This window comes from Sciurus vulgaris, assembly GCF_902686455.1.
Source record: "Sciurus vulgaris genome assembly, chromosome: 3".
NCBI classification, from domain to species: Eukaryota; Metazoa; Chordata; class Mammalia; order Rodentia; family Sciuridae; genus Sciurus; species Sciurus vulgaris.
Genome location: NC_136463.1, coordinates 20,077,098 through 20,148,376, shown reverse-complemented (window position 1 = coordinate 20,148,376; position 71,279 = coordinate 20,077,098). Strand labels below are relative to the sequence as shown.

Sequence of the window (71,279 nt, the reverse complement as noted above, 5' to 3'; positions counted from 1 at the left end):
TCCTTGTTCCCCTTCTGCAAAGCAAGCACTGCTACCCATCTCTGGGATCCCTCCAGATAGAATCTATGCTTTAGTAAGATATATGTACACATTTCCACATTTTTTTTCTTTACCACATGGTGGGATAATTTATATACTCTTCTTTTTTTTTTTTTTGGGGGGGGGGGATTCTGAGTGTTAAACCCAGGGGCACTTTACCACAGAGCTACATCCCTAACCTTTTTTTTTTTTTTAATAGTGTTATGCTAAATTGCTTAGACTGGCCTTGAACTTGAGATCGATCCTCTTGCCTCAGCTTCCCACATAGCTGGGATTGCAGACATACACCAGCATGCCTGCCTAACTCACACACTCTTTTGAACCTTCCTTTTTTTTTTTTTAACCCAACTATGCATCTTAGAAATGATTCCAATCTATCATAGAAATTAGCCTCATTATTTCTTCACTAACAAATTCCCATTGTTTGAGTTTCCCATAATTAACTTCACAAGTTCCCCTATTGATGGATACTTGATGGATACTTAAGGTTATTTCCAAACTTTTGTTCCTATAAATAGTGCTCTTAGAAAAGGAGGGCCAGATTTAGTGAATTAAAATACAGGCTGTCCAATTAAATTTGAATTTCAGATAAACCATGAATAATTTCTTAGAATAAGTGTGTCCCATACTTTTGTCCCAAAAAAGTAGGATATTTGGGACATAATTATACTGCGAAAAATGTCATTATCTGAAATTCAAATTAAATGTGGTATTCTATATTTTATCTGGAAACCCCATCTTAGAACAAAGCCTAGCACATAGTAGGGGCTCAGTAAAGATTTATTGAATAAATTGATAAATGTCCCTTCTCTAGAATGAAAGCTTATAAGGGATGTTATTTGGACAGGTTCCCTATCAGATCCTTGGTATTTAAAAGATGTGTTTGTTCAACCCGATAAATGCTACAATGAAAGTCTTCATGAATGTTTCATTTGGCCCATGAGAGAATTATTTGTGGAATAAACTCATTTGTTTAAACGTCTGGTAGATTCTGCCAAATCGCCCTCCATAGGCCTCCAAAACTTCTTGGCCAGGTTGTCTAATTATATTCCTCTGTTACCTAAGTCAGTTAACCTTTGGGGGATTTTCCCCTTGAGGCTGCTCTAAATGGGGATCGGAAAGGAACTGAAAGTGCCAATCCCATTATACCAGCTCTTCTTGTCTCCTCCATCAATTTGTGCCAGAAAATAAGGAATTTTAGATGCAAATGGTTGGAGATAACATCTGGCCCATCAGGACCCCCTCCCTCCCCCACTGTCTTATCCCCAGAGATGCCCAAGGAGCCCAGTGCACCCTGCCAGCTCCTGGTGATGGATGGTTCACATTGGCTGGGCTGTCCCAGAGGCACCCTTGAGTTCATCGTCCACCTGCCTCCCAGTCTTCCAATCTGTCACCAGCACGGGATGATTTAATCATTATAATGAGGCTGTCACTGAGAGCACACTCTGCTACCTCCGAAGGGAGAGGTAGTTCTTTTTCCCAACTGAACTAGATACACGTCGTCTCCATTTGCCAGCCACAGAGGGAACACAGTATTAAGCCTTTTGAACTAGGAATTAGGGTGCTTGGATTTGGGCCTCTCTTCCATCAGTTCCATACTAACTGGATAGCTTTGGACAAATTACATAACCTCTCTGAACATCAGTTTCCTCTGCAGTAAAATGGATGGGGCTAATAACCCGTACCTATTATCTCATGGATACATCATAAAATTCAATATATGGGGAAAGAGTTCATACATTGTGAAGTGGTCTATAAATGTAAAACATTTTATGTGTAGAATATGGATGGCAGAAGCTCTTGAGTGATTTCTGGATTATTTTTTGTGGTACTGAGGATTGAAACCAGGGCCTAGAACATATCAGGCAAGTGTTCAACCCCTGAGCTACATCCCCAGCCCTTTCCATTTTTTATTTATGTTTTATTTTGAGACAGGGTCTCGCTAAGTTGCTGAGGCGGGCCTCAAACTTGCCATCTTCTTACCTCAGCCTCCCAAGTTGCTGGGATTACAAGTGTGTGCCACTGCACCTAGCTCATATTATTATTATTTTTTGACTATGATGGCCTCAAAATTTCCATCCAAGAATGCTTAAAAGGGGCTGGGAAGATAGATCAGTTGGTAGAGTGCTCGCCTCGCAAGCACAAGGAAGGCCCTGGGTTCAATCTCCAGCACCGCAAAAAAAAAAAAAGAGAATGCTTAACAATATGGAAGTTGAGAGGTGTAACTTGCTCTTTTCAAAAGTTTGAGAAACAGTCAATCTTAACCAAAGTGCCCACCAATGCCAGGGGGCTGGGCTAGGTGGTTACAGGGGTTGGGGAAGCCTCACTAAACCACCCCTTGGTGACCCCACGTCCCACTCCTTGGTGACCCCACGTCCCTTCCCAGAACTGGGAAATGGGGTCTCTGTTCCTCTGGGCTCAGAGTTTCTGTGTTTCTCTATATAGAGAACTCTCCTAAAACTGGAGACAGACAAAATTGACTTCCTTAGCATCTAGAAACCTGCCAAGGAGGTGGTTGTCCAAGCTAATTTAAGATGGAATTTCCCCCAGATTCTCACCTTGGCACCTAGCAAACCTTCGAGGATGGGTGTTCTTGCAGTTTAAGGAAAGAAGCCAATTTCTCAGCACTCCTGAGGAGGGAGAGCCTTCCCTGAAGAAGCTGGGAAGCAGAGGAAGTGCTAAGCCTGGCCTGGGGCGAGGGAGGGAGGCTCATTCTCACACTTGGTAGAGCAGGATGTGAGTGTTGAAGTGAAGGTCCTGACCCACCCTGTCTCTGCCTGCCAGCTCTGGGTGTGTGACTCTGAGGTAGATGGGAAGGCGGCAAATCACATTTTGTGTGGCATGTGTGAGCACGCGCGCGCATGCTGAGATGGGGGCGCCAGGATATTGCTGACCTGGTCTAGAGGGGCCCCCTTACTGTGAGGACTCGTGAGTTTTCCTGGGAGTTGCAAATTGAGAATAACTTCCCAACCTCTACTTCCATTGTAAATTACCTCCAAAAAGTCTCATGTTGCACCTTTTTGGAGAGGCTGCCAGCTGTGCAGCCAATTGTTGGACCTAACAGCTTCACACTCTGAGGTGGGAAATACACAGGAATGAAAATAAGTTTGTCTGCCTGCACAGGAGTGGAAGGAATTCCCTAGGTGGAGAAATCAAATGGACCTAGCCAAAGCACATCAAACCCCAGTTGATTTCACATTCCTCACCTGAGGGCAGAAATGAATTCTGAGCTTTAGCAAAGCCGGGAAGTGAGACAGAAGTGAGACGTGGCTCCAACTTGATGCTGGAAAAACTTGGTGCCATAGGCTGGGGATGTAGCTGGTGGTAGAACTCTTTCCTAGCATACAGGAGGCCCTGGTTCTATCTCCAGCACAGCAAGAAAAAAAAATTAGGACTATAACCATTGTAGCACAGTGGGGGTGCCTGTACCCCCTCCAAAAGGTAATGTACCCAGCTGAGGGAGCCTCTGAAGAGGGGTGTCCAGTTTCTGGCCTGGTGGCAGGATGCCAGCATTTCCTCCTCTGTACTCTCCTTCTTGGGGAGTTTGGGATTAGAAAGGAGGACATGTCCCTTTTGTGGTTCTGCCTTGGCTTAGGAAGAGGGTAAGCGGAAGGAGGTATAAACCACACTACTCCCCAGTCCTACTCCCAGTGCCCCAGAAACCCCCCCCCTCCCGCCAGTCAATTAAAAGATTGGAACTTTGGAACCTGTAGATTTTTTCATAAAATGCCTTTACCTACAGCTTTGCTTCAGCTCCACTGGCCTTTTTATTTTGGAAACTGCCAACTTGTCTTAGCAGGGCCTTTCAATCTGCTGCATTCTGTCCATGGTCTTAGACATCACAAGTTAGATGCCAACTTGGGCAACTTAGTGAGACCCCGTCTCAAAATAAAATTTAGAGAAAGAGCTGGGAATGTAGCTCAGAGGCAGATCGCTCCCTGGTTCAATCCCCAGTATCACAAAAAACTAAAAGGATGCTGGGCGTGGTGGCTCATGCCTATAATCTCAGAGGCTCAGGAGGCTGAAGCAGGGGGATTGCAAGTTCAAAGTAACTCAGTGAGGGCCTAGGCGACTTAAGGAGACTGTGTCTCAAAATAAAAAATGAAAAGGGCTGGGACGTGATTCAGTGGTTAAGCACCCCTGGGTTCAAAAAACCTCCTGTTTACTCATTTACTTGTTTGTCATCTGTCTTCACAGGAGCAGAGACATTTCTCTCTTGTTCTTTTCATGTCTATAATCAGCAACCGTGAGAAGAGTACCTGACCCGTAAGTGATTCTCAGATGAATGAACAGGGACCATGTTTGTCACAAATGTGTCCAGTTAAAAAGAATGCCCTCTTTAGAGGAAAATTCTATTTATTTTTGGTACTGGGGATTAAACCCAGGGGTGCTTAACCACTGAGTCACATCTACAACCTTTTTGATTTTTTATTTTGAGGCAGGGCCTTGCTAAATTGCTTAGGGCCTTACTAAGTTGCTGAGGCTGACCTCAAAACTGTGAGCCTTCTGCCTCAGCCTCCCAAGTCTCTGGGATTACAGGAGTGTGGATTATATCTCCAGGTTTTAGAGGAAAATTCTGACACACAGATAGATTGGTGCTATGGTAGAACTAGTCCCATTAATCCAGAATCATTTTCCTGCACTAAAGCATGAATAGAGGTTTTCTTTTTGTAATATTTTTAGAAATTATCTTATATACCTTTTGATCAACTACTATGTGCTAGGCACTGTGCTAGAAACTTTCATATATGTTATACCTCAACAGAGAAATTCTCTTCAACAGGTAATATCATTTGGACTTTTGCATTTTTCTTTGTTTCATTTCTTTTTTCTTGTGTGGTACGGGGAATCAAACTTAGGGTCTTGTGCATGTCAGGTGAGTGCTCCATCTGAGCTGCAGCCCCAGCCCTTTATTTATTTTTTATTTATTTTAAGACGGTCTCACAACATTGCCGAGGCTGGCCTTGAACTTGCAATCCTCCTGCCTCAGCCTCCTGAGTAGCTGGGATTATAAGTATAGGCCACCATGCTCAACTGGATGTTTCTTGATTCAGGATCAAGGGGCATGGTTGGAGTGGTTACATTCTGCATCAATGACACACTTGATGGCACAGGTATGTAGGTAAATTTGGACTAAAACAACAACAACACACAAGATTGAACCTGAAATTAGGCAACAAAATATTGCCTTTTGCTTTTGTATCTCCAGTTACAAGGGAAGTACTGTAACAAACAAAAATCAGTTAAAGACCTAGGTAGGATGGTGTCTGGTCATCAGGGATTTTATTGTACATTTGAACTGTGCTTTGATGTTACAAAGCTTTGAACCAAAAACAGTAAGTCATGTATATTGTGCATGTAGTCTCCTGGGCAGTTTACTTTTATTAACTCATTTAATTCTTCTAGCAATCCTTTCTAGGTATTTTTATTATCTCCATTTTATAAATAAGAAAATGGAGGCACAGAGTTGACATGTCCAAAGTTACACAGACAGGAAATGGCAGAGAAGGAATATGAATCCAGGCTCCTGTGCTTACATGATGCATTCTGGTAGCCAACCAACTTGTCCTGGTTTGCCCAGGACTTCCCTGATTTCGGTCAGCAATTTTTGTCAATAAAGCCATAATTACATCCAGATTGTGCAGCTTCCAGTGTGCTGATTGCTAAGAAGATAGGGGAGTTGTGAAAATGACCTTGTTAGGCTCTTGCTATTAAAGTAAACTAGGTAATATATGGAAAGATCTGTGGCGAGGACAGAAACGGGAGCCAAGGAAAACAGTCCCAATTGAAAAATAATGACCGAGAAAGAATGGGTTGGGCAAAGGGCTGGCTGCGATGGAGGCAAAGAAAGTTGGAAATACCTGAGACAATGAAGGTGATGATGGTGATAGTTGAACGTCATGTGCCAGTTCTTTCTTTCTTTTCTTTTTTTTTTTTTTTTGGGGGGGGATGGGGTGGTACTGGGGATTGAACCCATAGGCACTTAACCACTGAGCCACATCCCCAACCATTTTTTATATTTTATTTAGAGACATGGTCTCACTGAGTTGCTTAGGTCCTCACTAAGTTGCTGAGGCTGGCTTTGAACTTGTAATCCTCCTGCCTCAGCCTCCTGAGCTGCTGGGATTATAGGCTTGCGCCCACATGCCATGGCGCCCGGTGCTAGGTTCTTTCTAATCACCTTACCAGGGTAAATTCATTTAATGCTCAGACAGCCATGTGAGGAAGCACTATTATTCACTTTCCAGATGACAAAATTGAGGCTCAGAGAAGTTAAGCTGGGAGAATCCTTGCTGCATCAGAGGAAGCAGCCTGTCTCAGGAGAGGATTTCTTGAGAAAGAAAGCCCCAGTGAAAAGGGAGGGAGCCTTAGGCCAATTCCTGACTTGAATGATTGTTTCAAAATGTTTCCTACTTATACTGTTTCCAGAATCCCTGAGGACAGAAGCATTTTTTCCAGTTCCAGTGGTTTGCCCACATTTGAACTGGAAATCAGGATAAGTACTAAGAGCCAGCCTGGCCCTTTCACTCACCAAAGACATTACAGTGCTGCAATCAGTAAACTGCTTTTATGAGCAGAGCTTGCCGCGTGACCTGGTGTTTGACAGCTGGCAGGTCAGGCATCTCCTATGTGACTTGGCTGGACAACTGGATGTTAATGAATGACTGATGAGAAAACACGGTAATGATTGCCCCTGTTAGATGTCCCATTGCTACTGGAGACGCCCAGGCCCCTCTGGAACAGCCAGTTTCATTTCATGGACCTTGGCGAATTATTCATCTGTCACCCTCAAGGGCTTGCAATTAATTTTCATTTGTCCTGGTTCTTTCACAAGTGGGTTATAAATGGCTGTCTTTCTAGTGTTGTACAGAAATCTCTTTTTAACATAGTCTCCTGTAATAGGAAGAAGAGATCTCTTTAGAGCTGGGTAAATAAATGTAGGACTTTGTTTTGTTCTGAGGAGGGACTGGGCCTGATTTGTCATAATCCCAATATCTATCCTTGGTTCTGCTTTCAGACAGAATGTGGATTTTTTTTTTTTTTCTTTTCAGTACTGGGGATTCACCCAGGGGCACTTTATGCCTGAGCTATATCCCCAGTCCTTTTATTTTGAAATAGGATCTTGCTAAATTACTGAGGCTGGCCTTGAATTTGTAGTCCTTCTGCCTCAGCCTCCTGAGTAGCTGGAATTACAGGTGTGAGACACTGTGGTTGGCTAGAATATGTTTTTAAAAAAGGGATGGGGGTATGGCTTTTATTTTTGTTTTATTTTGTTATTACTATTTGCCCCCTCCTCTTTTCTTAAAGGCTTTCTTTCTTACTTTGTTCGGTGCTGGGGATTGAACCCACAGTTAATCCATGCTAAGCATGCAACTACCACTGAGCTACACCCCTAGCCTACCTACTTTTAAAAAGTACACTCTGATTTAATGGATATGTGAAGTGTGATTTAGTAAATAATTTTGATTCAAAGTGTACTACCTGAATGCCTCTAAAAAATTGTGATAAACTACATGTAAACCTGAAATGTACATCCTTAACCATTTTTCAGAGAATAGTTCAATGACATTAAGTACACTCACATTATTGTACTACCATCAGCACCATTCAGCCACAAAACTCTTCTCATCTTGCAAAACTGAAACTCTGTAACCATTAAACAATGACTCCTCATTGTCTTCCCTCCTTTTTAATTTTTATTTATTTTTTGGTATCCTGTCTTGAAACGGGGTGCTTAGCCACTGAGACTCTCCCCAGCCACCTGCTTTTCTTTTTGGGTACTGGGATTGAACTCAGGGGCACTCTGCCACTGAGCCACATCCCAGCCCTATTTTGTATTTTATTTAAAGACAGGGTCTCACTGAGTTGCTTAGCACCTTGCTTTTGCTGAGGCTGGCTTTGAACTTGCGATCCTCTTGCCTCAGCCTCCTAAGCCGCTGGGATTACAGGCCTGCGCCCACATGCCCAGCCCCAACCCCCCCTTTGTTTATTATTATTATTTTAATTCTCAGGGTTGAATCCAGGGTCCAGGGGCACTTGACCACCGAGCTACATCCTCAGCCCTTTCTTTTATTTTTTATTTTTTCATTTGGGACAGGGTCTCACTAAATTGCCAAAGCCCGTCTCGAACTTGCCATATTCCTACCTCAGCCTCCCGAGTCACTGGGATTACAGGTGTGTGCTATGGCGCCTGGCTCCTCTATTCTTTTATAAAAAGAAACTATAACAATGGAATCGTACTGTTCATACCACTCTGACCCTTCAAGGGCTACCTTATGTTCATTTCCTCCATGTGCCATGGTTCATTTAGCCATTTTCCTGGTGATAGGTATTTGGAGTGTTTGTAGTTTTTCACTGTTACGAGCAATGTGGCAATAAACGTCCTTATGCATTTGTACATAGTTTTGCATAATGGTGTATACATAACTATAGGATAAATTCTTAGAATAAGATTTAAAAGTGGGATGGGGGGCTTGGGGGATGGTTCAGTGTTAGAGCACATGCTTAGTTTGCATAAGGCCCTGTGTTCCACCTCTGGAACCAGGAGGAAAAAAAAAATTTGGGTGGGGGGGATGGATATTTCCAAATACTGAAGGTTAAAATTTTAAGGTAGCAGCTGATCTGAGAAGGCTGCTCATGACTTCATAAGTGGCTATAGGCTAAAGAGATCCTCACCCAGTCAGTAAGGACCACGCAACTGAAGAAAGTGTTATGTGGTCCTGGCACCTACATCATTTCAGACTGGAATCTCTGTAGCACTAAGAAGCTTTGCCCTCATTATAAATGATCATCTTAGTCTTCTGATTTCTGCATCAGTCTCTTGATGATTTTGGTGAGTATTACTACAGTCTCTAGATACTGTCAATTAAGGGTGATCTACAATCCAGTCACTTTACTGTCCTTAAAGACTGTGCTTGAAAACCTTACTAGTTTTTTCCTTTCTTTTCCAGTACCTATCCTTGGTGGATGTCTTAAGAATGTCTACTCAAGCTGGACACAGGGGCATATACCTGCAATCCCAGCAACTTTTGGGAGGCTGAGGTAGGAGGATAGTAAGTTTGAGGTCAGCCTCAGTAATTTAGTGAGGTCTTATTAACTTAGCAAGAAAAATGGCTCAGTGGCTAAGTGCCCTTGGGTTTAATCCCTGGAATCAAAAAATAGATAGATTTAAAAATAAGTATAATATGATTTATCCCATCTGTGGGTTATAAATTCTTTATGGACAGGAGCTTTTTACCCACTCAGGGATCTCCCATAGCACTTAGTCCATATTCAGTGCTCAGTTGCTTTGTTTAATCGATTGTTGGCTTGAACAATTATGTGCCTGAAGCCATAATGAAACCTGGAATAAGTTTGAATTCTCATTTTGTCCAAAGTCCAAGGGGCTCCTGATTAGTCTTGGCTGTCCTGGGGGAGTCTGTTCAAAGGATCAAATCATCTCTTCCTGGGGATTATTCTATTTATTTTCTTAGGATTAGATCAGGTTAGAATTAACCAGGACCTCAGATTGTCCAATATGGATTTGAGTTAGAGATTCATACCCAACCAATCAACCTACCCAGGTATCCTCGAAGGACACACCATAGATTGCTGTCTAGGTTTTGAAACTGGAACACCACACCCAAAGTGTCAAGCCAGTGGTCAGTGGTAAGAACTCTCAGACATCTCTCCAGTCAAGCAGACTGGGTTCTCTGATTTTTCTACTGCCTTTTTAATAGACTATTCAGAATTTCCCTTGAGCTTCAAGTGACCCAAATCCTACTGCCTGACATATATTGCTTGCTTTCTCTCTGACTCTTCAGTCCTGCCTCAAATGACCCAGGATGGAGGATGCCCTCTTGACTCATATCATGCTTCCCTGCCCAGGATCGTTGAGTCGAGTGGAAATCTTTGAACTCATTTCCCTTTGTGGTGGTGTGTTGAATTTGAATCTTCCTTCTGAAGATCCAGGGGCTACCCAGACTGGATTTTCCCTAGGACACCAGAGAGTAGGGATTCCCAAGGTTGGACTCGCAGTGCTACAGCCGTAGTCAAGCAGGCATAAATAGGACATGTACTGGACAAGAGTCACAGTGGTATCTGCCAATATAAACAGGTTTCCCATGTGAGGAATCCCCTGGTTGTGGGTTGGGCAACAGACATTAAATTGTCCTCCAGGTAAAAGAAGTATACCATGAAACGCACACTGCAAACATCCACCTCCAGCTCTTCTTCCTTTTCCTGTTAGAGCTTGGTTGCTAGTTGCTCTGGTACTAGAACCCCAATTTAGCTAGGGGCTCTCAAAACACCAGAGAGCAGAACCATCTGTCAGGTGCCAGGGAGTCAGTGACAGATGCCTCTCTGAGTGCAGGAAGTAATTCTGCAACTTCAGTTGGTAGAGATTCCCTAAGTGACAGCAATGCCTCTGCCCACATTTACATTTTGATCTAATTTCTGCATGTGATTTCAGAACTGATATTTTTCTGGTGACAAAGAACTAAAGCAATGACAGGCCTGAATCATTGTCATGTGCATGACAGGAAAAAAAAAAAATCACGTTTTCTACTGATTGCCTGAGATTGCCTGATAGTAGAAGGGCAGTGTTTTTACCTCCATGGATTTAAGCAGTGGGGTATCCTGCTGTCTCCTTGAATTACTGTCTCATGCCATTGAGAGTAGCCAAAGGGGATCTAGGTTGCATGTCCAGTCCATAAATCATTTGCTAGCTCCTGCTATGATCATTTTTTTTTCTTGAACATTTTTTGTGCTTGAGTCGTAGGTTTCTCGTATAGCTTGCTTGAGAAGCATGACCTTACTATGCTGGAAGATTTAATAATTTCTAGGGTCAGCAAGCATTTATTTGCAGGGCTGGCAGGCACAAGTGTCTCTCTCATGCAGTGGGGAATTAAGATCCCCGAACTTGCAGTACATGAAGTCATGACAGGGTTAGAAATGCTCACAGCTTGAGATATAGTTTCCTATAGTGTGGCATGGCCCAAGAAAACCCTCCTCTAGCTCTGATTACGTGTCACGTTGAATGAGACTTCATGCTCCTGAGCCACACTTGAAATGGTCACTGAGCATTGGTAGCACGTGGAGTGAATGAACAAATAGTACTGAGCACCTGTTATGCCTCTGGCACTGTGGTTTCTTTTCACAGTTTTTGTTTCTGTAAAATATAGTTAATAATACAATACCTGCTTTCTGTCCCTGCAGTGTTTTCATGAGATAAAACAAGATAATGTGGGAAGGAGTAAGGATATAACCATGTATAAGGCTGGTTACCTTTTTCTTTTTTCTTTTCCTTTTTTTTTTTTTTTTTTTTTTTTGTACTGGGGATTGAACCCAAGGGTGCTTAACCACTGAGCCACATCCTCAACCCTTTTTATTCTTATTTTTTCAGTACTGGGGATTAAGCTCAGGGACACTTGATTACTGAGCCGCAACCCCAACCCTTCTTATTTTTTACTTTGAGACAGGGTCTCACTAAATTGCTTGGGGCCTTGCTAAATTACTGAGGCTGATTTTGAACCTGGAATCCTCCTGCCTCAGCCTCCTGAGCTGTTGGGATTACAGATGTGTGCCACCAAGCCTGGTGCCTTTGCCTTTAATTCAGATTTTCTACATTCTACTCTTTTCCCTTTTCATCCTTCTATATCTGTACAAGTTGGCTGGGTGTGGCTTCATGGGACTGATTATTCACCTTGCCCCCCATCCAAGGCCAGTGCAGGCACACAGCTGGGAGGGTAGCATTTCCTCCTGATCTCATGCCCCTAGGTGTACACATGTCATCTTGAAATGTACAGCATCAGTGGGAACATCAGCTTCCCACACTTTGTAGGAGATTGCGCCTAAAATGTATGTGAGTCACGTGAAGTTGAAGGGCTGGTTTGGGAGCTTTTGCACTTCTCATTCCCACATTATCAAAGACAAGATCTGAGTGACCAGGTGAATTTGGTCATCTGCAGCAAAAAGAGCATGGACTCAGAAGTCAGACCATCCCATCCAGGCCTCCTTTCCTTGCCAGTTACTAATCGTATAAACTGATCGATGACTTGATCCAGCTTGGGAAAAAGGGGAAATCTAGTGCAAGGATTCCAGGGCCTCTACAATCAGGCATAACTGCTAGGAAGGACTTAAATGCCTCCAGGATAAGCTTTGCTCTGTTCCTTCTTCTTTTTCTATGTTATTCTTTCAGTCAAACTTTTTCCCTAGAGAGGGGATCATGACTTTGACAGCTCTCATGTCTCATGGATCATAGCTTTATTATCAGAAAAGGACTGGCCTCTTCCCTCAATCCCTCAAATTTCAAAAATCCTGGAGTGGAACTCGGATTGGCGTAACTTGGATCAGTAGCATGGTCCTAGACCAATCAACTGTGGCAAGGTGGAGGAGGGGTCATGTAGTAGAGGCAAGACCTCTGGTGCCACTCACAGAGATTCCGAAGCACAGTGGAGCCTCATGTGCTGGCACTTAGGCAGTTACTTCACCTCCCTGAGCCTGTTTTCTCACATGGAAAATAGGACTAGTAATACGGTCCTACACCACAATGAGGTGGATAGCTTTCATTTTTCTCTTGCCCTTAGTTTTACTGGGGACTGAAAAATGATGACACAAACTAGATTTTTTGTTTTTTGTTTTTTTAAGATGGGGGTCTCACCATATTGCCCAGTATGGTCTCAAACTCCTGGGATCAAGCAATCCTCCTGCCTCAGCCTCCTGAGTGCTGGGATTATAGGTGGGTGCAATTGTACCTGACTAGAAAACTTTTAATTTGTTAGTAAAAGAGATTTGGTGACATGCAGTATCTATTTTTACACACCAAAAGTGTATAAAGTCATTACTTTTATATATAAATTATTTCTGGACAAAACCTAAATTCTGGAATTCAGTGTCTAATGCTACTTTTGAAAATGGTAAATGAAAATGTTTGAATATTTAAAAATGAAAACTTATCTGAAGATTATCATGACAGAACTGACAAAAATAGGAGAAAAGACCAGGGTAGATGCACAAAAACATCATTGAAGCTGAACATGGTGGTGCTCCCTTGTAATCCCAGCTACTTGGGAGGCTGAGGCAGGAGGATCACAGGTTTGAGGTCAGCTTCAGCAACTCAGTGAGGCCCTAAGCAACTTATCGAGACCATTTCAAAATAAAAAAGACAGCAAATGTGGTTCAGTGGTAGACCCCCCCCTTGGTTTAATCCCCATTATCAAAAAATGCCACCACCAACCAAAAACCCATAAGTGAATATGAAATGTTTCTGTTTTATGTAATCCAGGTTTAAAACTACTAAAGGTAAAGGTACAATGTAAACAATTAAAAATATTTTTTTTTCGTGGTGCTGGGGATTGAACCCAGGACCTTGTGCTTCACAGGCAAGCACTCTATGAACTAAGTTATATCCCCAGCCCCAAAAAGAATTTTTTTTTTAATAAATCAAGAATTTTAAGCTTACAATAAACAAATAGATTGAAAGTAAATATTGTTCTACTTGGGAAGCTAAGGCAGGAGGATAGTAAGTTTGAAGCCAGCCTTGGCAACTTAGAGACCCTGTCGCAAAGTAAAAAATTAAAAAGGGCTGGGGATGTATCTCAGGGGTAAAGCATCCATAGATTTGATCTATAGGACCAGAAAAATTAATTGGTTAATTAATAAAAATAAAATAAAGTAGGTATTGGTGTATGTGTATTTGTAATACACAAGAGTATATGCAATTAATCAGTCTTTCTTTTATATTTACAAAAATACCTGGATGGACACCCAAAGAGTATGTTTCCCTGTTTTTTGTTTTTGTTTTTGGTACTGGGGATTGAACCCAGGGGTACTTTTACCTCTGAGCTACATCCTCAGCCCTTTTTATTTTGAGATTAGGTTTTGCTAAGTTGCTTAGAGCCCCACTAAGTTACTGAGGCTGGCTTCGAACTCATGTCCTTCTGCTTCAGTCTCCCAAATAGCTGGGAATACAGGTGTGAGCAAGTGTGGCCAGTTGCTTTTTTGTATGTGTGTTTCGGAGGAAGAATAGTCTTGTTGTGAGCAGAAGTGATAATAAATTGAGCACTGTCTCCTAAGTAGTCAAGAGGATGGTTTCTTGATCATAAACCCAGCTGACTTTTACAAATAGCTATGAATGACTAATCAAGTCCATGACAATTGGGGGCAATACAGGTCTTAGAAAGTGTTGGAGGATATAGTTTAAGGTTTAAACTAACCCTGCTCAAATTTCCTTTTGAAAAGCAACCCAAATTGAGGCCCATCATTTGAGGTCTGACCAAATGGCCCCGCTGCTTGTCTCCCTAGCTCCCTGTATCTTCCTGTGGTTCCTACCTACTTTCCAGGGTTGTAGTAAAAATGACTGAAAGTATCTAGTCACAGCCTACAAAGATACTCAGTAAATACTGATTCACTTTCTTTTACCCATATCTCAAGAACTTTTCAAAAAATTTCATGAGGAACAGGGTACAGTGGTGTTTAACTGTAGCTCCAGGTACCTGGGAGGCAAGAGGATTGCTTGAGCATAGGAGGTCAAGACCAGCCTGAGCAACATAGCAAGACTCCTATTCTCACACCTGCCTAAAAAAAAACAAAAACAATAAACAAATAAATAAATAAATAATAAGCACACAAACAAGATTGGTTATAGACATTCCATTTTAGAAATAGGTACATGGCTCAAACATTGACTGTGGTGCCCTCTGATTTGTTTGAAATTGGCCTAGAGAGATCCTACCATGATTCTCAATTTTTGCCCGAGAAAACTCAATTTGAAATCTATCTCAATATTTTCTTTTTGTCTTTTTTCTCTTTAGCACTGGGGATTGAACCCAGAGGCGGTTAACCATTGAGTCACATCTTCGGCCCTTTTTATTTTTTTTTATTTTGAAACACAGTCTCATTAAATTGCCAAGGCTGGGCTTGAACTTGTGATCCTCCTGCCTCAGCCTCCCAAGTCACTGGATTACAGGCGCCTGCCACCATGCCCAGTTATTTTAGTATTTCTAAATGCATACCTATAAGGAATTCAGCAGATCAGAGCATACGAAGAACCACATTTAGTCCCCCACCCACCACACACACAATATATATATGTGTGTGTGTGTGTATAAATAATATTATGTATATATATACATATGTATATACATATATATTATTTACCTTGTATTATGCAGACACATGGATATAATTATAGTGTTTAGTATGCCACAGGCTCAAAATAGTGGAACAGTTATGTAAATTATAGTTTACAATTTCTCAAATCACTGCTTTTTTCCTAAGAAGTCCATGTCCTTATGACATTGTCAGCACAATCAAAAAGAAAAAAAAATAGGGTTTATATTATGTGGATGTGCAGTCTCAATCACATTGCAGAACATCTGTAACTAGCCAAGGGGCTTTGGGTAAACCACTTGGTATTTTCAGTTTGAAAAACATTCATGTGCCTAACACGTGTGGAGTTTTGAAATGGAATCTGAGAGATGATTCAGACATGCCTTTAAAGAGAAGGGCCTGTTGGATAGACTTTCAAATAGAAGTAAGAACAGAATCTGTAATGGTTCTAGAAGCATAGGGCATATATAGGAGTTGGGACTAGCAAGTGGTCTGACTTGACTGAAGTGATAAGACATGAAGTGTGTATGGGGAGCTAAGGTGTTGAGGAGTTATTAACTGGATATAGGGGTCAGAAGGGAGGGAGGTGGTATAGATATGGAGGGAGCCTAAGTGACTTTTTAAGCAGTATTAGGGAAAATAGCAGGAAGAGTGAGTATGGAAAGAATAATGACTTTAATTTTAAATATATTGAACTGGGCTATGGATGTAGTTCAGTGGTAGCATGCTTGTCTAGCATGCACAATGCCCTGTGTTCAACCCCTAGCATCACCAAAAATCCTAGTTGGTTAGGTGGACATTCATCTTGGAAGAGTTGCAGAGGCTGAAGATAATGAACTTGAGGGGCTGGGGTTGTGGGTTGGGGTAGAGTACCTCCCTAGCATGTATGAGGCACTGGGTTTGATTCTCAGCACCGCATACAAAAAAATAAATAAAGATTCATCAGCAACTAATAAAAATATTTTTAAAAAGATAATAAACTTGAGAGTTGCTTAAACCACTGATTAGGATGTAGTTTCCACTGCTAAAATAGTGATACCCAAATAATTGTGGTTCAAACCATGTAGAAGTGTTTTTCTTTCTCACAGAATTCAGGGGTAAGCAGCCAAAGTACTCTGGAAGGTCAGAGATGCAGGCATTGTCTTTTTGCCCTATCAAATCCAGGGTCAGGTCACATGGACTAGGATGACTCAACACTACCAAATCTGTTCTTCCAGCCTGTGGTTGCCCACAACAAACACTCTGTTTCTAGTCTTCCTTGCAGATAAGTGGCCAATGAGAGGTGAGCAAAAGACACGTGATCATCCTACAAACATTTTTTATTCAATTTTTTTTTTTAGTTGTAGATGGACACAATCCCTTTATTTTATTTACTTATTTTATGTGGTGCCGAGGATCGAACCCAGTGCCTCATATGTGCTAGGCAAGCGCTCTACCACTGAGCCACAACCCCAGCCCATACTTTGGATATCAATATATTCTCAAATACTGTCACAAAGCATAGCATTATGAAAGGAGTCTTCTGAGGGAAGGACTCCAGGGTGCCACACACAGGTAAAGGAGGATGAGAACTGAGGCATGGGAGCAGGGGTCCTCAACCAGGGGCGATTTTGCACTCCCCAACCTGGTCCCAAGGGAACATTTGGCTCTCTGGAGATACTTCTGGTTGTCACAACTGGGGTTTGTGTGTGCTACAGGCTTGTAGCAAGTAGAGGCCAGGGATGCTGCGGAACAGTTTATAATGCATAGGAAAACCCCCAGTCACAAAGAATGATCCTGACCCCAAGTGTCAGTAGTGCTGAGGTTGAGAAACCCTGCATTAGGAGATGAGGACAGTGGTTCCCAAACTTTGCTGCACAATCGAATCACCTGGGGAGTTTTTAGAAATCCTGATACCCAAGTCAGACCCAGGCCAATAAATCTCATGGTGAGATTCAGGCATCAGTATTTTCAAATAACCCCAGGTGATTCCAAAATGCAGCAAGGTTCAAGAACGGGTAAATTCTAAGAAGAGTTTCAATGATTACTGGTACATGGTGGGTTCTCAATAAACATCTGAGAAATGAGCAAATATGTAAGTGATAACATCATGGGGGTAGAAGCAAAGAGTCAGGGGTTAAGGGGGTAGATTGGAAGTAGGGGTAGAGGGGGAGTTTTGTTTATAGATTATTCTTAGAACTCTGGCTATATCGGGTCACGGGGTGGGGTAGTAGGTTGAGGGAAAAGCTGACAGAGAAAAGATTTTCTGTTTTTTGGTTGTAGGAAGAGGGTAAAGAATAAGGAAAGAGAAAAGGGGCAAGGATATGAGACATAATAGGAGACATCAGTAGAGGGTATGAGATAAAAGAACTAAGGGAGGCATGAAATTGAGAAGAGACATGTTCTTAGAGACAGAAGGAGAACTCAGGTGAAGATATAGACTAATTCTGAGAGAGGTAAGTGGAGCCTCAGTCTTTTTCTTTTTTTCCCTTTTCTTTTCTTGGTACTGAGGATTGAACCCAGTGGCCACTTTACCACTGAGTAACATCTGTATCCCTTTTAAATTTTGAGACAAGATCTGGCTAAATTGCCTAGGTGATCTTGAATTTGCCATTCTCCTGCCTCAGCCTCCGGAGCTACTGGGCTAACAGGCATGTTCATCTTGAATGGCCTCCATCTTCCCTGTAAGTAGGATGTGAGGGATCTTCTGAAAATAAATGTGGTGGGGGTGGATTATGAACTTGAGGAATGTGGAGACGTCTTGGGTCACACTGTTTGAAAGCCATTATTAAGAAGAGCCCAGAGCTGGGTACAGTGGCACATGCTTGTAATCCCAGCTACTGGGAAGGGCGAGGCAGGAGAATCACAAGTTTGAGGCCAGTCTTGGTAATTTACAGGGTCTCAAAATAAAATAAAAAGGGCTGGGGATGTCGCTGAGTGGTAGAGCGTCTCTGGCTTCAATCCCTAGTACTGGGTGGGTGGGCGGGGGAGAATTTTTTAGAGTTTGAGATAGTGAATCTATACTAGGTGAAGTCAGAGTGACCTTGTTCCTTTTACCCGCAATGTGGAAGGGGCAAAATTAGTCAAAAGGAGCCATTTGGGGCTGGTAAAGCAGAACAGTAGAAAACCAGTGGAGAGGGCTGGGATTGGGGCTGTGTCAGAGAACTAGGGCATAGCATGTGCAAAGCCCCTGAATTCAATGTTCAGCACCAAAATGAAATTAAAAAAAAAAAAAGGAAGGAAGAATTCTTTGGCATTTGTGATCAAATTCCAAGATGAGTGAACATGAGATCTAGGTCAGGAAGAAATATGAGTGAAATTAAAATAGTGCTGAAGAATTAGAGAAAAGATGGTAGGTGAAGATTCAGAGATGTCTGAAAAATTAAAAGGAGGTTCAATGGTAGAGAAAAAGATGAAGTTGGGTCCAGAGAAAACTTCATTGATTAAGATCTGGGAGTAGAATAATTTCAAGTGATGATAGAATTTAATGTGCAGGTTTGATTATATTATCTCTTGAAGTCCTTTTTAAAAAAAAAAAAAAAAGTCTATGAGAAATGTGAGGGGTTGAATTCTGCATTTACATCCTAATTTCTTTTTTTTCTTTTAATATTTTTTCAGTTGTGGATAGACATTTATTTTATTTATTTATATGTGGTGCTGAGAATTGAACCCAGTGCCTTACATATGCTAGGCAAGCGCTCTACCACTGAGCCACAACCCCAGCCCTACATCCTAATTTCTGAGAAGATGAGAGTATGACCCTAATCAATCTTTTTAAAAAATATATCTAAATAATTATACATGGCAGTAGACACATTTTGATATATTTGACCCAAATGGAGCACAACTTCTCATTCCTCTGACTGTACATGGTACAGAGTCACACCAGTAGTGTAATTATATATGTATATGGGATAATAATGTCCATCTCATTCCATCGTCCTTTTTTACATGTGAAGTTCCATGTTGTCTGTGTCCATGGGGATGGACTATCTGGGGGGATTTCTGCATGAGCTCAGTGGTGAGGATGATCAAACAGTATTGGGCCTCAATGTCTTTCAAAAATTTTTATATAAATTCAACTGACACTAAAATTTAAGAGTGGGCTGTGGAAGTTAGGAATGATGAGAGTCTTTCTGGGTCACATAAAAGTGAATATTTGACAAAGAAGGAAAAAATATCTGACTCACATGCTCATGTAGTAGAGGCTAATCTCATTTTTCCCTTTCCCTGCCTTAGGCCAATTTGCAATTAAAAAAAAAAAAAAAAAAAAAGTGGTGATATCCTAGAACAAATTACTTTGTTTGAAAGGCTTGAACAACTGGTTGGTGTTTATGGGAGGGCTCAGACTCGCACACCATTGTGAGGCTAATAGGATGCTTGTCAGGGGTTTGTGATCATTATTTGTGATTCAGGCAGTGGAACCTGGGCCCCTGAACTCTTTTTCTGCTGTTCTGAGAGCGAGTTTGGCCTCCTAATTGCCCCATATGGTGGTTTTATTTGGTGGCTCAGCTGGGTGGAGTGAACTCTGGGAAGAGACACATTCATTTTTAGTTACCTCACCACATTGCTAATTTTCACTCTGGCGGCATAAATCACCATAATTACTGTAATCCGCAAACAGAAAGGCAGTTATTCTGGCATGAGGGTAGCAGCTATTGCTATTGCTACCACCAAAGCTGTTCTACCTGGGGCTCAGGGCTTGGGGAGTGTCTAGCCGGCCCTGAAAACACTCTGGAACTTGGAATGGAGGGCTTGCTGGGCAACTATTTTCCTTTACCTTGGAGAAGTAGTTTCTTCTGAATTAGCAGCAAGGATGGGCAGTTTAAGACAGAACTTTGGGGCTCAAGCGTATCTCAGTGGTAGAGTATGTACTTAGCATGTGTGAGAACTTTGGTTCAATTCCCAGCACCAAAGAGGAAAAGAATAAAAATTAAAAAATAAAAAAGGCCCTTGGCCCTGGACAGCTGTTTACATGCTGGCACAGAAACAGAACTCAACAGAACTTCAGTCCTGTTTTCTTTCTGTTTTAGTCAGCTTTTTTGCTGCTGTGACTAAATGACCCAACCAGCACAACTGTAGAGGAGAAAAGGATTATTTAAGGACTCATGGTTTTCAGAGGTCTTAGTCCACAAAGGGGGCTCCATTCCTTGGGCTCAAGGTGAGGTAGAACATCATGGTGGAAGAGTGTGGCAGAGGGAAGCAGCTTATATCATCAGGAAGGAGAGAGAGAGAGAGAGAGAAAGAGAGAGAGAGAGAGAGAACCTTCCTGTATTGTCTCACATGTGAGCTTTTGGGGGAACACCTCACGTCCAAACCATAACACTTTCCCCTCTTCCCATGAACTCAATCCTTAGTGTGGTTTGGTTTTTGCATGCTCCTGAGGAAAGCTTTGAAAGTCCCAAAGAATTATCTCAAACGAAAACTAGAAGCTACAAAATACCCATTCCCCAGAAGTGGAGGCTATATATCAGAGAGGAAAAAAAGAAAGTTCAGTGTAACTTGCCACTTTGGCCATCTATACTTGTAACACCGATTAAAAAAAAAAAAAAAGAAAAGAAAAGAAAAAAGAAACCTAAACGAAGTCTAAGAAATGCCAACTAGATCTTGAATCAGGGTCACTTAAAAGATGAAAATGGGGCTGGGGAGATAGCTCAGTCGGTAGAGCGCTTACCTTGCAAGCACAAGGCCCTGGGTTCGGCCCTGGGTTCGATCCCCAGCACCGCAAAAAAAAAAAAAAAAAAAAGCATGGCTGAAGATGAGATTAGTGGTAGAGTGCTTGCCGAGCAGGTGGGAGGCCCTCAGTTTGATCCCCAGCACTGAAGGAAAAGAAGAAAAAAGAGAGAAATCTTGTAAATATGTGAAAATTCTTTACCATTCCTACATAAGATGAGGAGGCCCATAACACACTTTGTTGCAAAGTTCACATCATAATGGTGCTTGAGTGTCTGTTTTTGTTTTCATTTTTGTTTTGGTTTTGCCAGGCATTATTTTATTTTTGGAGTACTGGGGATTGAACCCAGAGGAGCTTTACCACTGAGCTACATCCCCAAACCTTTTTATTTATTTATTTTTAACAGGGTCTCCCTGTAAGTTACTTAGATCCTCATTAAGTTGCCGAGACTGATTTTGAACTTGCCATCCTTCAGCCTCAGTATCCCAAACCTCTAGGATTACAGGTATGTGTCTGACTTTGCCAGGCTTAAAAAAGACAGTTTAAAAGTGAGAGAGAATGAGGACACCTGATTGTAACAAAAGCAAAAAAGCCTGCTGAGAAGGGAATGTTTTTTATCTAATGCTTTGAAAGCTTGGTGGATTTAAAGCATCCTTATTACTGATGGCAGGTTGATGTCCTGAGAGTGAATTTTAGGTTGGGAATGTTTTGCGCAACATTGAGGCTGTGCTTGGCCACTGGAAGATAAGACAGACAAATATTGGATTGCAACAGGATAAATTGCCCAGTAAGATGGCCCTGTTCCTGCCTGCCCCTGCCTCCTTCTACCCTTGCTGCCCTCAGATGACAGGAAACAGACCTACTTTGTTTTTTGTCTTCCAATCACCTGCCCTCATGTTTCATTAGCAGAGAGACTTGAATTATAAACACAGTTCTGCCATGAGCTTCCTTGGCTGAGTGTGATATTTACAGTATTATCGTTTTGTTTTTTTTTTTTTTTTTTTTTTTTTTTTTTTTGTGTTTCCCACTATCTTTCAGACTTCTTATGAGCCTTTCCTTTCCAGGACATAATATAGTGCTTAGGCACAAAGTAGATGTTCAATACAAAAAAATTTATTTTGTACTGGGAATTGAACCAGGGTTGCTCAACCACTGAGCTATATCCCCAGCCATTTTTATGTTGAAACAGGGTCTTGCTAAATTGCCAAGGGTAGCCTCAAACTTGACTTGTGATCCTCCTGCTTCCCCCAAGTAGCTTGGGATTACCACATGCTCCATCAATAAAAATTTGATACATGGATTCAAAATTGAAGAGGAATTTTGGAGGGGGGATCAAAGAGTGAAAAATGAGGGGCTGTTCACTTTCTTTGAAGTCTTTTTCCAACAACCAGGGGCCTCAGATGCAAGGCTCTGGTCATTCTCAGAAGTGTCTTGAGGATAGTTCCTAGGCTTTCCATTTGTGTTTGGGATATTTTTTTCTCAAGTTTCTCTGCATTAGTGATAATAACTTAGAATAACTTAGTCACACACTTAGAAACTTTTTTTTTTTTTTTTTTTTTTTTTTTTTTTTGGTGTAATGTAGCCAAAGCAAAAAAGTAGAAGGGGCTTCAGATTAATCCTTCAGATTAATAGGTGGAATGCTTTGGAATGCTCCCATCTTCCCATTTGTCACACAGAAAATACTCACCCCACTGTAGGGCTGCCAGAGGGAAAAAGAAAACTGAAGTTGCGAGACCTAAGTATATGACAACAGGTTCACAGCACAGCTTATATTTTGGGGGACAAGTTCTGAGGGGACTGAGTTTACTGACAACTAGAAAGCTGAGGGTTAAGTTTCACAAGAAAGGAGGGAGGTGGCTCTGTGGGGTCTCAGACTCGGGGAAGGATATGTGTTGACAGACCAGTTTCAATTGGACCCTTGTCTTTGCCCTGGGATTCAATGGTAATTGCTAGGTGTAGTAGTCGCCTACTGTGTGTCAGGCTCCTTAGATAGTCATCTTAATTAGCCTTCACCTAAACCCAGTTAGAGCAACACTATCCCAGTTTGCACATGAGAAAACTGAGGCCCCAGACAGTTAATTTGGTCAAGGCCACCCAGCTGGATAGTTCCACTCTCCTCATCTGTAAAATGAGAGGAGCTAGTAATAGAACCAGAATCCATTGTCTACTGGTTTGGATTGTTTGAAATCGAACATCAAGATACACGAAGCGGCGAGGACCTGAAATATTCTGATCCGCCCAAGAGTGAACTTGTTTTTTCCAGACTTTGGGGTTCCTTTTTTAAGGTTTCTAAGGCGCAGGCGCAGGAGGTTAGCGCTCGCCTTCCGGCGTCCCTTGCGCAGTCCACGATCTCCCTCTGCTGACTTAGTGCGGCAACGTGTTGAGAGTAAACGTTTCCGGGCCAGAGGGTGGGATTTATCTTGCCTATAGAGGGCGCCCTTCGGTGCTCGGAGTAACCTACTCTTGGAGTTCCTTCCGTAAGAACTTCCGGTGTCATCTCTATGATCCATCTAGTTCCGACGGGCTAAGTTCCTAGTTTTCGATTTACGGTAAACAAGAGACCTGCTCCAACCCGGAAGTGAAAGCTGGAGCCTGACCTGAGTGGCTTCCAGCGCCAGCCGACTGGAAGGAGGCAGAAAGGAAGCTCTAGCCATGGCTGTGGCTGTGGCCACGGCAGGAATCTTTGTCGGCTCGGAGCCAGGCCCAGCGGAAGAACTCGCCAAACTCGAGTATCTGTCTTTGGTGTCGAAGGTTTGCACGGAGCTGGACAACCACTTGGGGATCAACGACAAGGATCTCGGTAAGCTCGAAGAGGTCCCAGTGGCCTTAGGGATGAGGTTAAGGAAGGCAGAAGGAGAAGGGTGATTGATGGGCCGGCTGTGTTTGTTCGTGTGAATCTGTCATAGATTTGGAGCCAGAAATTCTGCGTCGGTGGCCTCTGCTTGAGAGCTCCCCCCGGTCGACCTATTAGAAATCATTTTTCAAAGCTGTCAGTGAAGCTTAGGGTGGCCATCTCTTCTTGACACTACCGCCCCAAGTTGTTGAACAACAACAGGAGCCGTAGCCACAACGATGATGATAATTAAGGGTGACGTTTGCCGGGTGCTCACTGTGTGTCCGATATTATGGTCAGCTCTTTCTTTACTTATCCTATTTGATCTTCACGTCACTTTTTTTTTTTTTTTTTTTTTTTTTTTTTTTTTTTTTTGTGATTGGGGTACCGGGGATTGAACCCAAAGGCTCTTAACCACTGAGCCGCATCCGCAGCACTTTTGATTTTTCATTTTGAGATGAGGTCTCGCTAAGTTTCTCAGGGCCTCTAAATTTCTGAGGCTAGCTTTGGTTATACTCCTGCCTGACCCTTCCGAGCCTCTGGTTCTCGCAACTCTTCTCGTAGTATCTATTCTTTGAGGTCTGTGCTTGACAATGTCTCAAATACCAGTCATTAGACGTTTTGGTTCAAACTACATCCAAACTGAGAAATTAGAAAAGGCAACCGACCTAGAGCTAGGCAGGTGAAGTACTTAGGAGGTGAAAAGGGATGGGTGGAAATCAAGAGTATAAGTGAGGGAATTGCTTTTGGTAGGTACAAGGATGCTTAAGCCATTGTAACAGAATATGACCGTAGATGTAATTAAGTTTAGAGATTGATGGTAGGAAGGTTAGAGAGAGAGCGCCATCTGACTATATGTTTTTTTCAAAATGAAAATGTAGTGAAGTTATCAAATGGAGGAATGGTGGGAAGGGGCATGTGATAAGAGGGCTTGAGATACATTTGTGTGTGTGTGTGTGTATGAGGCCCTGGGTTTTATCAAGAAAGTGTAGGGGGTCAAAGACGTCAGATTTGTGCCCTTGGTAAGAAACTTAGTTTCTCTGAAGCCATTTTTCTCAATTGTGAAGTGGGGTGATAATATCTTCTTCATAGGGTTACTATATGGCACCTTGGAAGATGTCCTGAAGCCAGTATGTTTTAGTTTATTTTTCTCTTCCTTTTCAGTTAAGATGTGCCTATCTTGTACAAATCAAGAATCCCTAACCCCCAAACCTGAAATCTGACACTTTTTGAGTATTAGCACAATGCTGGCAGTGTGAATATTTTGCTGCTTACTTTGGGATCCTTTGAGTATACGTGCTAGGCACCAAGTGGCTTAATTTTCCCTCCACCTTTCTCTAAAGAATCTGACTGAAATCAGATTGCCTAGGTTCCAGTCCCTGTTCCACCAATTATTATTAGGAAAGATAGTGTCTCAAACACTATAAAATAGGACAATAATAGCACCCATTAGTGAGTATTGTTGTGAGGATCTTGGGGATAACCCATGTAAAACCCTTAGTGTAGTGCTTTGCAGATAGTAATGTTCAAAAAGTATTAACCATTGACATTGTTGTTATTAAGTTTGTGTGCATTGGAGGTACTGGGAATTGAATCCAGGGGTTCACACATGTTAGGCAAATGCTCTACTACTGAGCTGCGCCTCCCAACTCTTTTTTATTTTTGAGACAGAATCTCACACTAAGATGCACAGGCTGACATCAGATTTCTCCCTCAGCCTGCCAAGTAGTTGGGATTATATGCATGTGCCATCCTATGCTTTTAACTTGTTTTTATGCATAAGCATTATAAATAATGCTTAGTATCATCACAAAGATGAAGGCAAATTCCAGCATAGAAATGGTGTGGTTATACCAGTCATCCAGCTCTTCCATGTTGTTTATTTATTTGTTTTAGGATTAGCATCCAAGTGAAATTATTAATTATTTCTTATAGATTCACAGTATGAGGTTTATTATCTCAGCCTATGGTAAATGTGCTTTTTTTTGTTTAGATTTTTTTTAGTTGTTGATGGACCTTTATTTTATTTATTTATATGTGGTGCTGAGAATTGAACCCAGTGCCTCACACATGCTAGGCAAGTGCTCTAGCACTGAGCCACAACCCCAGCCCAATGTGCATCTTTTCTGAAAGTCTCTTTATTAATAAATTGCTCTAATATTAGAAGTGTTTTTATTTTTTAGGTACTGGGGATTGAACCCAGGGGTGCTTAACACTGAGCTACATCCCTAGCCCTTTTTACTTTTTTTTTTTTTTTTTTTTTTTTTGGTGCTGGAAATCGAACCCGTGGCCTTGTGCTTGCAAAGCAAGCACTTTACTGACTGAGCTATCTCCCCAGCCCCCCTTTTTACTTTTTATTTTGAGATAAGGACTCACTGAGGGCCTGCCTTGCAGAGTGAGGCTGGCTTTGAACTTGCTGTCCTGCCTCAGCCTCTGGAGTCACTGGGGTTACAGGCATGTGCCACCATACCTGGCTAATTTAAAAAGTTTTAAAAACTAAGCAGGTTTGGGGAGAAATTTTGGGGAGCAATTAAGTCTTTCATCAACTTGGAGATTATACCACCCAGTACCTGCCTAACTTTTACATATAGATCAGGTTGGACCTTCCATAAACAATAGAAAGCATTCTACTGTGTGTGTGTCTATGTATCTGTGTATATATGCATGGACTCATGCTTTTGTACATTGTCACCTTTAAAGTCTATGTGGCGGTGTGCATAGCTGATAGTTTTGTTTTGTTTTTGTGGTACTGGGGATTGAACTTAGGAGCACTCTACCACTGACCTATATTACCCCCCCCCTTTTTTTTTTGAGACAAGATCTCACTGACCTATATTACCAGCCCTTTTTTTTTTTTTTTTTTTTTTTTTGTGATAAGATCTCACTGGCCTTGAATTCTTGAGCCTCCTGTCTCAGCCTCCTGAGTTGCTGGATTATAGGCATGTACCACTGCACCATGCCATAGCTGATAATTTTGTGAGAAGAGGGTATAACAGTCTAGGCAAATAGGTCTTCCTAGTTTAAATGTACTCAAGGACTTGAATGAGCCATTTTTAGTAATGTTTTCTTTTCATTTATAAAAATTGACTAGAACATGCATGGATAATCTCAGCCATCTAAATTTTCTTTCCTTACCTTCAGTAGATGATGGTCTTTGACTTTTATGACTGTTGGAAAACCTGATTAGTTTTTTTCGCCATTCTTGAAACTCATTTCTTGCTCAAGTTTCCATTCTTACTTTCTTTTCTCATTTGCAGCTGAATTTGTGATCAGTCTTGCTGAGAAAAATACCACTTTTGATACTTTTAAGACTTCGTTGGTCAAAAATGGTGCAGAATTCACAGTATGTATATTTGAGGACTTTTTTGTTTTAATGTCATTATTGAATTTAATTTTGGGGAGGCTTTAATGTAGGATTTGGATGTAGGAGGGAGGCAGTGCGTACGTACCTATTAAGTAAACCACTTAATGTGTAGTGTTTTCATTCCATGAAGCAGTAGTGAAGGAGCTGGATTTCCTGTGACTCCTTTCTAGAAAATTGCCATTAAGATTTTCATTATGTATTTGTGGATGTTTACATTATTGTTCTGTGAATCAGGAAGTCTGAAATAAGAATCTAGGTTTTAGAGGTGATTCTAAAGAATGGGAAATAAAATGGTTGAAGGGAACTAAATAACTTTCCCCCTAAGGATTCTCAAACATCAGCATTCTTTAAAGCTACTAGCTTCATGCTGTACCAGGTTGTGCTTCATTTGTTCCAGTTAGCTAAATTCAAGTGCATATCTATTCCTTCCCCCTCTCCTACACCTTCCCCTTCCTTTTCTTTCCTTCCCTCCTTTGATCCTTTCTTCCTTCCTTTCTTTCCTGGGGATTGAACTCAGGGATGCTGCACTACTGACCTACATCCTCAGTTCGTTGATTTTTTATTTTGATACAGGGTTTCACTAAGTTGAGGCTGGTCTTGAACTTCTGTTCTTCCTGACTCAGCCCCCTGAGTAGATGTGCCATACCAGATTTCTTACTTTTCTAAGTATATTTAATCACTGATTCAGGGTTTGACAATTTTTGTTTTTGTTTCTTTTCAAAGGATTCTCTTATTAGTAACCTTCTGCGTCTCATACAAACCATGCGACCTCCAGCAAAGCCTTCTACTAGCAAAGGTGAGCAGAGCTTCCAGCTGAACTTAGCCTCCAGAATGGTTTAGATTGTGAGCACCTTCTAAATTGTTTTTATTTTTTTGCGTATAGCTGCTGAGCAAGTAAATGTTCTAATAAGAATCTTTCAAATGACTTAAGACAAAATTAGAATTATAAGACATAATCAAATCAGTAGTGATGCACCCCTCCTTTCTACATGCCCAGAGTTTGTTAAGGGTTTTCAAGTTGATGTGTTTAGAAAACTAAATTATATCTATAGTAACTAACTTTATGGTTATATGTAGCAAAGTTCTATGTTCCTTTTCAGATTGATTCAAATTTAATATTGAATTAATTTTGTAATCCATTAATAGCATTAAATATATATTTTTTTTCTTTTTAACTCTTTCTTCTTTTTAATGAATTAAGATCCAGTTGTTAAACCAAAAACCGAAAAAGAAAAGCTGAAGGAACTCTTCCCAGTCCTTTGCCAGCCAGACAACCCTTCCGTTCGGGTACTTATAACATTTTGAAAATGTCTACTATCAGTGTCTTCCGCTCCTTTTCTTTGTCTCATTAGTAATTTTAATAATCTTTTTTAGTAATTTTAATAATTCTTTTTGCCTTTGTCATTCCATGTTTGTCAAAATGAAATCACTCCCTGAATGTGTGCTATGTATAGAATAGCGTTAAAGGGTTCAGAGGATGATATTTAAAGAAAGTGAGCTTAGGAATTGTGGGAAGCAGTGATTAGGAATATAAAGTATATATGAAATGGCAAGGTTCTGATGTGTGAAATTAGACTTTTGCTCCATTACTTGTTAGAAGAGCTCTTTTTTTTTTTGTTTAGGTGATTTGGTTTTAAAATTTCATTTTAGCCAACTATTTTTTGAGTACTTACTCTATGCCAAGCACTGTTCTAAATACAAGGTAAAGAAACAGTGAAGAGAACAGATAAGAGTTTCTACCTTTTTGCAGATTATACCCTAGTGTTGGGTGAAGAGCTAGAAATAAACATATAAGTAATCTGTGGGGAAGAGACAGATAACAAACAAACAAATAAGCATAGTTGTCCCACAAAAGAGATAGATAAATAAATGTGTAGTATTTGCATATAGTTTACATCCTTCCGTTTATTTTATGGTTTATTTTTTGTTTTTGTTTTTGTTTTGAATCCAGGGGTGCTTTTACCACTGAACTACATCCCCAACCCATTTAATGTTTTTAAATTTTGAGACAGCCTCACTAAGTTGCTGAGGCTGTACTCAAATTGTGATTCTCCTACCTTAGCCTCCTGAGTCTATGGGATTATGGGCATGTGTCACTAAGCCTGGCCTTCTATATACTTTAAATCTTTTCCCTATTACCTAATACAATGTAAATGCTATGTAAATTGTTACTACTTTTTTGCGTGTGTGCTGGCATTTGAACCTAGGTGTTCTCTACCACATCCCCAATGCCCCACCCTTTTTTTTTCTTTTTTTGAGACAGTTATGGAAAATAATAAAGTGGGAGGAAGTAGGGGAGTGCTTTGGGAAAGTTGCTTTTTATAAATTTTAATATCTGAGTTCTACTCATGGGAGAGATGATTAATATATAATTGCCTTCACCAGAATTGTATTAAGAACAAGGGGAGGGCTGGGGATATAACTCAGTTGGTAGAATGCTTGCCTTGCAAGCACAAGGCCCTGGGTTCAATCCCCAGCACCACGAAAAAAAGAACAAGGGGGATTTGGTTCATGTAGAAATAACTCTCACGAATCTTTGTCCATTCCTCCTTGTTGTCTCCATTTGCATTAGAAATCTGTGTCTCTTCTGCTTCCTTCACATAAGTTGTTAGTGATGTGGGTCAGATTTCTAGATATAGCTGAAAAACATACTGATTCTTGAATAGTTTGTTTTCCCTGTCATCCTAACTTTGTTTGCCTTTGCCCCTGCAGACCATGCTGGATGAGGATGATGTAAAAGTTGCTGTGGATGTCTTGAAAGAACTGGAAGCTTTAATGCCCAGTGCAGCAGGCCAGGAGAAGCAAAGAGACACTGAGCACCGGTTTGTCCTTTGTGTCCTGTTCTTTGGAAGTTTAGAATACTATGATAGTTGTATTTTGTGGAATGGTCAAGCAAAATTAAGACAAATTTACAGAATCTGACCTGGTCATGTATCATAGTCTTGGATATCTTTTCATTGCTCACTACCAAGTATATTTATGCATTAAATGCTAAGATGTTCAGAAGATAGAAATCGGGGTTGAAAGACTAAATGTTTGTGGCGTGATCCATTATTGGCCTGCAGGAATGTCATAGTCATTGAAACTCTTATTTCATCTCTTAGCGAGTGTTTACCATGTGTGGATACTGTATTGGGTGCTTAGGGAGGCAAAGATGAAATTGGGCTGATTTCTTTTTCAAACAGGTACTTGTTGATTTATTAGGGACAGGACAAAAAAGAAGAAGCGGAGTCGAAGCCGAGACCGAGACCGAGACCGTGATCGTGATCGTGATCGTGACAGAGAACGAGATAGAGAGCGGGACAGAGACAGAGACCATAAACGGAGACACCGATCCCGTTCTCGATCACATTCCAGGACCCGGGAGAGAAATAAAGGGAAGTCTAGATATCGGTCCAGAAGTAGAAGTCTGAGTCCCCCCAAAGACAGGAAGGACCGTGACAAGTATGGGGAGAGAAATCTGGACAGGTGGCGGGATAAACATGTGGACCGCCCTCCTCCTGAAGAACCTGCCATCGGGGACATATACAATGGCAAAGTTACCAGCATCATGCAGTTTGGATGCTTTGTGCAGCTGGAGGGACTAAGGTAATGTTGGTGTTCTTTTAGAATGATGGCAGAATGTCTTTTATTACTGGCATTTTTACATTCTAAAAAGTTATGATCAATGATGCGTTAAAAAATCAGCATACAAGATTCTTAGAAATTAACTTTTCTATTTGTTTTGTGGTGCTGGGGATTGAAGCCAGAATCTCATGAATCTTAGGCAGGCACTCTACCACTGAGCTATATCCCCAGCCCTTTTTATTTTTTTATTTTGAGACAGGGTTTCACTGAATGCTTAGGGCCTCACTAAGTTGCTGAGGCTGGCCTTGACCTCATGATTCTCCTGTCTCAGCCTCCCAAGCCACTGGGATTATAGGTGTGTCCCACTGTATTCAGGAGATCTGTCTTTTTCTTGTTAGGACAGATGAGACTTTGTCCCTCTTTCTCCCCCATTATCCAGTGTTTTCTTTGGAAGGGTAGTAATACCACCTTCTTAGTACTTACTTCATGAGCTTAAGACCATTTTGTTTGTTCATCTCCAGTGAAAGTTGGAATTGCTTGGGGAAAAGGTATTTTAAGGCATGCTTCAGATGAGTCTACTCTCTCTTAGGAAGCGGTGGGAAGGCCTGGTGCACATCTCTGAACTCCGGCGGGAAGGCCGTGTGGCCAATGTGGCTGATGTGGTGAGCAAAGGCCAGAGGGTTAAGGTCAAAGTGCTGTCCTTCACCGGGACCAAGACCAGCCTGAGCATGAAGGTAGGTGAGATGTCCAGCCTATTTCTACATTTGATGACTAAGGGAGGGTGAGACAGCAAGTGAGCTATCTCTCTTGTTTCTCTGCCCTAGGATGTAGATCAAGAGACTGGAGAAGATCTAAACCCAAATCGACGACGAAATTTGGTTGGAGAGACCAATGAGGAGACCTCAATGCGGAATCCAGATAGACCAACTCACCTCTCCCTTGTTAGTGCCCCTGAAGTAGAGGATGACTCACTGGAGCGCAAGCGCCTCACCCGCATCTCTGATCCAGAGAAATGGGAGATCAAACAGGTTGGTACCATGAACTTTCACGGCCACAGTCATGTAGAGTGGTGGTTAGTAGTGGGGGCCCTGGAGTGTGGTGGCCTGGGGTGACTTCTGGCTACTTACTAGTTTGTGTGTGAGCCTGAGTCAAGTTATTGTGCCTCTTTGTGACTTAGTGCCCTCATTTGTAAAACAGGCCTAATGATGGTGGTGTGGGGATTAAACAAATGAATAGAGTTGAAACTCTTAGGTTAGTGCCTGGCATGTAGTAATTACTTTTTAAGTCTTTGTTATTGTTTTCATCATTCTTCAGTAAACATTAGAACTATGATATGTCAGCCTCTGTTGGGGCTACCAAGACAATATTTCATGGTTCCTACCCTTGAGGAACTCAAAGTCTGGTGGAGGAGACAGCTAAACAAATAATTGTGAAGGGTTACATGTCACATAATAAGATGTAAAAAGTACTGTGGAAATAAGGGAAGGAATAGGGAACTCTTCCTTGGAATGACACCTTGGAGCTCATTCTTTTCAGCACCATGTCCTAGTGCTCCCCAGGGATGGGATATGTGACATTAGAGGCTCTGACATCGTGGGTCCGAGGAGAAAAAAAACCTTGATTTCCTGCATAAAACCTCTGTAATTAATTCCTGGAAAAGAGTTTTGATTCTAACAGATTATAAATGCTGCCTTTGTCCTTTGGCTAGATGATTGCTGCCAATGTCCTTTCCAAAGAAGAGTTTCCAGACTTTGATGAAGAGACTGGCATTCTCCCTAAGGTGGATGATGAAGAAGGTAACTAGCCACTTGAATTGAGCAGGATATTAGATTGGGAGGAGAGAATTTGCAGGTCGAGTCATTAGACTAGACTGTCTAACCCAGTGGCTGTAAGTCATTTGTTCCTTGGGTCTCACTACTCATCTCTTGATAGAAGCAAGGTCATTCAGTTGTCAAGTGTTCATGTTTTTGGGCTGGGGATGTAGCTTAGTGGTGAAGCACTTGCCTTGCATGCCTGAGGGAGTTCAATCCCTAGCACTGCAAAAAAAAAAAAAAAAGTATCTATTATACTTGTTGCTTCTAATAAGTTTTCAGGATATAAAAGTTATATTTTGGGGAATAAATTTGATCTCATAGTCTTAGTAATTATTCTGAAAACCCTGAATCTGCCTAGATTATTCTGAGTAACAACTATTAATTCAACCTATTAGTAATTTTTTTAAATTGTGAAATAAATCCTATAATGGAGCATATTAAATTAGTATAACAATAATAATTGAGCACTTATGTACCCACTACCCAGCTAACAAGTAGAACTTTACCTGCACCTTTGAAGCCCTTACATGCTCTCCTCTGATTAAATCTTCCTCTTTCCTCCTAGTTGGGTAACCACCATCCTAAATTTATTTGATTTTTTTGTGGTCTGGGGATTGAACCCAGGGCCTTGTGCTTGCAAGGCAAGCACTCTACCAACTGAGCTATTTCCCCACCCCCACCATCCTAAATTTTGTGTTAGTCATTCACTTACTTTTCTTTACTGTTGTATCATCTAAATGTCTATCCCTAAATGTTTTTAAACTTAATTCATTTTGTGCTTTTTTGTTGTTTGTTTTTGTTTTCTGGGTTTTTTTTTTTTTTGCAATGCCGAGGTTTAAAACCAGGGCCTGTGTGCTTGTGTATACTAGGCATGCACTCTACCACTGAGCTACATACACCCCTTGGTTCCTTTTTTTTTTTTTTCTTTTTCTTTCTTTGGCTAACTCTCACACTTAAATAATATTTATCCTTATTTCTATTTATATTGTATTTCATGTTTTCATTGCTGTAGAGTGTTTATAAATTTACTATAATTTATCCATTTTCCTTTTTCTTTTTTTTAAACTGGGGATTGAGCCCAGAGGCACTTTATAACTGAGCTATACCCCCTACTGCTCTTAATACGATTTAAGAATAGCAAACCAGTATATTTGTGTAGGCTTAGCTTTGTGTTGTTTTTTGCTTATTTTATTTTTTTGTTTTGTTTTTTTTATGTGGTACTGGGGATTGAACCCAGGATGCTCTACTGCTGAGCTACATCCCCATCCCTTTGTATTTTTTCTTTTGCGGCAGGGTCTTGTTAAATTCCTGAGGCTGACCTCAAACCTGTGATCCTTCTGCCCAGTCACCGGAATTATAGGCGTGGCCATCACACCCAATATGGCCTAGCTTCCTTTTTGTTTAGAGGCGGGTACCAGGGTTTGAACTCAGGGGCACCCAACCACTGAGCCACATCCCCTGCCCTATTTTGTATTTTATTTAGAGACAGGGTCTCGCTGAGGTGCTTAGTTCCTCACTTTTGCTGAGGCTGGCTTTTTGGGGGTTTTTTTGCATGTATGTATTTTATTTTATTAAAAAAATTTTTTTTTCATACATGTATATAGGGTAATAATGTCTGTCTCATTGCACCGTTCTTCCCATCCCCACCTCCCCAGCCCTCCCCTCACTCCCTTCTGCATAATCCAAAACATTCCTTCATTCTTCTCTACCCACCCCCCAACTATGGATCAGCATCTGCTTCTGAGGCTGGCATTGAATTTGGGATCCTCCTGCCTCAGGCTTTGAGCTGCTGGGATTACAGGCATGTGCCATGGCACCTGGCTGCCTAGCTTCTTTTGAAAGCAGCTCTGATGAGTTCTTGGGAGCACAAATACCTTAGAAATGGCTGGGGGGGTGGGTATCACAGGGAGGAATAGACACTTGGGCTAGAGTTTCACTTGCATTGCTGTCTTTTTGACCTTGGAAGCTACTTTTTAAAAAAAATATTTTATTTACTTATTATTTTTAGTTGTATATGGACATAATGCCTTTATTTTATGTGATGCTGAGAATCGAACCCAGTGCCTGTCACATGCTAGGCAAGTGCTCTACCACTAAGCTACAAAAATAGCCCTTCCAGCCCTGGAAGCTATTTTTGATTATTGGTGCTAATAGAAATTGACTATTTGGATGAAAAATGATTGTTCATTTCATTTGTTTATGACTATTTCCTTTCTGGTCACTTTTAGATGAGGACCTGGAGATCGAATTGGTTGAGGAAGAGCCTCCATTTCTGAGAGGACACACCAAGCAAAGCATGGATATGAGCCCCATTAAAATTGTTAAGGTAAGAAGTGCTGGGACTTTAATCTGAAAATGTCCCATGGACTTGTTTTCTTAAAGGAATAGGTCAGATTATCAAATCTATGTAAGTAGAACTCAAACCACTTAAGGTAGTATTTATTGTTAGGCAGGGTCTAGATAATTTTTATTTTAAATGAAGATTGTCTGGACTCTGTTGCTTTGTCTTGTTTAGTTTTGTTTGAGCTCATTTGTGTGTTTTGAAAAGAAGCAGAGATAAATAGGAGTATGGACCTACTCTCATTGCCTCTGCCTAGATTCCTTAGGGCTTACATCATTATCTTGCAGATTCAAAGGCAATTTTCAAGGGTTCATTTGATCAGTTTTGTTTTGTCCCCATAAGAAGTTACAGCACTGGGTGTTGTGGAGGGCAGAACTGAGAGGAGAATGCAAATCAGAGTCCACAGAACTGTTATAAAATTTTAGGTATGGGAAAAAAAAACACCCATATAATGCTTATAATCCACTTATGTAACCCTGCTGTATTGTTCTTCCCATGTGGTCATCTCATATTTGCTTGACATTAGTGACAGGGAATTGACCATCCCTTAAGGAAATGTATTCCATCTTTAGATGGATCTGATCATCAGTTCTTTTGTTCTTATGGTCATACAGAATTCTTTCTTGTCCCTTTCTTATATCCTTCATACATTTAAAGGTAGCACTATTCCTAACTCTCTTGGGGTTCTCATGGTAAGCAATTTTTCATTTTATCTCCATGTGCTGCAGTTTATCCATTCATTTTATGTTGTCTGGAATTTTATTCTAGCTGTGGTCTCATGTTTTAGAGTAGTATCTTAACATCTGCATTTTATTTTATTCATTTAATGCATGTTGCTTTTTCCTGTTTTGCTCTAGAACCCAGATGGCTCCCTCTCCCAAGCAGCCATGATGCAGAGTGCCTTGGCCAAGGAAAGGCGGGAACTCAAGCAGGCCCAGCGTGAAGCTGAGATGGATTCTATTCCCATGGGACTCAATAAACACTGGGTTGATCCTCTGCCTGATGGTAAGACCCTTGGAGGGACCTTTTTAAAGAATCTGAACCTTCACACATATACATAGAAGGCATTGCCAGCACACATTGAATATTTAGTCTCATTTTACCCCTTCCATTAGAGCATGTTTGTTTGCTTGGCTTTATATTTTTCCCCAGTTCTGGGAATTGAACCCGGGGCATTTTACCCCTGAGCTACATCCCCATCCCTTTTTATTTTAAGATAGGGCCTTGCTAAGTTGCTGAGGCTGGCCTCAAGCTTGTGATTCTCCCTATTTGTTCTAAAGATAATACAACTTTATAATTTATTTATTTATTTATTTATTTTAGTATTAGGATTGAACTCAGGAGCACTTAACCAGTGAGCCACATTTCCAGCCCTTTTTATTTTTTTATTTTAAGTCACTAAGTTGCTTAGGGCCTTGCTAAGTTGCTGAGACTGGCCTTAAATTTGAGATCCTCCTGCCTCAGCTTCCCAAGTTGCTGGGATTACAGGAATGTGCCACCATGCCTAGTGATGATCCAACTTTCAACCTTCCTTTTTGCAGTGGTATGCCTATAATCCTAGCTACTTGGGAGACTGAGGCAGGAGGATAACAAGTTTTAGGCCAGCCCGGGTAACTTAGTGAGATCCTGTCTCAAATGAAAAATAAAAGGAACTGGGGATTCAGCTCAATGGTAGAGTACCCCTGGGTTCACTCCCCAGTTCCATATACTTTTTTTTTTTAATTGTTTGTTCTATTTAGTTATACATGACAACAGAATGCGTTTGATTTATTTTATACTATATACTTCTTTGTGCAGTAAGTATAAGCTAACTACTGGACTTAGTCATGGCAGATACTTACTAATTTGCATTAAGCAACTGGGGATACAACTGTGAATTACATAGACATGATCCTTGCTCTTGGAGGTGTACAACTTAGCAGGGGAGATGGACATTAACCAAATAACTGAGTAATTAATGATAGTCTGGTCAGTGCTCTCTGAAGAAGTACGGGTAGTAGAATTGGCTGGTGTGGGGGGATGTTGTGTCCCTGGGGAAGTTGAGATATGAAGGATAAATAGGACCTAGTTTATCAGAGGGTGATGGGAATGTGTTTGAGGTAGAGGAATAGCCTGTGCTAGCACTGTGGGGTTAGAAAGAAGACCTTACAGGAAGCCTGTATAGCTGGAGAATAGTGAGTGAGGGGCAGGGGATGAGGCTGGATTGGCAGGCCAGGGCTTTGTGGACATTCGGAATCTAAGTTTAATTCTAAGTGCACTGGGAGGTGTTGAAAAGTGTTCAGCATGAAAACGTTCTAAGTAGGGCAATGGCATGATCAGATGGGGTGAAAGTAGACACGTGAGGTGAATCAGGAGGCTTTAAGAGGAAAGATGATAGTGGCTTGAACACAGAGGTAGCAGACAGGTAGGATGTGCTTGAAAAATGTGATTTGTTGACTGAGGAAAAGGGAAGTAGGAGTGGGCAAAGATGACTTCCAGGTTTCTGGTGTGAGTACCAGGGTGAGTGATAGCATCTCTGAGATAGGGGACTCCAGAGGAAAAACAGGTTTGTGGGGAAAGATTATGAATTCAGTTTTAGACTTGTACCTAAGGTAACTAGAGGATATCTTAGTTGAGGTATCAAGTAGGTTGTTAAGTATAATAAGTATAATAGAGACATCTGGGCTGGAGGCAGAGTGTGGGGAAGTGGATTTGGATAACACTGTGGATGCAAGTAATAGATATTCAAAATATGTTAACATTAGAAGGTTGGGGTGGAGTTGTGGCTCAGAGGTAGAGTGCTTGCCTAGCATGTGTGAGGCACTGGGTTCAATTCTCAGCACCACATATAAATTAATAAGTAAAGGCCCATTGACAACTAAAAAAAAATTAGAAGGTTGGACATATTAATTCATTGTTTAAAAAAATAATCCTGGGGCTGAGCAAATAGCTCAGTTGGTAGGGTGCTTTCCTCGCATACACAAGGCCCTGGGTTCAAATCCTAGCACCACAAAAAAAAAAAAAAAAAAAAAAAAAAAAAAAAATCCCCCATTTTCTCAGAATAAGCCCCATTTCCATGACTCTCCTTTGTCCTTTTTCAAAGCTCATTTATTTGCGTAGTAGACTGAAGTTTGTGTGTGTGTCCTAAGACTGACCTTGAACTTGCGATCCTCCTGCTTCAGCCCTCTAAATTGCTGGGATTACAGTTACGCACACCACCCCAGACTGAAGTATATTTTTATAGCAGGTTTTGTCATCAAAGTCGTAAAAATATATTTGCTTGTTCTGAAAAGCCACTAAAATTCTGTTCATTCTTTTGCTCCTTATTCAAGTCACAAATTCCAGGGTTAACCTTGAAAACATTAAGCCAGATAAAAGAAACTAGACTCAAAACACCACGTATTTCAATGAAATGTCCAGAATAGGTCAACCCAAAGAGACAGAAGGTAGACTAGTTGGTTGCCAAGGGAAGGGAAAAGGAGGGGAAAGAGTTTTCTTTTGGGGGTGATAAAAATGTTCTAAAATTAGATGGTGGTAATGGTTGTACAACTTTGTGAATACATAGTTAGCTAGAGTTGTCACTTGAAAAGAATGATATCAACCAGGTGCAGCGGTGCATGCTTTTAATCCCAGCAGTTCAGGAGACTGAGGCAGGAGGTTGGAGAGTTCAAAGCCAATCTCAGCAACTTAGTGAGGTCTTAAGCAACTCAGCAAGACCCTGTCTCTAAATAAAATATAATAAAGAGCTGGGGATGTGGTTCAGTGGTTAAGCGCCCCTGGGTCCAATCCCTGGTACAAAAAAAATAAAATAAAAAGATATCATATGTAAACTATATCTCAATAAAGCACTTAAAAAATAAGTTCCAGGGTCAAACAATCAAGTCTTGACCTCTCTCAACTAACCTCCTTTTTTTCTGGTAGGAGGTATCAAAAAGTTGTAGCACCACTTATTAGGGTCTCTTTCCCTCGCCTGTCCCCTCTTTCCCTTTCCCTGTACTTTTCTTCATATTTATTTGTTTCTCTAAGTACTGTTGATCAAGAATCAGGCTGAACACATGTGGTGCACACCATTTTGTTGATTCCCCTGGTTTATCTTGAGGTAACTTGAGGACACTACTCACTTGCCTGTTTTCCTTTACAGCGGAAGGCAGGCAGATTGCTGCCAATATGAGGGGGATTGGGATGATGCCCAATGACATTCCAGAGTGGAAGAAGCATGCCTTCGGGGGCAACAAAGCTTCCTATGGAAAAAAGACCCAGATGTCAATCCTTGAGCAGAGGGAGAGCCTGCCCATCTACAAACTGAAGGAGCAGCTAGTTCAGGTGGGAAGCATTTTATGATGTATTGGTGGTATGGGCAGAGAGGTTCTTTCTAAGAGCGAGAGCATTTTAAAATTCAAAGTAATTGAACAGGTATGTGCATATTTGAAGTGCCTCTTTCAAAAGGGATTAGGGAAAAATAAAACATTTCCAAATAGTTTTTAAAGAAATGTTTATTAATCTCTACTTTTTTTTCCTATGAGGAGATAAATGTTTGAATAGAGGACCCTGAATCAGTTCCAAGTGGGTGGAGTATTGTGGTGAATGGAACAATAGCCCTGGGCAGTAATGAAAAATAGGGATACTCAGTCAGTAAACCATAGGCAAGAATCTTGCTTTAGATACTTATTTCCATCTTCTGATGGAGTTCTGATTTTAAGATCATCAAACCTTCCTTGAGGTAACCAAGTTCACTAACTATCAGTGAATTCTTTCGATAGTATCTCATATGTATAAGCAAGTATAAATATATGTGTTCGTGCACACACTTTTTTTTTCTGGTGGTGCTGGGTATTGATTGAACCCAGGGCCTACATACATGCTAGGCAAGCACTCTTTCTGTAAGCTATAGCTCAGCCCTTTTTATTTTTTTGAGACAGGATCTTGCTAAGTTGTCCTACCTGGCCTTAGTGCTCCTGTCTCAGCATCCCATGTAACTGGGATTATAGGCATGCACCACCATGCCCAGCTCATAGATTGATCCTTTTTAATACTATTTTTAGTGCAGATATGCTTATTAACTACTTCTGTATTTTTAAACACATAGGTTGATTAAAATCCTTTGCTTTTACAAATAGTGTAAAAATATGAAATAGATAATTTTGGGAGGAGAGGTATTAGAGATTTAGGAGTGGTGGTGGGAAGAACGCTTTTTATTAATATCTTTTAAATTTACTGTTGAATTTTCAACTATATACGTATATCCCTTTCCCTCATTTAGTGTTGGAACATAGCATTTATTATTGTACTCCAGTGAGTGTGTGACAAACTCTAATGATCTGATTTTTATTCTGCTGCTTTCAGGCTGTACATGACAATCAGATCCTGATTGTTATTGGAGAGACAGGATCTGGAAAGACAACACAGATCACCCAGTACCTGGCAGAGGCAGGCTACACTTCCAGGGGCAAGATTGGGTGTACCCAGCCCAGAAGAGTGGCCGCCATGTCTGTGGCTAAAAGAGTGTCGGAGGAGTTTGGTTGTTGCTTAGGTCAAGAGGTAGGTGGTTAGTGAAGCTGCCCTGGAAATGCCAGAATTAAAATATAAAGCCCATACCCTTTATCTATAAAATGAGGCTAATACTATCTTTTTTTTTTTTTCAGATTTCTCCTGAGGGAGAATTTTCATTGTTATCATTGATCTATTCAGGGTCAAGTCCAAGGCAGACTTTACTAGAGGAAATAGATTCTTATCTGTTTCTAGTAGTTATGAGCACTAGTCTGACTGGTTTGAAATCTTGCCTGATAATTGCAAAAGGGAGAGGTTTATGCCTTAGGTTTTCCACTTGTGTTCTGCTTTAGGTGGGCTACACCATTCGGTTTGAGGACTGTACCAGTCCTGAAACAGTCATCAAATACATGACAGACGGTATGTTGCTCAGAGAGTGCCTGATCGACCCTGACCTAACTCAGTATGCAATCATCATGTTGGACGAGGCACATGAGAGGACAATTCACACGGATGTGCTCTTTGGATTGTTGAAAAAGGTAGTCTTTACTGACCCTTTTACTTATTGAAAACTGATTTCTGGGAATAGGCTGTGAGTACCTGTATCCTTTTGGGTAGTTTTTTTAGTAAGCCACATTGCATTTCCCTTCAGACAGTTCAAAAACGGCAGGACATGAAGCTGATTGTCACCTCAGCTACCTTGGATGCAGTGAAATTTTCTCAGTACTTCTATGAAGCACCTATCTTCACCATCCCAGGTCGAACATACCCAGTGGAAATATTGTACACAAAGGAACCTGAAACAGATTATTTGGATGCGAGCCTGATCACTGTCATGCAGATCCACTTAACAGAGCCACCAGGTGAGAAAAAGAATATTTTTTTCCCCTCTATGATCAAAACTCCTAATGTGGGTATACCTTTTAAATCCTGGTCTCTTGGGGCAGGGATTGTGGTTCAGTGGTAGAGTGTTCGCCTAGCATGTGTGAGGCACTGGGATCCTCAGCACCACATAAAGATAAGTAAATAAAGGTATTGTGCCCATCTACAACTACAAAATATATATATTTTTTAATCCTAGTCCCTTGAAATTCTGTAAGTCTCAAGATTATTTAAAACATGGCGATAGACACAGTGTTGGCACACCTGTAATCTCAGCTGCACAGGAGGCTGGGGCAAAAGGATCATAAGCTTGAGGCCAGCCTGGTCAACTTGGTGAGGGCCTGTTTCAAAATATAAAGGTCTGGGGGCATGACTCATTGCTTGCCTAGTGTGTGTAGACCTTGGGTTCAATTTCTAGTACTGGGAAAAAAGAAAGAAATGATGTGGTGAAAGTATAAAATGTGTGGGGTTTAGATGCACCTATTTAAATATGGATAGGTGATGATTTCTTGGTTTAGTTAGAGGTCAGAATGTGAATGTGTATTTTGTGTTATTGAAGGTCTGTTAGCCTTGTCATAACCTTTGTGTAAAATATGTATAAGCCAGGCACTATAATATCTGAGACTCCAGATACTCAGGAGGCTGAAGCAGGAGGATCGCTTGAGCCTGAAAGTTTGGGGCCTACCTGGGCAATTTAGCAAGACTATCATTTTAAAAACAATAACAACAACAATATGCACACACACGGAGTAAATTAATGCTCTGTTCTCTTCACAGGTGATATCTTGGTCTTCTTGACTGGTCAGGAAGAGATTGATACTGCTTGTGAGATCCTGTATGAAAGAATGAAATCCTTGGGACCTGATGTTCCAGAGTTAATTATCCTCCCTGTGTACTCTGCTCTTCCCAGTGAGATGCAAACCCGAATCTTTGACCCAGCTCCTCCTGGCAGCAGAAAGGTAATATCGAGCTAAATAAGCTGCTCCTTTGTGCCCTGAAATCATGTCTATCAGCCAACTGTAGAGAGGATTGCTTAAGGTGTTTGTGAGTCTTGTATGTATGTTATGGTTTTTGTTGTTGTTGTTTTTAGGAGGGGTACTGGGGATTGAACCCAGGGGAACTTAACCACTGAGCCACATCCCCAGCCCATTTTTTATGTTTTATTTAGAGAGAGTCTAAGGCTAGGGATATAGCTTAGTTGGTTGAGTGATTGCCTCCCAAACACAAGGTCCTGGGTTCAAAAAGAGAGTCTTGCTGAGTTGCTTAAGGCCTCTCTAAGTTGCTAAGGCTGGCTTTGAACTTGCCTCAGCCTCCCAAGCCACTGAGATTATATGCATGCACCACCACTTCAGGCTTTAATGTTATATTGTAGAGACTTGTCCTACCAATATATTTAGGAACAAGGGTCTTTTTTTTTTTTTTTTTTTAAATATTTTTAGTCGTAGATAGACACAGTAACTTTGTTTTATTTTTTAATGTGGTGCTGAGGATCAAACCCAGTGCCTTGTACGTGACAGGCAAGCACTGTTCCCAGGACCTTAGGAACAATGATCTTAATGTATGACTTCTACTCTTCTTCTCTGCCTTCATTTGATATTTTTTTCTTTTTAATTAATATGTAGTTATACATATTAATGGGATATAATGTAATATTTTGATAGAAATATTCAGTGTGTAATGGTCAAATCAGGGTAATCAACATAGCTATTATCTCAGACACATTTGATGAATATTTTTTGAGTATCTACCAGACTGTGAGCTAGATATTTGGGCAGCAATATGAGGAAAGGCCTCTGTCTGCTGAGAGGCATCTACCAGTGAATAGGTCTTCAGTGTATTATTGTGAAAGTGCTGCTGGTGCGCAGATACTCAGATTGGTAGCACCTAACCCTGTCTTCTTAGAGGAAGTAAGAATCTAAGCTAGTCCTATAGAACTGGTAAAGGGCAGGGGAACCTGCATTCTCAGGAGATGGAACCTCATGTGATGATGTGGAGACTAGCAGAAGGGGCCAGTTCAAAACTGTGTAGTTCCAGTAGCTGACTATGCTTGTAAGACAACAGGAAAAGATTTTTCAAAAAATAACAGTTTCAATGGAATATAATTTACATACTTATCAGTTTTGTGCTGTTATAACAAAATATCTGAGACTGGGTCATTTATAAAGAGCAGAAGATTATTTCTTACAGTTCTGGAGGCTGAGAAGTCCAAAATCAAGAGACCACATCTGGCAATTGCCTTCTTGCTGTGTCGTCCCATGGTGGAAAGCAGAAGGGCAAGAAAGCAGGAACACACACATGAGTAGAGAAGGAGCTGAACTCTTCCTTTTATTAGGATCCCAGTCTTGAGATAACTTACTCCCATGGTAATGGTTTTAATCTATTCATGGAGGCACAGAGCCTTCCAGACAGACCCAGTCACCTTTTAAAGGTCCCACCTCTCAGTATTGTTGCATTAGGGATTAAGTTTCCAGCACATGAACTTTGGAGGATACATTCAATCAGATAGCACCAGCTGGGCACGGTGGTGCATGCCTATATTCCCTTGGGCTCTGGAGGCTGAGACAGGAGGATCAAGAGTTCAAAACCAACCTCAGCAATGGTGAGGTGCTAAGCAAGTCAGTGATACCCTGTCTCTAAGTAAAATACAAAATAGGGCTGAGGATGTGACTCAGTGGTCAAGTGCCCCTGAGTTCAACCTCAGTACCAAAAAAAAAAAAAAAAAAAAAAAAAATCATAGCATCATACAATTTACTCTTTGAGGTACACAGTTCAGTTTCTTTTGGTATGTTTACAGGATTATGTGCCTTTGCCACAAAATTTTAGAACAGTTTATATTTAGGTGTAAATGGACACAATACCGTTATTTATTTATTTTTATGTGGTGCTGAGGATGGAACCCAGTGCCTCACGCATGCTAGGCAAGCATCTGCCACTGAGCTACAGCCCCAGTCCTTAGAACAGTTTTGTCATCTCAAAAAGAAACTGTAGGGGCTGGGGAGATAACTCAGTTGGTAAAGTGCTTGCCTTGCAAGCACAGGGCCCTGGGTTCGATCCCCAGCACTGCAAAAAAAAAGAAGAAGAAGAAGAAAAAAGAAACTGTACAACTTAGCAGTCATCCTCCCCACCAAATATTTTACCCCTGTTCTTAGCCCCTGGGAACAACTAATCTATACTTTCCATCTCTGTGGATTTGCCTATTCTGGACATTTCATGTAAATGAAATCATATAGTATGTGATTCTTAGTAACTGGCTTCGTTCACTTCTCATATTTCCAGGATTCGTCCATATTGTAGCATATGTCAGTACTAAATTTCTTTTTAATTGCTGAATACCGTTCTATTGTATGACTGTACTACATTTTGTTTACTATTTGTCAGTTGATGGACATTTGGACTGTGTCTGCTTTGGGGCTTATCATGATTTATGTTTACAAGTTTTATGTATGTATGTATGGGGGATTGAACACAGGACCTTGTGCATGCCAAATAAGCACTCTAATGTTTAATCTGTGTCCCCAGCCCCCCCACCCCCTTCTTTTTGAGACTGTCTTGCTAAATTGCCTAGGCTGTGCTTGAACTGGCCATTCTCATGCCTCAGCCTCCGAGTAGCTGAGCTTACAAGCATGCACCACCTGTTTACACGTTTTTATGTGGACATAGGTTTTCATTTCTCTTGGATATATACTTAGGAGTGTAAACAGATGGCTTTTGATAACACTAAAGAGCTCAAATAAATGAGACCTGGTGGGTTCTGGGAGGTGGAGGGGAGAAGGTGAAGGAAAAGTCAGGCATGACTCCCAGGTTTCTGACTTGGGAAGATGGTGCTTAGGAAATGAACACAGGAGGGAAAGCAGGTTTAAGGGGGAAAATGGTGGGTTTTTTCCTCTATTCTATTCCTGGTGGTTGGACTTGTTTTTAAATGGGGCTTCTACAGCTCTGTGGCAAGTAGAAGCCTTTTAGGGCCAGTAAGATGCTGGAATGATGAGAGATTTTTGGGTCCTCCTAGCAGTGATTTTTCTAAGCAATTGTATTTTATGAGCTGAACCTCTGGGTGGAAGAACAGTGGCAGAGCCAAGCTGAGTATAATAATCTTCTAGATCACATAGACTGCTGCACACACACAAACCGTGAAATTCCTTTGTTGCCTCGTGGTTCATTTTATGATCAGAGGGAAAAAAAAAAAAACAATCTCTCTCTTGTTCCACACATATGAACAGCCCATTTTGTAGTCCAGATGTCTCGGTGGGGGGAAGAAAAATCTCATTTTGCACTGGCACATGTGATGCCAGGAAATCTCTGCTTTCCCAGGGTGCTAGAAAATTAAAATTGTAGTAATCAACATTGGATCTAGACAATGAGATATGCAGCCATTTACACTAAATGAAATTGGCTTTGATTCGATCAGCCTTAGCTCTTTACTGTTCTCTCAGTTACCACCCCGTCTCCAACGCAACCCACCAGGTGATGGAACCTCCTCTCTGCCCATTGGAGGCTAAGCTTGGATTAAATGTTTTTTGTTTTTTGTTTTTTTGTTTTGAGGGAGGGTACTAGGGATTGAACTCAGGAGTACTCTGAGTACCACTGAGCCACATCCCCAGCCCTATTTTGCATTTTATTTAGAGACAGGGTCTCACTGAGTTGCTTAGCATCTCCCTTTTGCTGAGGCTGATTTTGAACTCTTGATCCTCCTACCTCATCCTCCTGAGCCACTGGGATTACAGGTGTGTGCCACCACACCCAGCTTAAATGTCATCTTAACTCACTTGAAAGGGAGATAGCTGCACACTCCCTAGGGAAGATGTCTGAGTTCAGAAGTCCTGTTGCATACCTTGACTCACTCCAGCTCTGCTTCTCCCTCCTGCAGGTTGTGATTGCCACCAACATTGCAGAGACATCACTGACTATCGATGGCATCTACTATGTTGTGGACCCTGGATTTGTGAAGCAGAAAGTTTACAATTCCAAGACAGGGATTGATCAACTTGTGGTGACACCTATTTCTCAGGTATGGTGGCTTGACCATTGACTTTCTTGAAAATCCTGGTTAAGGCCTGAAATGTTTTATGGTTTCATATTTTTAATTGTTTTCAAAGATGAACTCAATGGGACAAGAGAAAGTTTCATGTTTATCATCATTAGTGTTTCAACATTAAAATGACCCAGGAAACAGGAACTTAAAGACAGTTTGAATTCTAGTGTCCTATGTTACCCAATTTTGTTGGAAAGATCATATTTTTAAAAGTCCTGTACTTAGCCTTACATACGTAAGATAGTAATGATTTGTGAGACATAGTTCTTTAGTAACTATGGAATGATTTCCTGCCTAAATTACCTTTTTTTTTTTTTTTTTTTGGTAGTTGTAGATGGACAGAAAGCTTTTATTTTATTTATTTTTGTGTGGTGCTAAGGATCGAACCCAGTGCCTCACACATGCTAGGCATGTGCTCTACCACTGAGCTACAGCCTCAGCCTCCTAAATTACATTCTAAAATGAATTACCTGGTCACCTTTTTGAGGGCAGTTTGATAATAGAATACCCAAAATTTAAAAGTTCATCTCTCTCTCTCTCTCTCTTTTTTTTTGTGGTGCTGGGGATTGAACCCAGGGCCTTGTGCATGCGAGGCAGCACTCCACCAGCTGAGCTATATCCCCAGCCCTAAAAGTTCATTTCTTTAACCTAACTGTTCTGCTCCTAGAAATATACTTACAAGTTAGAAATGATCAAATACATATCCAAAGGTAGTGGAAAATGATGTTTAATTAAAACAGTTTTTATATTAGGGGAAATCTGGAAAAATTGCTTAAAAAGCTCCAAAAGGGAAGTAATTTAATAATATATGGTATATCCGTGCCACAGAGTGTTATGTGATGTTAACTGCTACTGTGTATCTATATTTAATGACATAAACTTGTAACTGTGATAAATTATTTGGAAAAAGCAAGCTATAAAATAGCATGAATGGTATAATTTAATTTTTATTTAAAAATACATGGTGTGCATTTCTGCAGAGTGAATATGACTGAGGCCTGGCCGAGACTGAATGTATGTCAGCTGAATATTAACTGAGGTTTTTTTCTGGGTGGTGCTATTGGTTTCTCTGCTGATAGGTGGTATGCATTTTTTTTCTTTATACTTTTATGTATTTTCTTAATCTTTTACAACAGGCATGTGTTACTTTTGTAACCTACAAAAGCCATAAGGTTATTGTCATTTTGAGACTTAAATAACAGTGGTAGCTAATGCTTTATGGGCATTTATCAAGTGTCTGGCACTATTTGAGGTATTTTATTTCTTTTCTAGTGCTGGGGATCAAACCCAGGGCCTTGTACATGTTAAACGTGCATTTTGCCACTGAGCTGTATCCCCAACCTCATGGGTAGTTTAACATACATTGACTTGGTACTTTTTTTTTTTGGTACTGGGGATTGAACTTTTTTTTTTTGAGGATCGAACCCATGGCCTTGTGCTTACAAGGCAAGCACTCTACCAACTGAACTATCTCCCCAGCCCCAGGGTTGAACTTTGAACTCAGGGGCACTCAACCACTGAGCCACATCCCCAGCTCTGTTTTGTATTTTATTTAGAGACAGGGTCTCACTGAGTTGCTTAGCACCTCGCTTTTGCTGGGGCTGGCTTTGAACTCTCAATCCTCCTGCCTCAGCCTCCTGAGCTGCTGGAATTACAGGCATGCACCACTGCTCCTGGCTACTTGGTACATTCTTACCCCAGTTTTAGATATCATTATCCTTATTTCACAGATGAGGAGACTGGGCACAGAGGGGTTAAGGGACCTGCCTATTATCACATAGTTGGTGGAGCCAGGATCTGAACCTGACCAGCCTGGCTTGAGCTGGTGTGCTCTGTACAGCTTCTCAAAATTTTGTGTAGCCCTCACAGTGACCAAAAAAATTGTTACACATGCCTTTCCTTTTTTGGAGAGAGACATCTGTAGATGCTATGGAGTGCCGCCACTGTGTGTGATTGCTGCTTGAATTTCTGTTTCTTGACCTTTCATACATCATTCTGTGGTTTGGAGCTGGTGTAACAATTTGTAAATCCTGGTACTGTTTTTTTCTTTTCTTTCTTTCTTTCTTTTTTGTACTGGGGAGTGAACCAGGGTTGCTTAAACCACTGAGCCACATCCCCAACCCTTTTTATTTTTTATTTTGAGACAGGGTCTCACTAAGTTGCTGAGGACTTTGCTAAATTGCTTGAACTTGGAATCCTCCTGCCTCAGTCTACTGAGCCACTGGGATTACAGGCATGCGCTACCACGCCCAGCAGTCTGGTACTGTGTGTAACAACAGATGGTTTTGTCAGAAAGTGGCCCTCTTAGCCAGGTGCTGGGGCACACACCTGTAATCCCAACAATTCAGGAAGTGGAGGCAGAAGTTTTAAGACCAGCCTTAGCAACTTAGTGAGGCCCTGTCTCAAAATAAAAAATAAAATGGGCTAGGGATGTGGCTCAGTGGTAGAGTGTCCCTGGATTAAATCCCAGTATCAAAAAAGAAAAAAAGGAAAGAAAGAAATGAAGGAAGGAAGGGAGAGAGAGGGAGGGAGGGAGGGAAGGAGGGAGGGAAAGAAAGAAAGAAAATGACCCTATGGCCCTCTTTATGTTTCTTTTTCTCATGGTTGCAATTCTAGTAGTTAAGTAAGGATGCAGTTTTGTGTACTTTTTAAGTATTTAATTTTTCTGATTATTAACAGAATATATATTCTATATTTGGTAAAATCTAAAGAAAATAGAGCTCATCTTCACATCTCCCTCAGAGTTATCCACTATTAATATCTTAGGGTATTTTTCCCCCATTTCAGTTCAGTAGTTTATATGTACAGATAAAGACTTTCTACAAAATTAGTATTATAATTTTGTAACTTGCTTCTTTCACTTAATGTGAGTTGTTATTTCCTTCTGTCATTGAACATTGCAGACCTGATTTTGAGATGACTGTAGAATCATCATTGGTATGATTAATATACTTTATTTAGTTCTCTTATATGTTGGTTATAACTGAGGAGATGGTGTTTTATCATTGTTTTAGCTTTCTCCATTTCTTCCATTCATCCTTCTCATCTTTGCCTCCCTAAAGTGCTGAGTGTCGAGAGGGAATGGTAAGAGCATTGATAGGCTTGGAATGATCCTAAAGGAAGTGAAATAAATCCATTTCTGATTTTGCCAGTTGCCAAGCACCTCCCACCAACAGATTTCTTGGGTAAAGCTGGTAAGTAGTGTTTTAACAAATATGTTGCTTTTATATGCCCATCCCCCTAGGCTCAGGCAAAACAACGAGCTGGCAGAGCTGGGAGAACCGGCCCAGGGAAGTGTTATAGGCTGTACACAGAACGTGCCTACCGAGATGAAATGCTGACCACCAATGTGCCGGAAATCCAGAGAACCAACTTAGCGAGCACAGTGCTGTCCCTCAAGGTAGAAATCACTGTCTTATTAGAAAGGGTTGGTGGGCAGTCCATTCATGGCCTTCATAAATGAAGCTTGGCTTTACGAACCTTGTTAAATACTTGACTAATCTCATGAAATCTGTTCCTTTGAGTGAAATACAAATGGCTGTGATAACAGCTTCCCCATGGCAGGTCAGGGGGTGAAGTTCGTATGTCTGCTGTGAACACACATTTTTTTTTTTTCTCATCATAATAGCTAGCAGGATATTTGATTGTAATATATTTTAGTTAGAAGCATTTTCTAAAATGAAATTAGAAAAATATAATCAGTGCCAAATTGTGGACAAACACACTTAACCTCAACCACTGTAGATTTCCAGTGTGATCCTGTTCTTTTATAATGGGGGGGGGGGAACTCTTGTCCGAAAACTTTGCAAGGGAACTATCAGAGATTTTAAACTGTTCCCCTGGGGGCTTGGTTTTTGTTCTAAATCATCGCTCTTCCTCTCTCGGTCCCCAGCGAGGACCTTCATTCTCTTTTGGCAGGAGGAGCTGCAAAAGTAATTTCCCAGCTGATGGCATTTCCCCCGACACCAATGCTACCCTGGAGCCCTGGCACTTTACTAGTGCAGAGTGCTCTCTTGTCATTTATTATTCATTCCCTGTAAGAGAGGCTAAAACAGCTTCAGAAAAAACCTGCTCCAGTCTCTGGAGTGCCAGCAGAGAGCCATCTGTGTCTCAGACTTCTGCTCCAAGCTGTGTGACCTTGGGCAAGTTTATCTGCTAGGCCCTCTGCTCTGTAGTCTTGTCTCAAACAGGGAGCTGTTAATAGTATCTGTTGTAAAGATTAGTGGAATATTGCAGGTAAAGGCACTTGGCACACAGTGCTTAATAATTGCTAACATAATTTCTCATAGTTATTATTCACACAATTAAGCATTTATTGAACACCTGCTGTGTTTATGGTCATGATCACCTTATGAGAAAGAAACGGAAAACTTCGGTCCTACCACATCACCCTGTGTACCCATCGAATATAGTGCATCACTCAGTCACTTTTAGTCATCAGATTAGCTAACAAGTGTATTGAACAACTTCTGTGCCAGGCACACATGTAGACTGCACCTTGTGGTAGTTTTGTGAATGTGATTCTCACCCATTGTGAACTCTGAGAGCAGGGAGCATATCTTAGTTATCTTTTTGTCCCCACTGCCTAAAATGGTTCTTTACAGATATACAGATATACAGTAGAAATGATGTAGGCAGAGCTAAGACAGACTGGTATACCATCTTACTGTGTTATAAAATACCTATGATGTAAAATTTACTACCGTAACCTTTTTATGTTTTTTTTTTTTTTTGGTTTTGGTTTTGGTGTTGAGTACTGAACCCAGGGCCTTGACATGCTAAGCACTTACTCTGCCACTGATCTATGGCCTCATGCACACTAGGCAAGCGCTGTACCACTGATCTACACCAACCCCTAGCCCCATTGTAATCTTTTTAGTATATAATTGGCATTAAGTACATTCACAGTGCTGTACAACTGTCATCACTGTCCATGTTCAGAACTTTTCATCATCTCAAAGAGAACTCATTAACAGTTCCCCTTTGCCCCCTCCTAACCTTTGGTAATCACTGTTCTATTTTCTGTATCTATGAATTTGCCTGTTTTATGAACCACATGTAAGTGCAAACATATAATATTTGTCTTTGAGTATCTGGGTTATTTCACTTAGCAAAATGTTTTCAAGGTTTATATATGCTGTAGCATGTACCAAAATTTCATTCCTTTTTAAGGGTGAATAATATTTCTTTTTCTTTTTTTTTTTTGGGGGGGGGGCGGGGGGGGGGGGCAGTTGTGCTGGAATTGAACCCAGGGTGCTTTTTCACTACACCACATCCCCTTTTTATTTCTTTATATTGAGACTGGGTGTTGCTAAGTTGCTGAGGCTAGCCTTAAACTTGTAATCCTCCTAACTCATTCTCCTAAATTGACTGGGATTACAGGCATGTACCACCATGCCCAGCTAAGAATGAGTGATATTTCACTGCATGTGTATACCTCATTTTTTCCCCATTTATCTGTTGATAATCATTTGGTTATTGTGACTAATGTTACTATGAACATTAGCATACAAATATTTGAGTCATTAACTACATTTAGGTTTATATCTAGAGATATAATTGTCAGATCATATGGTAATTATGTTTCACTTTTCTTTCTTTTCTTTGTTTTTGTTTTTTTTTTTTTTTTTGGTTTGTTTTTCATACCAGGGATTGAACCCAAGGGCCCTTAACCACTGGGCCACATCCCCAGCCCTTTTTTATATTTTATTTTAGAGACAGGATCTTGCTGAGTTGCTAAGTGCCTCACTAATCTGCTGAGGCTGGCTTTGAACTCATGATCCTCCTGCCTCAGCCTCTGATTACAGGTGTGCTCCACTGCACCTGGCTTTATGTTTAACTGTTTTTTAAAGAATCACTAAACTGGGCTGGGGAGATAGCTCAGTTGGTAGAGTGCTTGCTTTGCAAGCACAAGGCCCTGGGTTCGATCCCCAGCACCACAAAAAAAAAAAAAAAAAAAAATCACCAAACTGTATTCCATGGCAACTGTACCATTTTATGTTCCTATAGCAGTGGGTATAAGTTTTCATATTTCTCCTATCCCTGCCATCTCTGCCAACACTTATTTTCTATTTGTGTTTCCTTTTGCTTTTGATTAGTCATACTAGAGGGTATAAAGTAGTATCTTACTGTAGGTTTTGTTTTTTTTTTTTTTTTTGCTGGAAGTGGGGATGAAACCCAGAGCCTCCCAGACCCAGTGCTCTGCCACTGAGCTCCATACCCAGCCCCTTATTGTGGTTTGGATTTGCATTTCCCTAAGTACTAGTGCTTGTCTTTCATTTGCATATCTTCTTTAGAGAAATATCTGTTTAAGTCCTTGTCTGCTTTTTAATTGGGTTGTTTGTCCTTTTGTTTTTGAGTTTTACATATTGTTATTTTGAGTTCATTGTTACTCTCAACTGGTGGCTTCTTAATGGCATTTGAAGAAATAGGAAAGAAAGTGACAAGTAGCCTCCCTCCTGTAAAGACTGGGGAGCCAATCCTCCCATCACTTACTTCCTTCTGTTCTAGGCCATGGGCATTAATGACCTGCTGTCCTTTGACTTCATGGATGCCCCACCAATGGAAACCTTGATCACAGCCATGGAGCAGCTGTACACGCTGGGGGCCCTGGACGACGAGGGCCTGCTTACTCGTCTGGGCCGCAGGGTAAGTAAGGGACAGACAGCTTCCTGTGCTTTTGGGAAGGCTCCCTGGCCAACCTTCCATCTTTGGTCTTGTAAAAGTAAGCATTGATGCCCTGGAAAAGCTTTGAGTAGAATTCTAGATTTTTATTTTTAACCTTAATTTTCCACTGTCACCTTTCTTTTTTCCCTTGAGTATTGGGAATTGGACCCAGGTTTATCACAGAGCTACATCCCAGTCCTTTTTATTTTTTTATTTTGAGACAGGGTCTCGCTAAGTTGTTGAGAGTCTTGCAAAATTGCTGATGCTGGCCTTGAACTTGAGATCCTTCTTCAGCCTCCCAAGTCCCTGGGATTACAGGCATATGCCACCACTCCTCCTTCTACCATCTCTTTAAACTGTTTCTTCTTTATAGAAAAAGAGATTTCTATTCATAGTTAAACTTATCTCAGGATGTATTACTTAAACTAGTCTTAATTTTAAAAGATGTCTGCAATATTCTTTTTTACCCTAATAGTTATTATGTTCTTGGTTACCTACATTCTATTGAGGTTTATTTGAGTGGGGGGTGGGGGGTGGGGAAGTGTTTTTCTGATGGAGACAGATACCCATGTCATCCCTCTGACCAGTTTGAGGGATGTCGATCCTGGTCAGTCCACCTGTCTTCCACAGGGAATCAGTTGTAGTTCCTTCTTCTCCCTCTAGATGGCAGAGTTCCCCTTGGAACCAATGCTGTGCAAAATGCTCATCATGTCTGTGCATCTGGGGTGCAGTGAGGAAATGCTGACCATCGTGTCCATGCTCTCTGTGCAGAACGTCTTCTACAGGCCCAAGGTAAGGAGTTAAACCCCATGTTTCACATAGGAGTGTGGTGAAATTCAGTGACATTAGCCTGTTGCCACAATCATTCCTGATAGGGACACTTTTGACGGGGCCTTGTAAGGTCCCTATAACTGCTGGATTCTTAGTTAATAGCTATTGGGGGGAAATGATATTCTCTCCCACTCATTGGCAGGATAAGCAAGCCCTCGCAGATCAAAAGAAAGCCAAATTCCACCAGACCGAAGGGGACCATCTCACCCTGTTGGCTGTGTACAACTCCTGGAAGAACAACAAATTCTCCAACCCTTGGTGCTATGAGAACTTTATCCAGGCTCGTTCCCTGCGCCGAGCTCAAGACATTCGCAAGCAGATGTTAGGCATAATGGATAGGTAAGCCAGGAATCTGGTGACTTCCCTGTGTTTGGGCTGAATCTCCATGAATATCAGGTCTGTTTATCTCTGAACGATCTATAAAGTTATAGGAACCTGTCCTCATAGAATCCTTTCTTCCAACATTTCCATCTTTGTTATACTGCTTTTTCCCAGGCAAGATGCAGCTGAGATACCCATCAGAAAATTCCTAAGAAGATGATTTATTAATTGATGGAAAATACTTTGCTTACAAGCCTGTAGAACATTATTAGTCCAAATTTGAATTCTTGCCTAAATGGAGTATCGCCTTTAGTGCCTCCATCTTGCTTGCTGCATAGAGCTGCCCTTGTAGTATACTTAGGGCAGGAAGGAAGATCCTGGTGACTATTTGGGATCCCAAGATGAGAGCTTTGGGTGCTTTCTTTGTCCACTCCTTACTTATTCTCTTGACAGACACAAATTGGATGTGGTCTCCTGTGGCAAGTCTACAGTCCGGGTGCAGAAGGCCATTTGCAGTGGTTTCTTCCGTAATGCTGCCAAGAAAGACCCACAGGAGGGTTACAGGACACTGATTGACCAGCAGGTGGTCTATATCCACCCTTCCAGTGCTCTTTTCAATAGACAGCCAGAATGGTAGGTGGGCACGTTTCTAAGGGCTCTTTCTCACTATATTTCAGAGGCTGTTTTCGAACTCTCAGATCTTCCTGCCTCAGCCTCCTGAGTTGCTGGGATTACCCACGTGAGCCACTGTGCCCAACTTAAAAAATTGAACTCTTATCCAGAACGCTTAATATAAAACTGATTTAAAACCATCATGCTGCCCAGTACAGTGGTGCATGTCTGTAATCCTGGTGACTTGGAAGCTGAGGCAGGAGGATTGCAAGTTCAAGACCAGCCTCAGCAATTTATTTAGTAAGGCCCTAAACAACTTGGAAGAGGGCTAGGGATATAGCTAAGTGGTAAAGCACCCCTGGGTTCAATCCCCATTTCAAAAAAAGAAAACAAAAACCCACTGTGTGGAACTGGTATGGTACTATGCTACCATAGTAGAAGAAGAAAGAGCTAGAACCTTGCCTGCTTGGTCTTTCACATCCTTATGGTAGTTTAAGAGGTGCCTTGTCAGGACCCTAGAATTCAGTGGAAACAGTCTGAGAAACCACACTTCCATTTTCTGAGCAAGAGCAGATACAGAGAAAGGACATGACTGGTTCTAGGTACTTAACTAGTTCGGGCCAGAGCCAGGACCACAACACATTATCCTGTAAACTTTCTTGTGTTAGAGAGATGCAGGCTCCTAGTATTGGGTTGTGGCTCTCATAAACAGACGGCAGTCTTCTAAGGGTCAGGCAGGAGGGGTCATATGACAAAATTCCAGCTCCACTGACCAGGTTGCCTGTTCAGTGAGACCAAATCTTAAGATTGAGTCTTGTCTCTGTCACCTGTAGGGTGGTGTACCATGAACTGGTGCTGACCACAAAGGAGTACATGCGTGAAGTCACCACCATTGATCCCCGGTGGCTTGTGGAGTTTGCCCCAGCCTTCTTCAAGGTCTCTGACCCAACCAAACTAAGCAAGCAGAAGAAGCAGCAGCGTCTTGAACCTTTGTACAACCGCTATGAGGAGCCCAATGCCTGGAGAATATCCCGGGCCTTCCGGCGACGCTGACATGCAAGCTTGTCCATTTGCCTCTCCTGCAGTGGCCCAGGACTTGAACTTCCTCTTACTGATGAAAAACTGGTCCTGAATGTACAACTGTCCTGTGACTGCATTTGCTAAACTTGACTTTCATTTCTTTCCTGGTAGTAAGATAGAAACCAGGATTTAAGTCTGGTGTTAGCTGAAGCCTCCAGCCCCCATCACTCCCAAGTCTTGGGGCCAGTCAGGGGCTCATAGCCAACACAGGGACACAGTGCATCATCTTCAAGAAAGGGACAACTCTTGCAGCCTTGAGATGGGAAAAGGAAGTGAGTGAATGTCTGACACATACTACAGCAACAGAGGACCCTGATGGCCCAGCTGATGCTCCCTGGAGGAGGGAGCCATAATGCTAATCTACAGCATTGATCTCACTGCCTGCCTCCCCCCAGCCCCTGTACTCTGGCTTAACCTCCTGGAAATATTTATTTTCTTACGGAAATAAGAATGGTTTTCTATGATTGTTTCTTTTAGCTGAAAGGTTAGGAAATTGGCCTGTGCTCAGGGTAGGGAGATTTAATTTCTGTGGCTCAGGTGTACATGATGGAGAATCTAAAACTAAAGCCCAGGGCCTCTTTTGAACCTAATGCACAGTCCAGACCTCCAGCCTTGTTTTTCAGCACGGGTGCCAGCCTGGCTTTGCCAGTGGATTGCCCCGTGATTAACCACATCCACTCTGCAGAGCACTTGATCTGGCGCCTGAGTGGTTACAGATGCCTCATACTGAACGTAGAAGGCCCTCCTTCCCTCCTCTGCCACACTCAAACAATGCACAGTGTGTCCTGTTTACTTTTATAACATGCCAAGTACTGACACAACTTGTATTTTATTTTGTTTTTATTTTTTGCCCTGAGGTCCTTGATGGTCTTTAACAAAGGGATTTTATGGTTATAGCCTCCCCTCCTCCACCCCAAGCAGAAAACAAATACCATCTCTCAGAGCCCAGCATCTGTGCCCATGGCTTGTCTTAGTTCTTAGTGGTTTTTGCTTAGAACTGGTTGGGAAATAGCCACCTCATAGAGCCCCCCTACAGCAACTCAGGAGGCTCTTTACCTGGAGGGATAGCACACAGGTCCTGCTGGAGTAGGATGTCATGGCATTGCTCCCACAGCCTCCCACAACCCCATATTAGTAAATTCTGAAATTAGGTAAATACGAGGACTACAGAAGTGTATGGTATAAAAATCAAGTGGAAACACTGAAAGAGACTATATGACATTCTAGGATATAAAGGAATGAGTGTTGTCACTGGGAGGCAAGGAAACTAAAGACATAATTCACAGAGATTTCGAGGGAGAAGAATATAGGCCAGGGAGGGTGCTGACTGCAGGTCCCTGCCCCTTCATTAAGCTGAGTGAGCACCTCCCAGTTCTGTTGGAGTGTGCTCCTTAGTGAGCCCAGGCCAGTAATCAAGGAACAAGGCATTGTGTGAGATCCTATAAAGCCTTATAGGAGAGAGTGCAGGACTCAACAGATGCAACCTAAAGGGAAGCAGGGGCCCAGGGCTGGTTTCCCAGTCTTGATTCTAGCCAAGATCTCCCATTCCGGAGCAACTCCTGGGCCTGCTGGCACTGATATTATTGGTGCCTAAGGAGAGAGGTCTGGGTTTTAAGTAGAGATTGAAAAGGGATGTTTAACAGACCAAGGGGTAAGGGATGGCAGGGCTGGTCATCCTGCCTTCTCTAAGGAGTCCAAGTGTGTGGGTGTACTTTGATCAATTATCAATTCTAACTTGGAATTCTCTGCTTTGACAGTGAGGCAGGGGTCTGACCTTTGTGTGTGTGTGTACTGGGCACTGAACCCAGCCAGGGCTTGTGCATGGGAGGCAAGCAGTCTACCCAACTAAGCTATATCCCAGCCCTGGTCTGACTTTTAGACTGTCCTTCAGAATAGCCATTTAACATTAGAGCCAACGCTGCTCCAAGGGTGAAGGGGACTCCTGTCCAGATTCGGAAGTAGAGCTGGCCTACTGCTCTACAATGGGATCCTTATTTCTCTTCCTTGAACCAGTATTTCCCGAGATTGAGTGACAGCCCAGGAGAGGAATGTGGGTCTCGGGCAGAGAGCTGGAAACTTCTCCGCCATTTATGTGTATAGTTCACCCCAACTCGGCCTATCTCAGGAGTTTCCTGGTCCTGCACATGTGCTGAGTCTCAGCTTCTGTTTGTGTATGTGGGACTATCCCCAAGGAGCACTGGTAAGTTCTGCCGCTGGTCCTGATTTGCTTCACTCAATCTGGACCATGGTTTGGTTTGGGCTCTCCCTCCTGCAACCCAAAGAATTTCTTCCCAGTGGATGCCGTTGCTGTCTCATTGGAGCAGTTCCCCTCCACATTTGATGATCAGAACAAAGCTCTGAAGAGCAGCTTGTTAATGAACAGTTCAGAGGGCAGGGGCAGTGTCTTGGCCTGCAGAGACCTGTCCCTAGAAACTGCTTCTTATCTAAATACTCTCAAGTGCACATATCCAGCCCTCAGGGTTTCCACCTGATTTTTATACCTTCTTTCCACCATAATAGCCTGGCTTTAATGTGGAATTAAAAATATGTGGTTTTTTTTTTTTTTTTTTTTTTTTTTTTTTGGTGGTGCTGGGGATTGAACCCAGGGCCAAGGCAAGCACTCTACCAACTGAGCTATATCCCCAGCCCTATGTGTATATTTTTTAACTTACTTAAAATTGATTTTCTTGCTCTAAATTTTAAGTTGATGTTTTGTGTTTCTAGGAAAAATACTGCTTTTTATTTGTGGGTAGTGGTTGAGAGATGTTCCTTCCTGCCAGCACTCCGTGGTCTTGGGTTGTATTGGCTGGAGGCTGCTGGCAGAAGCGGCGCAGACATTAGCAGAGCTGGGCTGGTCCACCTCAGCATATAGCAGTGGTTCTGATTAAATAGGACGCTCCTTTCCCGGGAAGCTCTTTATTACAGGGGCTGGCTCTAGAAACATCCATTCTGCCCTACACTGTCTCAGCTAATCCTCCTGCTGTACCTCCTCAGTCACATGCTTCTGTGTTACTTTTCTGCCCACCCCCAGGACTCTTGTCTCTCCCAGATTTGGACAAGGAGAATCTGCTGTATCCCACTGCAGCTTCCCCTTAACTGGCCTGTGCTAGCCTCCCCCAGGACTTACTTGCCTAGGTGCTTTTCTCCTTTGGTTCATTTTCCAGACAAGCACTTGTCTCCAACTCTAGCAAAAACAACAATTTGGAGCTGAGGCAGGACATACAATTTGGGGTACACGTGGGATAGGCTGATCATAGGAGCAACTATGATCACAGAAACTACAGACTTGTCTTTGTCTAAGCCCCCAGGCAGAAGGCCTTGCAGCTCAGGAGCCCACCTGACCCTTCCCCAGGATCATAAATACTACTGCAGAAACCATGCTGGGGTGGCCAAGGGACCCCTACCTAGATTACAAAGTGCCTTTTGTCAATTGTTTCTGGGCCCTTGCATAATTCCGGAAGAGGAAAGGCAGGTATCAAGAAGCCTGTTTTCAGAGGAAAGCCAAAGTCAGAAGTAAACTGCTTTTTTTCCTAATCAGCATAGGAAGTTAAGTATCTGGGCCAGGCCTGGAACTTCAGTCATCTGCCCCCAAGGCCAGAGCTTTCTATTCCAGGTCCATGCCCAAGGCAGCAAAGAGAAGACAGAACTAACAGCAGGGGCCTTTATTAAGGTCTGGCAGGTGAGGTGGAAGTGGAATCCCAAGCCTGGGTGGGCCTAGGAAAAGGCAGAGGAGAGGCAAAGGGCCCCTGGGAACCCATCCCCGCTGCCTCTGTCCAGCATCCCCACCCCAAGTTCCTTCCTATGAGAGAAGAGAGCACCAAAGAACAGGCATCCCAAATTCTCCAGGGACACAGCTTGAGGCAATGTAGAGTCTAGACTTCTGTCTCCCCATGATGGAAGAACTGGGGAGCTCAGTGAACTTTCTGGCTACCCTGCCAGGATAAAGTTGGGAAGCTCCTTCTCTGTCCCTCGAAAGAGAACAATCACTTGTTCTCTGGTAGGGAAGGGAAGTGGGGTTTAGCCTCTAAGCAGGACCTAGGAAGAGGCTGACCTGAACTCCTGAGGGCTGAGGTGACCCCCTCCCAGCAGGGAGCTTCTGAGATTCCACCTTTAGATTTGCCCTTTTCCCATTTTTGCTTCCCAAAGACTCTGGTGAGCAACTCTTGAGTCTGGGCCAGGGCAACTGATGGGACAGCAGGGGTCTATCCCAGAGACATCTGTGGGTTTTAGAATGAGGCCTTCACCAAATTCACTGATATGTACACAGGGCAGCACCCACCCCTGGTGGAGGGAGAAGCTGTGGGTGGCTAATAAGAGTAACCACCCTTGGGGCCAAAGGACTGGGCAGGGCCAGCCAGCTCTGGGAGGTAGGCAGGGCTCTCGTCCAAGTGGGACAAAGGGACTGTGTCCTCTTCACTGACTGGCCGGTCAAATTCGGCCTTCAGAGCTGGTCGTTGATTGTCCGGGAAGGCCAGAGAGAATAGGGCCTCAGGCTCACACACAAATTTGTATACATATCGCTCGCCAGCCACCTATGGAGAGAGAGGAGCTAGGTCAGCCAGGTATACCCCACTTCAGGATAGGGCTAGGGGATAGCCCTTCTGCATGTCCAGGTAGAAGTGTGGGAACCTTTCCCGCCCATGCAGATTCCCTTCAGAAGTCCACTTTCTCCTCTTACAGACTTGCTGAGAAATGCTGTCCTTGATCCTTTCCTGTCACCTCCCCACAGTCACTGCCCCTACCCCTTGTCCTTGGACTCTTAGCCCTCTTCCTCACCTTCTGCATGATGCCCTTCTCATAATAGTATCGCAGTGAGCGGCTCAGCTTGTCGTAATTCATGGCTGGCCGGTTCTTCTGGATGCCCCAGAGCCTGGCGACCTGGGAACAAAAGAGACAAGTTTTAGGGTGGAGATGCTATCTGGGAAAAAAATATGGTGGGAGTTGTCAGAAAGAGCACTTGAGATAATTTTCATTTTTGTGTGTGTGGTACTGGGAGTTGAACCCAGAGGCAACCAAAGGCACTGAGACATACTCTCCACTTTTTATTTTTTGCCAAGTTGCCCAGTCTGGCCTCAACCTCCTGAGTTGCTGAGATTATAGTCATGTGCTACTGTGCCAGGCAAAACTTGATATTCTTGGTGCCGAGTGTTCAGCCAGCCACACAACTAGCACCAGCTCACAAACTCAGGCTTGACGAAAACTCAGGTTAGGTAGAACAAGGATAATGGTGAAGGTACATGCCTCTGTTCCCTAGGTTCTCTCATCTCCCAACTCCAAAGATGTTGGCAAGGAGGGGTGGGGACATCTGAGATACCCACCTCCTCAGGTTCAATTAGTTTGAACTCCATCCCCCGGCCTGTCCAGGCAATGAAATGGGCATTCGTTGGGTCATCCAGTAGGGCCACCAGAAACTGCCACAGCTGCAAGGCACCCCGGCGCTGGTAGGGTGGGCCCTCTCGGAATGCCCCAATTCCTTCCTGCTTGATGTCTCCTGGGCAATGTAGAAATAGGAGGTATGGGGGCTTTGTGTCTTCTGGGGCCCAGCCAACTTCCTCCCCCTCTCCCAGGGGGTTTCCCCAAGGGGCCTCTCCAGACCCTTTCCCATGTGTCCCCCAGCTTGCATCGATGAAGTGTGATTTCTGCAGGGACACAGTCAGGAGGGGGCACGGATAAGACCCTGACGCTCCCAAGAAATCACTTCTGACCTTCATATTTCTCAGGGACAACGCAGACATCATCTGGGAATGGTCGCAGAGGTTTCTCATAGCCATAGCCTTGTGGAGGAAGTTGGGGGCTGCTGAGATCTGAGAGTTCACCGATAGTCCAGGGGGACTCCTGGCTAGGGAGACCTTCCCTCCCAGCAAAGCCCCCTCCCCCAACTTGGAGGGCTTGACAGGGGAAGGAGGGAGCTGCCTTACCCATGGCCCCATCACCTGGAGAGGGCCCAGAGAAGCCCTCTGTGTGGAGGTACATTGATGCACACCCAGGGACATCTGTGAGGGGTGGAGAAAGGGTGATGTTACAGGTGGCTGGCGTGGGGCTGTGGGGAGAGGGGATGAGGAAGTCCTACACACATTCAAGTTCTTCCTGCCAGCCTGCTTTCCGGTGACTGTTCCTTTCCCAGTTGCCTGCCCACCACCAAATCCCAGGGGAAGTTCACCCAGAGGGAGTACGAGGCTTGCGCCCCTCAGCTTGAGGGCCAGGGCAGAGGGCATAGATGGCAGCAGCTGGGGCTGGGCAAGCTGTTCCACAAGGCCCAAGATTCCAGGGAGCAGCTGTTTCCTGTGAGTTCAGGGGGAGGAGGGGGGTGAGAGATGAACCTCCGGGGGAGAAAGGGTTCGGTGTCCACGCCTAAGACTCCCTCGGAATGGGCAAACGTCCGGTCAGCAGGTCAGGTTCTCAGCCCTGTGCCTGTGCGCGTGCGCGCGTGTGAGACAGCGTGCATGCATCTGGAGAGCAGCAGTGGGCACCGGGCTGCTATTTCAGGTCTAAAAGCACATTCCGCCTGATTCCTTTCCATAGGATGGAAACCTCCCCACTTCACCTCGGGAACCCGGCTGTGTGAAGCCACCCTTTCCAGTTCCAACCCCTTCCCGCCCTCCCCCTCCACTCCCACCTATGAATGAGGCTGAAACCCGACACCTCCGGGAGGAGGCGGGAGGGCAGCTTCATTCATGCCTCCATTTTGTGAATGGAATTCCTGACTCCATTCAGGGAAGCTGACGGGGGAGGGGCAGGAGTTCAAGGGCATGTAACACGATCCCCTCCGGTCTACAGCCTTTGAAGGTCAGCGGCAAGAGCATCTCCCTCCTCCTCCTCCTCCTCCTCCTCCTCCCGCTACCTCACAGCCAGGCCTGGCTGTGCCCTGGGTTTGAGGACGAGAGCACCCATCCGGTTCCCACTCAGGCAGCTGGGGGGTTTGTGGTTCCTCTCCCTGCCCCTGAAAGACTGGGTACCAGGAAAAGAGATTTCTGAAGCTGTAGTCAGCTCTGCGCAGACTCTACCCTCTGGATTTCTTTTTCTAATGTAAAATTGCTGATAGACTTCAATTTAGTACAGAAGCCAGGAGGAAAGAGATGGCAGTTTTCTGTGCCCTTCTTAAGAATGGCCTTCCCTCTGCGGTTGGAGCTTTGAACTATGGCTATTTATGAACATGGCTGATTACATCTCACTCCTGTCAACAGCCAGGTGGAACTAGAATTTAGAGCAGTCCCTGCTTCCGATACCGCTGTTGGGGGGAGGATGGTGGGATGTGGAACCCATATTAGCCCTGCATTCCTACCAGGAACTATGAGTCTGACTAGTTTCTAGTTCATGTTTCTCTTCATTCAAATCACTCTGTATCCTTAAACTTTTGCTGGAGACAGGGACCAGGGGTGACACATTCTATTCAACTTTGCATCCTCAACTTTGTACACTCATGTTCCAGATACAATACTTTTTAAGTATATTATTAAAACCCAAATAGGATAATAAATAGAAACAAATCCCTTAACTTTCCTATTGTTTTAAGCTACCTGAGAGCAAAGATCTATATACCCCTTATCTTTTTATGTGAATGTTTGCTGACTGGAAAATGATGATTCTTTGAATCCATGAAAAAAAAAAAAAAATGAATGGGTGGGTTGAACTTATGAGCTGGTTAATAGAAAAACCTTGTGGGGACACCTGGGCATAACTGTACTATCCATTGAGCACATGCCACCCCACCTAGCAGTCCCACAAAAACTCCTCTGAGCCCTCCCCAGGAGAGACTCTTACCTGAGTCGTAGGTGAAGTCTGTCCGCTCCTGTTTGATCACCACCCCCGCCCCTGGGTACCTGTGCCCACTGACCCCACCCTGGCCTATGGCCTGCTGGCCCGCCTGTTCATACAGAGGGTCATGGTATTCCTGCTTGAAGCTCTGTTGGGGATAGGGTGGGCAGGGCTCCGACAGCTGGTGTTGGTAGGGGGCTGGGAGGGGTTCCCGGCCCCCTCCCTGAGAAGATGTGAAGGAGTGGCACATATCCAGGGGCTGCTGGAAGACGGAGCTGCATGTGGTTGGATGTAGAAGGAAGAAAAGAGAATCTTATGTTAACTCCTCCTCGAGTTTGTCACTCCCGGGCTTGACCCGTGAGCTCTGGAGTATCCCTTCTTCCCGCTCTACCCCCATGCCAGGTCTTGATGGAGAGTTAGGGATTGAGGACAGACTGGTGAGGCCTGGGCCCCCAGGTGCAGTGGGTCTGTCTCCTTACCTATGCTCCCCGAGGTACCCATGGCCAGGGTGGGGCTGGGAGGTGCCAGAGGATCTCAGGAAACTCCGTTGTTCTGCCCTGGGAAAGGGTTGCAGAGGCGATTGTCCAGGGGCACCAGGGGCGGGGGACTTGATGGTGACTTGTCTGGGGGGGTCATAGGCACTGGAGCTAAGGGGAAACCAGGATGAGAAGAAAAAGAAGCCGAGTGGTGAGCATCTCTGAGTCCTTCATTCATAGGGAAGTGAAATCCACAGGGAAGTGAAACCACAGGGATGCCAAGGCACAAAGGGACTGGGTGGAACTCTTTCCAAAGGAACTCTTTCTCTTCTTCTCAATTCTGAACCAAGGCCTGACCTTGAGAACACCTCTCCTCAGCCCACAGCAACTGGCTTTTTTGACAGCAGGCCTCTCAGTGGAAATGGTCTGCACTGGTCTTAACACGCATCCCCGAAGCTACCCTTTATTATGTCCATCCTGCCTGCCTACCTAGAGGAAATCCTTACCTGGGCTGCTCCTTACCAGAAATTCTCTGTTGTCACTTGCATCTCTACTGTTGCCTCTGTTCATGGGGTGTGGCTTCCCTGATGCCCTCCACCCCAAGTCAGAGCTCCTCCCTCCTGACATCTTGACCCTACCCTTCATCATGCCCAGGATGGGGCTCACCTGGAATAAAGGCACTGCTCGCCATGGTGGTAGGGAAGTGGCGGCTTTCTGCTGCAGGACAGGGCCGGATCTGTGCGGGGACTCTGGGGCTCCTTCTTGATCCTGGTGGTGGGGCTATGGAAAGCTACTGCATGGGTAGGGGTGAGGGCAGAGCAAGGGCAGAGTATGTCACACAAGAGGCAAACAGGGCTTCTAACACCTATTTTCAGTCCAGGACTGGCTCGGTCACTGGTAGTACTTCTTCCTCTCCTCTCTGGGTCTCAGTTTTCTAAGATCTGTAGTCAGGCACTTTAAGAACATTTTGGCTATTTACATTATATCTAGTTTTATACATCAGCCTAATGTCCAGTATTAACCAAGGTCAACATAATAAATGCAAGCCCTGACCCTAGAAAATGCTTTGTAGGAAGGAGCACCTCAAACCTAGAGCCTTTGGTTTTCCTTGAGTGCCCTGGAAAATTTCAAGGGAGACACATGTTTTCTTATTTGGTGCTATAAAGAATCTTTCTGGTTAAGGTTGAATATTAGCTCACTTGAAAGTCAGCTGAGAAACATTATACACATGCTCCTAATTATCTGTGAAGAACCTTGGCCTTTCCTGTGGCCCTTACTGGGTTCTCTAAGTCTAGCCACCAGGGCTGGGGTTGTGGCTCAGTGGTAGAGTGCTTGCCTGGCATGTGCAAGGCACTGAGTTCAATACTCAGCACCACATATAAGTAAGTAAATAAAATAAAGGTCCATCAACAACTTAAAAAAAAAAAAAAAAACAAACGTCTAGCCACCCGGCCCAGCTGCCAGTGTACATTGCAGTCCAGTCAAAGGCCCTGTCATTAATGCTTCTGTTACTTGTTTTCCATTCTTAGTGCCCTGTATCATTTTATTGGTAAAGATAGTTGGGAGCAAAGTATCTAACATTAAAGTAGCATTTTTCTGGTCTTTCTTTTCTTCCTTTCTTTCTTTTGATCTCTTTCTCTTTCTTTTTTCTTCCTTTCTTTCCTTTCTTTCGTACTGGCAATTGAACCCAGGGGTGCTTAACCACTGAGCCACAACCCAAGTCCTTTTTATTTTTTTTATTTTGAGACAGAGTCTCGCTAAGTTAGAGCCTTGCTAAGTTGCTAAGGCTGGCCTTGAACTTGTGATCCTCCTACCTCCCCAGTTGCTGGGATTATGGGCGTGTGCCACTGCACTCGGCAAAGCAGCACTTTTCTTTCTATTTTATTTATTTATCTATTTATTTTAGTTGTAGATGAAGACAATACCTTTATTTTATTTATTTTTATGTGGTGCTAAGGATTGAACCCAGTGCCTCCCACATACTAGGCAAGCACTCTACCACTGAGCCACAACCACAAAGCAGCATTTTTTGTTAAACATTTTTTTTAGTTGTAGATGGACACAACATCTTTCTTTCTTTCTTTCTTTCTTTCTTTCTTTCTTTCTTTCTTTCTTTCTTTCTTTCTTTCTTTCTTTCTTTCTTTCTTTCTTTCTTTCTTTCTTTCTTTCTTTCTTTCTTTCTTTCTTTCTTTCTTTCTTTCTATGTGGGTGACTTTCCTGAGCATCATAGGTTTTTTTGTTTTGTTTTGTTTTGTTTTTTAAAGCAGCACTGTTGGCTCTACCCACTAACATCCAAACAAAAAATGTCTACATTCCTAAATGTCTCCTGAGGGGCAAAATCACCTGAATTACAAAAAAACTTAGAGGACAACAGAACTGGGTCCTGCTGAATAGTCCTGAGACCCTCACTTCAGACACAAGGAAATGGAGGCTCAGAGAGAGAAAGTGTCCTGCTCCAAGGTCACGGAGCTAGGAGGAGGCAAGCCCCACATTTGAACCAAGGGCTGTATCTCCCAGTTATTTCCTTGGTCTTTGAGTCCAAACCCAAGAATGGGGAGCCCTGACCTTCACTCTTTCTTTAGGAGAAAGTAAGCTGGTTTCAGGTGATTATCCCTATGACTCATTTCCTGTCCTCCCCCTCCCCCAACGCCCTCTACCCAAGGCCCTCTACTCACAGTTTTCTGAATGGAAATCAGGAACAAACTGCTCATCACTGTCTGGTACCTGAGCTGCAGAGAAAGGTCAGAAATCAGAGTGAGTCTGATGTTGGAACCCTGGGTGGCAGCCCCTGGCAGACGTCATTACTGCAACCCTGCAGATTAGTACCAGCCCTGGAGGGGACAACAGCTTGCCTTAGGCTGAGGACAACTCCACCTCAGGTCTTAGTGCCTCCATCTCTGGGCTCCACTGAGACCCTGGAGGAAAGACTGCGTGTTCCCAGAACCTGTCTGAACAGATTCCAATCTTCTCCTGGATGCTCTGTCTTTATTCCCTTTCACTTTTCTGAAGTGCAGACAGGCCTGCCCTTCAGAGTTCACCAGCTCCCTCAGAGCCCATAGCAGAGACCCACCTGGATGGACAAGGGTTACAAGGAGTGGGATCCTGTGGATCCGGAATCAAATGGGAGATTCGGCCAGAATTATGGGAAGTTCCAGGAATCTGCATTTTAAAGAACTTTCCAGATGACTTTGAGATGCCCAAAAGTTCTAGATACCAAGAAAGGAGATCAAATGGAGGAAAAAGGAAGGATCAAGAGAGGTGAAATGAAGATGAGGATGGGAGAGCAGGAGGCTGGAGAAACTGTGTTTTGTCCCTTTGATGTGCAGATAGGGGAAGGCAGGGCTCCCAAGACTGAAGGTCTAAGAAGCACTCCTACACTGCCAGGTGGGTGGAGCTGGGTTTGAAAATAGTCAGGAAAACTAAAATAGAACAGCAGCTCATTCTGGCACGTCCGGACTCTAAATTGTAGTTCTTATCTTGGCCTCAACAGGGTGGGCTTCTCCGGTGGATGTACAGTGGGGTACCTCCCTGGGCCCTAGAGTTTTGGCCACTTTTGCTCTCTCTTAAGAAAAAAAAAAAAAGAATTACAGCAGGAAGGGGAAGAAGGGTAGACACTTAGAAGAACTTTCTGATAGTCCAGGACACTTGGTCTAAGGTGAGGCAACGGAACCTGTAGCCCAAAGAGACTGAACTCTCAATCCCTGGAGGCTGCTCTCCAATTGGACCATGTGGAAACTGATGGATAAAACAACTCAGAGTTCAGAATGGCTGGTGAGGAGTACAAGGGGATGGCTAGAGAGCACCTCTGTGTCCCCAACCTATACAAACACACACCCCATCTCTTCAGTGTACCCCAGGTCAAGGCTCCATAGGTTCTGACTTGGATTTCAAGCTACAGCTTCTTATGAGAACACCCTGTTCCCATTCTCATCTCCTAAGGCATGCTGTTCTCTACACGCTGTTAGAGTGATCTTTTTACGAAAGAAATTGTATGTTCTCTCTCTTGCTCAAAGTGCAAAATCCAAACACTTGCCCTGGGCTTCCAAGGCCCAGCATGGTCCTGCCTGTCACTCTTTAGCATCCTGGCCTCCTTTCTAGCCTTCAGCCCTGTTAAACTCAGTCCCTCCTCCCCAGATCCTTGCCTGCTTTTATTTTCTGGTCAACAAGGTCTTAACTCACATGGATACCTCTTCAAAGGTCTTTGCTGACCACCCAAATCGAAGTGGTCCCTCCTGGTTTTCCACCACATCTTGTTTTTTTTTTTGTTGTTGTTGTTGTTTGTTTGGAGTTTTCTTTTTTTTTTTTTTGTACCAGGAACTGAACCCAGGGACACTAAACCACTAAGCCACATCCCCAACCCCTTTTTAAAAAATTTTAGATACAGGATCTTGCTAAGTTGCTTAAGGCTTTGCTAAGTTGCTGAGGTGGGCTTTGAACTTGTGACCCCCCCAGCTCACATCTGTTTTATTTTCTCCCAACACCTATAGCTACCTAAACTTAACTTCTTAATGACTATTCATGTATTTATAATCCATTTCGTCCACCAGAAAGTTAAGCTCCATGAGGGCAAGGGCTTAATCTGTCTTGTTCATCTGATTCACCGGCATGCAGAGCAGGGTCTGGCTCAGAGCAGACACCCAAAGCCTTATTCCCTGACCCCTTTCCTCAGGCTGGAAGAGTCCAGCATTTGGGGCCTGGGAGCAAGATGGGGAAAGATCGAACTAAGCCAGGCCTTCCCTCACCCCTTCTCCACACACCAAGTGACACAAGAGGCAGGACCAATACCAAAAAGCACATCTTACAAGGGATGTTTGTGCTAAGTTGTTTGGCAGAAGGGTTTTTCATCAATTTGCTTTAAATATCAGAAGGGCCCAGTGCTTTTAAATATAGGTTTATAGGTACTTGATTTCTTGACAGAGTTGGTAGTGAGAAATTTAAGAATCAGGAGTCACATCAGTTAAAGAATTTGTGATAGTCAATACAATACAATCCTAAAGTGATTAAATAAATCAGAGGGACATGAAATACCTCGGTATACACACACAAAAACACCCAGCTCACACATATCTGTTTTGGAGCCCAACTATAGCACAAAGGTGGCAGCCATTCCCCTGCTGGCCTGATTCAAGAATCTCCAGGACTTTATTATAAAACACTGATTCCTAGCCTTTTCCCCTGGAAAGGCTCTTTCTTTGGGACAAGGTAGCTCAGGCACCTGCATTTTTTATTTTAATTTAAAAAAATTTTTTTTTGTATGTGTGTGTGCTGGGGATTGAACCCAGGGCTTTGTGCATGCCAGGCAAGCTCTACCACTGAACCACATCTCCAGCCAGGTACCTGCATTTTTAACAACCTAGCCTTAAGGACAGGCTCATTTGGAAAGCGCAGGAATAAAGGAAAGGTTGCAAGTCTGCTCAGCTGCTCAAGGTACAAGGCTTAAATTCACCCCTGCAGTGCCTTCTGGCCCTTTCATAGACCACACCCCAAAGGTGTCAGGAAGTGGGAAGGGGGAGCAACAGTTCCCTCCTTGATACTTAGGCAAGGAGGGTCCCAAGGGCAGGGGAGGTACAGAAGTTTGGGGTGGCTGACGTAGTCTGGGGCCCCTCATGGGGCCTCATTAATGGTCAGTTTCCATTGAGGTAATGGGCTGGGGGCATCTCCTGATGACGTCACTGGGCTAGAGAACACAGAACCCTGGAGGCCATCTTGCCTGGAGCCTGAAAGTTGAAGCAGAATCCCTCAGAGGCGGCTTCCCCCAATATACAGCTCCCATCCCAAAAAAGGTGGCATGCCATTCTCTCCCCAGAGCCAGGAGTGAACCCCAGTTCCTGCTTAGCCCCTCCCCAAAACACTGGTCTTCTCCCAAAGGGGTAGACCAGAACCCTCAGTCACCCAGACATCATTACGAGGATAGAAATAGGAACAGAAACAGAGCCTTGCATTCCTGGAGAGCAGGAGAATTTTTAATTACCAGGTTTGGTCCTGAGTGTACACCACTCTATTTATTTTTCTTTTTTCTTTCTTTTTTAAACACCACTCTATTTATTTGTTGACTTGGCTGAATTCTGGCTGTTGAGCCAGTGTGCCAGGGTCTGCCCCTCACTCCATCTTGGCAGTAAGGTGGGGACGATCTGCCTGGGGACATGGCGGATGATTAAAAAGGGGGAAGGAAAAGTGTCAAACCAGCAAAATGCCCAGAGAGTGAGAGAGAAATTTTAGGGGCTGTCCTTCCAACAAGGAGTCAGTAAAATATTTGAGGGCTTCCAAAAGGGCTCCAAAAAAATTGGGAATTAAAATAGCTAAGCAGTGTAACCCACCATAGACAAGCTACCCATCTACACATGGACGCCCCGTCACCTTCACAGGGGTCAGTCTTAGGGTGAAGGGGCTTAGAGGCATTCTGTGGAGCTTCTGCTCCATTGTGTCACCACTGGCCTCTGCTCTCACCCCTACCCTGCCCCCACCCAGCCAGCTTTGATACCAGTTCTCTATCTCCAGAAGACTTCTGGTAGGGAAGGAAAAGAGATGGTGAAGGAGGGATTGAGCTAGGGAAGACTGAGGAGGGGGTTAACCCCCATCTCTCCCCATAGACATGCCGAGGCCCCTGCATGCAGGCCCAGAGACTCGCACATCTGGGGATGCCCACACCCCAACTGCTGTACTCTGCTCTTGCAGCGACATGGCAGCATATGGGTGAAACAAACATGTCCTCTACACACACCCTCCACACATGGGGACTCTTTTTGAACCTACAGATATGGTGGGGGAGAACCAAAGGGCAAGGGGATGGAAGCCCTTGGAGGAGCGGTGGGGAGTAGTGATTTTTGTAAAAGCGGAGCACAAACCCATCCCATGAGAACCTGATAAAAAGCTAGGGATCACTTTCTTCCTAGAAAAATCCATACACTGTTGTGTATGGTGCATGCCCGACAATTTTACATGCATTATCAGAGGCATGAAGGACCCCTGGAACCTATCCACAAGGCTTCTGGGAATTCACAGACCCTAGCCTCATACAAAGGATATACATGGCTCAGAGTCAATGTTTCTTGCTACCAAATAGACCACAAAGTCATTGTTCCCAAAGATTCCTGAAGACTCCTGACAAGCCCAGAAAAAAACCCAGGACTAGAACCAGCACATCTTTTACCATAACCAGATGCATCTTGGGCTCAGCCTGCCTGAGCCTGAGTTTCCCTGGGACAGCCTGATCCTTTTTCCAGCATCTCAACAGATTTCTCCAGAAATCAGACTCATCCTCCTAGCCTCACTTCATCCCCCTCTGTCTAGAAAAATCCCAACCCCAAAGATATCTAAGCTGCCTCTACAGAGTCCCACCAACGTTCGTCCCCAGTGCCCAGACACCAGCTGCTGAACCGGCAAGCACATCAACATCTTTCTATACCTGTTCAGGTCCACCCTGATCACCACCCCAAATCTCCACAGCCCCACCCACACTT

General features: G+C 43.0%; 2 protein-coding genes across 8 annotated transcripts in view; one reads left to right on the top strand and one right to left on the bottom strand.

Annotated features, from left to right (window-relative positions):
• The first annotated feature begins 23,383 nt into the window (after window positions 1–23,383).
• Window positions 23,384–58,150, top strand: DHX8 (DEAH-box helicase 8). Its single transcript, XM_079133467.1, has 23 exons — window positions 23,384–23,582; window positions 26,873–26,958; window positions 27,703–27,775; window positions 28,181–28,266; window positions 29,692–29,801; window positions 30,184–30,567; window positions 31,136–31,280; window positions 31,371–31,574; window positions 32,255–32,342; window positions 34,589–34,686; window positions 35,559–35,706; window positions 38,822–39,003; window positions 40,024–40,218; window positions 40,521–40,706; window positions 40,820–41,030; window positions 41,827–42,008; window positions 45,914–46,054; window positions 49,323–49,478; window positions 52,589–52,726; window positions 53,408–53,536; window positions 53,718–53,914; window positions 54,350–54,529; window positions 55,342–58,150. Exons 1-23 carry the CDS (start codon window positions 23,435–23,437, stop codon window positions 55,559–55,561), a joined length of 3,687 nt encoding a protein of 1,228 aa, XP_078989593.1. The 5' UTR covers window positions 23,384–23,434; the 3' UTR covers window positions 55,562–58,150.
• A 921-nt stretch (window positions 58,151–59,071) lies between these two features.
• The window catches only part of ETV4 (ETS variant transcription factor 4), a 15,743-nt gene continuing 3,535 nt past the window's right edge, over window positions 59,072–71,279 (bottom strand). For 4 of the 7 annotated variants that reach the window (XM_079133477.1, XM_079133476.1, XM_079133472.1 and 1 more), the window contains 9 exons: window positions 66,495–66,548; window positions 64,486–64,612; window positions 63,823–63,990; window positions 63,350–63,618; window positions 61,522–61,581; window positions 61,294–61,392; window positions 60,907–61,079; window positions 60,365–60,466; window positions 59,072–60,120 (listed from right to left, as the gene is read on the bottom strand). In XM_079133477.1, the coding sequence (XP_078989603.1) occupies window positions 59,896–60,120; window positions 60,365–60,466; window positions 60,907–61,079; window positions 61,294–61,392; window positions 61,522–61,581; window positions 63,350–63,618; window positions 63,823–63,990; window positions 64,486–64,612; window positions 66,495–66,548 (1,277 nt within the window). In that variant the 3' untranslated portion in view covers window positions 59,072–59,895. The other 3 variants (XM_079133473.1, XM_079133474.1, XM_079133478.1) reach the window with 3 other exon arrangements.

Bases quoted from the DNA above. Each gene is read 5' to 3' on its own strand.
- DHX8 (XM_079133467.1), top strand. From the start codon at position 23,435: ATGGCTGTGGCTGTGGCCACGGCAGGAATCTTTGTCGGCTCGGAGCCA. The intron at 31,575-32,254 runs GTTGGTACCATG...TCCTTTGGCTAG, and splicing joins AGAAATGGGAGATCAAACAG to ATGATTGCTGCCAATGTCCT. The intron at 41,031-41,826 runs GTGAGAAAAAGA...TTCTCTTCACAG, and splicing joins CCACTTAACAGAGCCACCAG to GTGATATCTTGGTCTTCTTG.